The sequence below is a fragment of the Tenrec ecaudatus genome, chromosome 4, assembly GCF_050624435.1.
Source record: "Tenrec ecaudatus isolate mTenEca1 chromosome 4, mTenEca1.hap1, whole genome shotgun sequence".
In the NCBI taxonomy this organism is placed as follows: domain Eukaryota; kingdom Metazoa; phylum Chordata; class Mammalia; order Afrosoricida; family Tenrecidae; genus Tenrec; species Tenrec ecaudatus.
Genome location: NC_134533.1, coordinates 7,688,818 through 7,757,648, shown reverse-complemented (window position 1 = coordinate 7,757,648; position 68,831 = coordinate 7,688,818). Strand labels below are relative to the sequence as shown.

Genomic DNA, 68,831 nt, shown 5'->3' with positions numbered 1-68,831 from the left:
TCCTTGAGGCGTGACCAGACCAGAGAGGTTAGGTAACGTGCCAGGGTCACAGAGCACAGCTTTAGGCTGGAGGAGACCCCATGGGGAGGGTGAGCTCCAAGCTCGGGGTAGGGGGCGTGGACAGAGCCCTGGGGTTCAGCGGAGCTAAAGAAAAGCTTCAGGAGGACAGGGAGCAAGGTAACACTTGGGATGCGTGGCCATTTTTCAAGGTGGAGGGATAAGAGCAGGGAAAAGGGGCTCCAGGACCCTGGACCCCCAAGCAGAGGGCTGGGGGCACCACAAGGGGAGGCTGAGGCCAGGGCCCTGGGCCTTATCAAGGTGGGAAGTCTGGCTGGGGATGAGGAGGAGGTCCAACCAGCATTCCTCCAGCCTGGGGGCCGGGGTGGGGTTGGCCTCTCAGCTGATCCGGTGCCTCCTGGCCTGGTGGTTCCCTATGGACACTGTAGGGGCCCTAGGAACCCCGACATGGCTGAGGTGGGGCTGGAAGAAGAGGTGACACTGTTTTCAAAGTGGCTTTGTGATGACAAATGACAAAGTCACATGTCATAGTCCCAGGAGTTGCTGTGGGCTGACTGCCCGAGGGAGTCCACCCGGTGGACCGGTCATTCAGGGGTGGTGGGCGCCTCTGGAGAGCTCCCTCCCACCAGCAGCGAGAAGTGGCAAGTCCTTGAGAGAGAGCTGGGGGAATGACCATGTCACCAGAGTGCAGGGGGCGGAAGGTGACCAGCAAGCGGTGAGCGGGGTTAGCCAGACTGGCTTTTATCCCAGCTCAGAAGTCTCGTATCCCAGCTTGGAGGAAGCCTCTGAGCAGGAAGTGAAGGCCCTCCAGCCCTGTAGCCCAGGAGGCCGGACAGAGGGCCCACTGCAGGGCCCAGACCGGGGAAGGGCTGTGACCAGGAGTGGGATTCAGCTGGTTCACACAGGTCCGGCACAACCCATACCAAATTTTTTTGTTGACCTCGGCAAATGATTGTTAAAAGTGATTGGGCTGAGCTGAAGCAGGTTAGGGCCCCGCTTCCCTGGATGTCCCCGGAGGACAGCAGCTGCCCCCTGAAATGAGGAGACTGAAGAACAAAGCCTGGGATACCTGATTCCCTGAGAACGGGACCGCTCAGCCTGCCTGCCAGGGCTGATCAACTGCATCTGGGCCGGAAACCTTGCTGCTATAGCACGGACCTGCCTCTCCCCGCTCTCCTTTGAAACCCCAGACCCTGGGCTACTTGTTAGACCATGGGGCTTCAACCAGGAGCTCCCCACTAATAGAGCTATTTCTCTTTCTGCTCTCCCTTTGTCCTGTCTACTATCTTTGTCCGTCTCCCTGTGCCTCAGTTTACCTCTCAGAAATGGCCCTTGTAATCAGGGTTCTCCGTGAGGTGGAAATCACAAATCTGCACCACGGTGTCAATTCTAGGCGCTTTGTCTTACACATCGTCTAGTTCTGTGCACCTCTTTCATTGTTCTGATTTAAGAGTCACTGGATGAAGTAATAAGCTAGCTTTCGGTATGTCATAGGCCTGCGAACCAGTTGTGGAAATTACTGACTCACCGCTGGCTGTGACCATGGGGCTGGGGAAGCAGGGAGGAAGGTGGCCCACTGTGACCTAGGCTTTCTCTAGCCGTCCTTGGGCCTCTGCTGCTGCAGTCTTTGCCTAAGCAGAACAGTCATGGAAATTTCCATCCGCCAACTCCCAGCTCTCAGCTCGCCCTGCAGGGTAGAAAGCTCTTTTGATTAGATCTGTGGAAGACTGAAGAGGCCTAGGGCAGCCTTGGTGGTGGCGGTGCCTGGCTGTAGTCCCAGAAAAGCCCAGGAGGAAGGGACATGTCAGATCCTCAGGAGTCACTGAGCTGAGCTGTGTCTCCAGCCCTCCTGCCCCGAGCCGGGGAAAGGCACCCCCACGCAGTGTGAGGGCCCCAGACGGAGGAGGAAGCTCATTCCTGCCCTGCTCCAGCTGGCCTGCTGGGCAGGGTGTGCCCTGGTGGAAACTGGGTCCTAGGCTGGCATGGTGATGAGTTAGACCCTGACCTGGCTCCTCTCCTGCCTGTGGAGGACGCCCTAGAACTGGGATGAAGGGGTCTTCGCCCATCGCGAGTGCTGGAGGAGAGAGGAACCTCCACATTCAAATACCATGCACAAAGACGCATTTATGAAGTCTCACCCCCCCCCCCCCCCGTCCACCTCCCAACATTGAGTCTCAAACAGGCCAAGGGCAAAACACGGGACCAGCAGCAGGAGGTCATGATGGCATCCAAGGATTCACAGAAAATCGGCCACTTAAGTAGGACATGGGGAACAAACTCACTAACTCACGATGGGCGGGGGGGAACACATGGACTCAAACCGGTAGTAAGCAAGACTGGAGGACCAGGAAAGAGAGGAGGGTCAGGAATGAATACAGGATGTAGATTACAAGAGTCTTTAAGATTGACTCAGGGCCCTCCGACCAAGGCAGCCAGGGTGTGACTCATGAACATGTGACCTTGTGTTGTTGTTCTAAGTCCCGTCGATTCCTTTTCAACGGATGGGGACCTCTGGGCGCAACACCACACCACACCTCCGCCAGCTTCACCCTTGTTATGTGCCAGCCCGTGGTAGCAGCCATTGTGCCGACTGGGTCTTCCCGACCCTAACTCTCCAGTTTCCATCCAGGGCACACCCAGGCATGTCCCTGTGGGCGAGGCTGCCCTGGGCTGGCTGGACTGGGAGTAGTCCACTTTTCACACACACCAGGCCTGAGACCCAAGCTTCTCATGTAGGTGAGTGGTCAGAAGGAGCTCGATGGAGGCTGAATATATGTGCGGACTCAACAAATGGATTTGGGGCTCTCACCGGAAACCCCGGGCTTCTGTAAACCCAGTGCTCAGAATGGAGCTCTCCTGCGGCTCCCTGTCCGATCTAAGCGGCCTTGTGACTGAAAATGATGGCTTTGTACGGAAGGCCTCCCTCCTCTGGAAGAACTGCCTTTCTTTTTGTCCAATGTCAGGCTTTATAAACGAGCCTCTATCAAGTATATGGGAATCCAGAGACTCTGTTTCCCTAAATTCTACCTCTAGAAACTCCCAAGCAGAAGAAGTGACTGCTGTGGGAGAGCAAACCTGGAAACACAGAGACCCCCTCCCTCTTCTCCCACCCCATCTGCTAGGTGTGAGCTCTGGGTCAGAAAGGGGTGGGATACCTAGATTGGCCCATCTAGGCCAGATGAATTTGATTCAGCCAATGGGGTCGACCAGTACCATCAACCATGCTTCCAACCAGGTGGTGGTGAAGTGGGGGGGGGAGGGGTGGCTGAAAAGTCAGTTTTGCTCTGTGGCTCTCTCCCAGCGGCTCTGCTAGACAGGCCGTGGTCCTGGGGCCACTGTACCTTGGACTCTGTCTGGCTTGTGTTCCTTTTACTGTAGCACAGACACTGCTTCTAACCTTTATAAAACCCACAGATCACAATTGAATTCTTTCTCACGAGAAGCCCCGGACCAAGTATCTCTCTCCCACCAGAGGTCTAGCACATCGCCCCACTGGGCAGGGCTCGGTGTCCAGCCTCCATCTCCATCACTGAGCTCTGGAGCAGCAACAGGGAATGCTGGGGCGGTAGGGTCATAAAGCCCAGTTCTCCAACAGCTAAGTGACACTCCATGGGTCCTCACCCCTCCCCCACAACAGGGAGGCTGGCAGGGGCAGACCTGTCTTCCACATCTGCGCTCCGCCCCACAGAGAGCAGGAGGGGGGTGCCGTCCTGGGTCTTTCCCAATCCTAGTCTCTGGCAATGGCACCCTTCTTCCCTCGCCAGCCAACCAGGCTCATCCCTGATTCACCTTTGACCCTCAGGAGGTGCTAAGGAGCCAAGCAGACCAACACATCATTTAGGAAATCGGAGGCTGTGTGTGACTGCAAGAAACTATTGGGTGGACATGCTGGTCAGAGTCCTTTCTGAGGAGTGACGTCTAGGCAGGGCGTGGAGAGGTGGGAGGAAGTTTGTCATCTGAAAGGTTAGGAAGGAACAGACCAGAGAGGCGGCTCATTGAAGTGTGTTTGAGCTTAGGTTCACTGTTGTCCAGTCGGTGCTGACTCACAGTGACGTGACGCTGAAGGGCAGGGTAGTTTCCCAGACTAATTCCTTGTGGAAGTAGAAAACCCCATTGTTCTCCCGTGGGGGCTGGTGGTTTCAAACTGCTGACCTTGAGGATCGAGGCTGACACACAACGGCTACGCCAGGGCATCCCTGAACCCATTTTGGAGTACTCACATAGATGGAGCCTCCCTGGAGTCCCTTCTGACTGTAGAACAGTCAAGTGGGAAATGGTTTCAGGCAAAGCCTTACTACCTGGAGCCAGCCCAGGGAGGGGCGGCTTCACCCCCAGGGCCTTGCCCGGGTGTGTCCTTGATGGAAATTGGGGTACAAGGTTATGAGCCCTCTCCTGTCTGACTCGGTCAGCAGGCCCTGAATCCTTCTCATAAACTCTTCTCTGCAACGGTGTCCCCATCCTAATCCCGGCCCCCTTCCCAGCCCCTAGTCCTGCCTGGAACGGTGAGGAGTTGAATTGTCCCCAGGGTGGACTTAGTGAATTTCGTTCTCCGTGTCCTAGTTAAGTGGCTGGTTTTCTGTGACTCCTTGGCCACCATTATGGCCTCCTGCTGCCGGTCCCCTCACCTAGTGATTTGTCTTCGTCTTGACTAAGACTTAATAAATGGGTTTCATCAATCATTTTTGAGTTTGGAGTCTTTCCCCCCTAGAAGGAGAGCAGAGTGCAAGCCTGGAAAGGGTCCCCAGGTGCTAAGGGACAGGGGGGGGGGTTGTGGCAGGAGTGAGGACGGACACAGGCAGGGATCTTTTCCCCCTCCTTCCCCAGCCATCACCCACTCCAACGCAGGCCTGCCTGACCTGTAGGCTGGGCTGCCGCAGTGGACTCCAGCGCCTTCCTCTCCGACCCCTGCCAGTTCCACCACCTTTACAAACACAAGTCACAGAATTAGGAGGCATCCTTGTGTCAGCAGAGGCCACAGCCCCTTCTCCAGGGGACTCAAGTCCTCCACCCTTCATCCCAAGATTCTCTGCCTCTTTCCTCATAAGTCCACACATCTTCTCCTCGGTAATCGCAACAGGCTGCTCTCTAGCCCCCAAGCCAGCCTCTGTTTGGGGGTGCGGAACCTCTGGTCTACTCTGTGTGGCACACTCCAAGGCCCCGCCTCTGCAGAGATCTGTTGAGGCCTACAATCCTTTGAAGTCATTCCCTCCACGGGCCCTTCTGGAATCGTCCAGACAAAATACAATCTCTCCTTCCTTTTTATTCTTCCGGACTTAGCTCCTACTGGAGCATTTTCCACCATACCCGTCTCTGTGTGTCTCCCCCCCACCCCCACCCACACACACACCTAGGCTGAATTCCATACCACACCTTGGACAGATGTCCGGGAAAAGGCTGGCAGTCCCCTTAGAGCAGTGGTTCTCAGCCTGTGGGTCGAGACCCCTTTGGGGTTCAAATGACTCTTTCACAGGGGTCACCCGATTCATCACGGTAGCAAAACGACAGTGATGAAGTAGCAACAAAAATAATTTTATGGTTGGGGGTCACCACCACATGAGGAGCTGTGTGACAGGGTCATGGCACGAGGAAGGTGGAGAGCCGCTGCCTTAGAGAGTGTGTTGGTCCCAGACGGATTGCTTCTTCAAGGGTAAAATGGGGGCAGGGGGTGGGTGGGGAGGGGCACAATTCGATTAATAGAATTTCAGGGGTGCAAGAAAAATGAAGTTTCCCAGTTCTGCTCTGATCGGTTCAGAATACCCTTCTCCCCTGGGAAGTTGCCCAACTGCTGCTCGGTGACCTGAAGGGACAGGAACTCACTTCTGAGTGTCCTCTGAGGCCCATGCCATTTCAAACACCTATGATCCTACCGTGACATTAGCCCCAGTGAAGGAAGGCCCCACAATGCAGTGGGCTCCTGTTTTCAACAGGCTTGTGCTGAGGACACCTCCGGCAAAGTGTCTGCAGCCAGGTGACCTCTGCCTTCCTTCAGGACTCATGTTTGTGGGGGGTGGAGTGGGGTGGCCCACATCTGACCATGAGTGAGTGTGTGTGTGTGTGTGTGTGTGTGTGAGAGAGAGAGAGAGACAGAGAGAGAGAGCTGGAATGTTTAATAAGCATCATGCTGGCTACGTCGTGCCAACACAAACAAGTGGGCAGATCAGGGACACACCACGTGAGTGGACTCGAGTCAGCGGGAGAGGCCATCATCCCTTTGGGCCATTTCTGAAGGCCTACTCAGCAGATCATAAGGTGAGTGACCAAGGGCCCCAGGGCTGTTTCGGGCCAGACTCAAGGAAGTGCGTCCACGATGAGTCATGCCAAGCAGAAGGATCACAAAACAGCGGAGGCTTTTCCCAGCCCAGCCCTCTCCTGCTCCTCCCCTCCACTCCAGAGAGTGGATGTTCTGTGGGGGCCCAGGGGGGGCCCAGGTGGGCCGCCTGACGCCCTCTCTGCTTCTGTAGATCAGTCTTTCTAGAAGGTCCTCCAAGAGACGAGCACTTCTTGGTTCCCACCAAAAGGCCATTTCCCTCCATCCTGGTGGGCAGTCCCATTGTGTCTCATCTAAACCCACGTTGTGCCTGCAGAGGCACATCCTGGCCTTCCTGCCTCCCTTCTCCATAAACATTTCTCATCTCAGAAACTCACGGAGGGCGAGAGGGGTGCAGCTCGAGCCCGCCCAACAGGCTCGCGATGAGTTGGCATCAACTTGATGGCAGTGAGTTTGGAGGGTTTTCTGTTTATTTTTTCTTTTCAAAATCACTGTACTGGGGGCTCGGACAACTCTTATCACAATCCATCCATCCATCCATCCATTGTGTCAAGCACATTTGTGCATCTGTTGCCCTCATCATTCTCAAAACATTTGCTTTCTACCTGAGCCCTTGGTGTCAATTCCTTATTTTCCCCCCTCCCTCATGAACCCTTGATAATTTATAAATTATTATTTTTTCATGTCTTACACTGTCCGATGTCTCCCTTCACCCACTTTTCTGTTGTCTTTTGTCCAGGGAGGGGGTTATAGGTAGATTCTTGTGATTGGTTCTCCCTTTCTCCACCTTCCCCTCCCCCTCCTGGTATCACTACTCTCATGATTGGTCCTGAGGGGACCTGACTCTCTTTCTAACACCCTCTAACAACCAACTCACCTTGGTACACACACTTCCGCATCCCTGGATGGCACATGATAGAGTGGGGAATCACTGTCCTCTCTCTGTCTCTGAGGTTACCACTGACTGCACTTCCTGAACAGCCACCAAACACCATGCTGTCTCAGGACCCCGTGGGACAGGGTAGAACTGCCCCTGTGAGTTTCCCGGAGCGGAACTCTTGACAGGAGTAGAAAGTCCCCTACCCCAGCTTTCTCCAGCAGAGTGGATGGTGGTTTCGAACTGCTGACCTTGCAGTTAGCAGCCCAACTTGTAACAACCATGCCACCACACAGTTCTCCATAAGTACCTCTTAACATCCAAACATTTAGATGTCCACTTAGCTATTTTCTGCAGACAGGCTGTCAGACTCACCCACCGTGTACAATGGAGAGGCCAACGAAAGCGTGGAGACTGTTCTGCTACGGGAGAGATCAGAAGGTTCTTCACTGAATGGTCACTGGGCCTCAAAGCAGGGGCCAGAGGCATGCTATTTCTGAAGGACGGGATTAGCTGGAAGGGTAGCTAGCTACTCTCAGTGAGTGAGCGTGTGTGAATGTGAGTGTGTGTTTGAATGACTTACCTGGAGGAGAAAGGTCTAGAAATACTGAGGGTGAAGCCAACAGAAGGCATGGAGTTCCTCACCTGGGGTGCGATGAGGCCAAAGCAGGTGTCTGGAGGGCCACCACTTAGCCTCTGTTGTCAACCCGTTCTCCTTAACCCACACTGCTGCAGCTGGCCTTCCACAGCCAGGCCTTCCAGAAGGATCTGCCAACAGGCTACGGGGCCCAGGGCTCCAGGCCCAGGGTGTCATGCAGCAGATAGAGAGGAAAGCACACGGAGCCTCGGGCTGGGGACCTAGAGGGACAGCTTCGTTTGGAAGACCCTTTGTCCCTTGCTCCCCTCCCACCTAAGAGATGTCTTTCTAAGGGCTACATTCAGAGCATGCTAAATTTAGAAGGTGGTCACTTCGCTCAGGTCAACAAGAAGAGTTTGTTTCCCTCATGTTTCTGGTCTTAGTCACGCTCACTCAGCGCCTGCGATGAAGGGACCCCAGTGCGCCTGGCTGCTTCTTTGTGTCACCATTTTGGGGACTGGCAGATGGGCCATGACGCAGTCATTTTTATTTCTGTCCCTTCTTTTCATGGACTTGCCCTTCGCTGTGTGGTTGATGGGTAATGGAGGCGCCTGGTGGGTGATTTGAAACTTTCTCCAGGGTACATTTTCAGCCTTCCAAAACCCCCTAGGGAATCCAGAGGGTAGCTTTGGTGATTCAGTGTAGAATCCTCATTCTTGCCAGCCAACCCCCCCCCCCAAAAAAAAAATCAGCTCTCTCTCTTCCGTATACTGGAGCTTGGCTGCAGCTGCGTCATTGTGGGATTTTTCCTGCTGCGGGAGCTGGCTGCGTCATGTCAGAGTGGGAGGCAATTTCGGAGACCAGCGCTGGGAGGGTGGGTGGCTGAGAACAGCAAATCCCTAGAATCTTTAGGAAAAGCTGGACAAATATTAAACCACCCCCGCTTTTGTGTGTGGGTATCAAGGTGACCTGTATCAAGGTCTATCAGGTGTCATTAAAGACCAGGGTCTGTGGACTTGGGTGCCTTAAACACAGGGGTCTTCCGAAGGAAGCTTCTTTCTGAACTAGGCCTTGTGGCCTTGAAGAGGTAGGTGGGACGAAGTGGTTTCAGGCCTGAGTCAAGAAGCAAGCTTCCGTAGGGCCCACCTGAGGGCATGCCTGGGGGCCTGATTCCAGTTTTGCTGCTTTCTAAGTCAGGAAGCCTGAAATGTTTTCTCGTTCCTTGGTTTATGGCTACTGTTCTGCAATAGAACTAGCATCATTTTTTCTTCCGTCTAAATCCCCTCACTTGCCAGGTCAGGAAATGGCCCCTGAGCAGGTCCTGGATTGGTGCCCAAGGTCACATGTTTGTTTATCAGGGAAGTCATAGCCAGAAACCAGAACCTGAAAGTCTCCTATTTTTAGCCCGAGCTGTTTGCGGAGAGGGAAGTGAGGAGCCTGAGACGGTGGAGCAGCTAAAATGGAGTTGGTGAACTCACACATTTGTGTCCTTAGACCCAAATAAAGACCGGCTGGCTTAAATGGAGTTGGTGAACTCACACATTTGTGTCCTTAGACCCAAATAAAGACCAGCTGGCTTAGCGACTGAGGTAGAGGGTAGGGAAAAAGAAAAAAGAGGAGGCTATGAAGGGGCAGCCAGAGGGCAGCTCCGATCTGACATTCCGAGGCTAAAGCGAACACTGAGAAGACAGGACATTTAGGTGCACTGAGAAATGTTCCTTTTGTTCTGAGAGCCTTAATTGAGAGATGGGCACACAGTCAAATGGATGAGTAATCTCATCAAAGGACAAGGCAGTGTTAGGCCATCTTGTAGATCTGTTTTCCAGAGAAGAGGAGGCTCTTCAGAAAGGAGTACTGTGGGGTGGGGGGTGGGTCTAACAGAGTGGAGAGCCTGCTAGAGAGGGTTTTGCTTTGGGACACAAAAGACCTCAAAACAAAGCCAAACTCACGCCCCCATTCCCACTCAAGAGTCCAACTGGCCCTGTGGGCTCCCAAGTCTTCCCAGGAGCTGCACGCTCACACAAACTGCAGAGGGAAGGTTGATACAAGCAGTGAAGGCCCAGGTGGAGATGGCTGAGGCAGCCACAGAGGGTGGGGCTGGGGGGCGCAGGGCCGCCTAAGGTCAAATACCTGGGACTCCAGAAAGGCTGTGGTACTAATTAGCTTTGCCTGATTTTACCTAGTCTCCAACTCCCCAGGTTTCCAAAAGCGCTCATCTGTGAAATGAGGTGACCCAACTCAAGTTTTGCTTCCTGTGTGAAAATCCTACTAACTTTCCCACCCCCCGCCCCCGCCCAATTTCAAGGCAACCAGGAAGATTGGAGCTGCAGAAGTCACAGGGGACCATGGATTCTCAGTACTATTCCACTCTTCAAGGCCTACTTATTTATGCATTAGTTTTAAGCAGACACGGAAACACAGCTTTTACCAGGGCCCACTTAGAAAAGCCGAGTGATCTGGATGGGTGGGCAATGCCCTCTGGGGCAGGTCTGCCTTGTCCACCTGGGGGACTGCTGGGAGTGGGCACCGACTCCACAGCAGCCAGTAGGTGGTTGATGAATCCTTGAAGACAGAGGCCACCTGACAGGGACTAGACTACCCCGTGGGGAGATGAGGAGGACTAGGGTGGTGTGTCCTGGACCCTCCACTCTGCCTGCCTGCCTGCCTGCCAGCAGCATGGCGACCCCTTCCTTCCCTTCCAGTGCTGTGGGTTGCAGAAGCCTGGTGGCCTCTAAGTAGCTAAGCGAAGACTCAGCAGCAGCGTGGAGCTCGATTCTTAACGACGGCCTCTCAAAGGACGCGGCGAGTGAAGCCACGGCGGCAGTCCCGAGTCCCCATAACCGGCCCGCGGGGGGCGCCCGGAAGCGCCCTGCCCCCACGCCCGTCCCTCAGACGCACGGGCCGCGCATGCGCAGGCACGCACTGCGGCAACCGCCACCGCGCCCGGGGGCAGCCGGGACCGGCTGGAGCCGGTTGGAACCGGCGGCGGCCGCCCGCCCGCGAGCCGACGCCTCACAAAGGGGGGGGCGGCGACTCACAGCCCGCGGATCCTTGCGCGGGGCCGGTGTGGGGGAGGGGCGGCCCTGGCGCCATCGCCACCTTCCCCCGAGGGCCGCCCGGTCCCTCAAAACGCACCTTGACCCCCCTTCCCCGCGTGCCCCGCGTCCGAGGGCTCGGGCGGCCGACGGGCCGGAGCGGGGCCGAGAGGGACATCGCTTAGCCAAGCGCTCCTGGCGCCACGATCTCTTTCCAGCTCCCCAGATCGCCGCCCGGGGGGGGGGTGTCCCAGGGGTCCCGTCCCAGGGGTCCCTTTTACTACTTGGGGGGCCGAGGCGTCTCAGTGTGCGCTTCCGGAGCGTTTTGAGGGGCCTGGGGCTGGGCTTCGCCTTCCCGTTGTGAGAAAATGACCCCCGTGACACAGCCTGCCCTTGCCCGCGGTGTCCCCCACCTCGTGTCCCGAGGCAAAGCCCCCCGTGTCCGTGAGCCCCGCCAGGGGTGGGCCTGGGCCTCCGCCTCGGTGGAAAGCCCGAGACCCGGGAGGCGCGGGCAGGCAGCGTGAGGGGGCCAGGAGCCGGGAATCGCTTTCCCGGTCAGGCTCGGGGCCTTCCCAGGAAAGCCGTGTGAAGGGCGCTGCAGGTGCGCGCAGGGGCTCGGGGGCTCCGGCAGTTGGCGGCCTGCTTAGCGGCGGCTTGCAAGGTGGCTGCGGCCGCAGAGCGGGGCCGCCGCGGTTACATAAGCACGCCAGGCGCCCACGAGGAGCGGGTGACAGCGAGAAGAACCAAACACACGCCGCCAAACACGCTTTCAAGAGCTATGACAACATTCCAAAATAATGGCTACGAGTCCAAGTGAGCGGCTTGAAAGCCCATTTGTTTATTACCCACAGCCCTTTTAAATGTGACTTCCTTTGCCTAAACGTCCAGCTTCATTCTGTTTCTAAAACATATTTCTGGTATGTCGCTCGCCACAAAACCATACAAATTCGCGGAAATCGGACAGGGCTTATTTTCCAAGGCTCGCCAGGAACTACTTTTGCTTCCCTCACAAAGGCGGCGGCGGAAGGTTATCGAATGCCGACGGGTGTGAGTCGTCCCGGGCCTATAAATAGGCGTCTCCCGCCGGGCTGCGGCAGTCGAGCAGGCAGCGAGCGAGCGAGCGCAGGCAGCTGAGAGGGCGGAGGCGGCAGCTCTTGCTTGAGGAAGCAGCAGATGAGTTGATACTTTAAAGATGAAGCGAGCTTTAGGGGTCAGGATGAGCTCTTCAAGGGGGTTAGGAGAGGATTTAAAGTAGCAGTGAATTGCTGAAACGGAACGAGGTGTTTTTCGAGAATGATCTGTACAGAAGGCAGCTTGAGGAAGGGAGAAGAAAAGATGCGCCTTGTAGCGTGTGACGGAGGTTAACAGACGGCGCTTCCTCATGGAGCCCACGTTGCCGGCAGGTGCAGTTGAGGAGGCTGAGGAGAACCCGAGGCTTAGACTAGGCCGGGAGCGTGAGTGCGTGCGTGCGGCGTCGCGCGCTGCAGGTGAGGAGGCCGCCTCGGGGCGCATGGCGCAGCCCGAGGCGCGCCGCTCGCAGGTAAGCCTCGAGCCGCTTCTGACACGGCAAAGCTCGCTGTGGGCGGCGCGAGGAGAAGCGCGTAGAAAAGTGGAAAACGAAGCGTCCAGGGAGGAGAGAAGCCGTAGAAGACCGACTAGGAGGGCGAAGAGAGGCGAAGATAAAAAGCCTCGCAAAGGGGGTTAAGCAGAAAGAAACTAGAAGACAGGAAAATGCAAAAGCGAGAAGTAGGAAGCCGAAGAGAGAAAAGACAGGAAAATTCAGACTCAAGAAGTAGGAAGCCGAAGAGAGAAGAAAAGCAGAGGTAGGAAGCGGAAGAGACGGTCCTTAGAAGACACAGTAAGAGGAGAGCAGGCAGGCCGCTTAGAAGCCACAGCCGGCGGTAGGGCGTGCGGGCCTGGGAGAGGCTCGAGGAGCTAGAACGGGAAGTCGGAGCGTGACGGGCAAGAGGTAGGGCGCGCCCGAGGGCGGCGGGCGCCATCTTGGTAGCGTGCGCAGAGGGACTGGAGGCGCCGGAAGAGGGCGTGGCCGTAGGCGGACCGACGAGGAAGCGGACTGAGCGTGTCGGAGGAGCTAGGCGCGGAGCTTTAGCCTGTGACGTAGAGCGGAGAGGACTGAGCGGTTGGAGCCAGGTGAAGACGACTGGCAGGCGGTGCGTGGACTGCGCGGAGGCGAGCGACCCGAGGCCCCAGCGGTAGGGCGGCTCCCGCGGCGGAGCGGTGCGGCAGGACCCGGCGGCGGTGGCCGGTGGCGTAGGAAGAGCAGCCGAGGAGCGGGCTAGGAAGACAGACGGAGGAGCGCGTGCTGCCGCGGAGCGAGCGGGCTAGGCGAGGAGGCCAGGAAGGAGGAGGCGGCGGCGGCGCGTAGGTGGTAGCGGAGCCTAGACCGGCGGGCACAGGGCACCAGCCAGGGATCGAGCGGTCGGTGTCGTAGCCGCAGTTCGGAGCCAGCCTCTTCCACGTTTCCCAACGGTAACGGGGCGTGAGCCTTGGGTAAGGGGATGTCTGACGAGGGTGTAGGCCGGTTTCCGGGTGTCGTAGGGTTTCTCTCTTTCAGGCTGGTTGCTCATGCAGCTTATCAAGCTTTTGAGGGCAGACTGCCAAGGCCCGGAGGAGTGGTAGCTGGCAAGTGGTCTTAAAAACACTGAGGGAAACGCATTCATACAGTAGAAGCAGCGCCTTTGTAAGCCGCTTTATCCAGTTCGGGATACGTCGAGGAAGCGTTTCCGTTCTGTGCATAGACCCGTTTTTTCCCCCTCACCCCCACACATAGGGCCCATGTCGGTTGGGGTTTTTTTGCGGGAGGGTAAATTTGGGGGGCAAATTGTTTTCAGTTCTTTTCTCCTAGGTCTGTCTAGCGTCTCAAAGGCAAATGACTGGAGGTCACAGCAAAACGAAAATCCAGTTATCAGGATAATCAGCATCAGATTAACAGTTCTAGAAACTAGACTCCCTTTGAGCTCTTGGGAGGAGCTGTCCATTGGAGAAATGGCTGGTAGTTAACAGTTTTTTTCCCCCCTTTAATGAAACTTAACTCTTAAAAGTGCATAACCCCTTAAATTTGCTTTTACTTGTATCTTGGGGGGTGTTCTTAACAGGGAAGAGAGGGGGGTGTTTTTTCCCCTAAGGTTTTCCACAGATGCTATAGTACTCTTGACAAAAACTGGGTTAGAGAAGGATTTACTGCTAAGCTGTTGGCACGGACATCTCCAAGGATTGGAGCTGCCTTTTTCCTTGGAAGTCAATTCCCAGCTGAAGCTGAAAAGCACAGCCCAGTGCACCTGTTGGCTCCTGTTCAGTCACCTCGGGAGGCCTTCAGACGAGCTTGACTAGGCCAGATGTTGAAGTTAAGTTTTCAAATAACGACTTTCAATTTTTGTTAAAAGGGGGAGTTCAGTTCCTGTGATGGTTGGGGATTAGGGAGGGGGGTGGGGTTTAGGTAATTGTTTAGTTTATTATTTCAGATAACTCATAGCACCAGAACTTAAGATGGAAAAACTCAAGTTCAAGAGTTGGCAAGTAACTCCCAATGCTCTAGTTTTCCCGCAATTTTATTGGGCAGCTTGTGAACCTATTGAAGACCCACCCCTCCACTGGTGGGACCAGTGTATTAATTTGGGGGCAGGGAAAGTAAACCAAACACTTCATTCCCCTCAGCTTAGCCAGGGGCTGGGCAAAAACAAACTCTTGGCTGAAACCAGCAGTAACGTTTTGGGAGGTTTTTTTATTGGTAAAAGTTGTGTGAATTGGTAGTGTTGTGGTTCTCTTTTTGGAATTTTTTTCAGGTGATTTAATAATAACTTAACTACTGTAGGAACTTCAGAGCAAAGGAAGTGGCTTAATGATCCTGAAGGGATTTCTTCTGGTGATAGATAATGTTATCAAGTAAGATTCTATTTTCAGTTGTGTGCAAACCGTTGTTTAGTGTAGGAACCCTTTTTTGACTACAAAACAAGATGTGAAGGTATGCCTCTATACATTTTTTTTAGAAATTGCATCTTAACTACTTGTAAATCAACTGACAGGGATTTTAAATGTCTTTAAAAGGGTGGGCTTTTGTTGATGAGGGCGGGGAAACCTTTTTTTCTGTAGACCTTTTTCAGATAACATCTAAGTCAACCAGCCTGACAAAATGATGGCCTAGCTGCAGAAGGGAACAGCTCCTTGGTGAATGATAAGTAAAGGGAGAAAAGATTACATTTCATAACTCCATTGGGGAAAAAAATCATAACCAGATGATTACTACTGAAGCACCCAGAGAATATTTGTCTGCATATGCCAAAAAATTAAGCAAATGTGAAAGCTCAACCAATTTAAAGTTCTGGAATCTGCCAATTTAAAGTTACAGCTTGACTCCTCAGGCTTTCTGTATGTATATCCACCACAAAAGAAATAAAAATGAGTGAATTGATGAGAAATGCTTAAACCAATGAAGACCAAATATCCATCAAAATAATGCTTTTACAAAAGCAAAATGAAAATATTACCACGTTAAACCTGGAATAAACGAAAGAAGCTGACAATTCAGATGAATAAATTTGAGGAAGAGGCGATGCTGTGTGCCAATCTCTCGTTTGCCTCAGACAGGTTTTCTCTACATATTTAACAGAAGAGTTGCTTCAATTCATCTGGGAGCAGTAAACAGCAAGGCAGCTGTTGACAGATAAGTTTAATGTGCATCTGCAAAATTGCATGTGAGGGCTAAGTGCCTGTTCCTAAGCTGTGGAGGCTGCCTTAAGTATCCCTGACCCCCTTCCCAGGGGAGCCCAGGATTTCGGACTTTACCCATCTAGCCTTCTAATTCGGTCTTAGAGCCTTTGGGTTTCCATGATGGGCCCCTACATCTCCATCAGAGGCAAGTAATTTCTGAAGAGCCTGCACGAGGTTAGTGCCCTTAATATGGTAGTACTTAAACAGCAGAACTAAGGAAACTTGTTTTAACATGGAATCTGAAAAACCCTGCAAAATAGTCTGTTAACATCAGTCAGCTGTGTTAATCTCGATAAAGTCTAAATGTTGCAAGAGAAAAGTAAAATGTTGCATTGTATAGTGTTTGTGCAGAAAAAGATTAAATTCCTAATAATAAAAACATTTTATTAGAGAATGTATGTTATTAGAAACGTTGTCTCCTTATTTACGTAAAGTACTGTTGTGTGTAGTTAGTGTTGGGGCAATCTTGGGGGGATTCTTCTCTAATCTTTCAGAAACTTGTCTTCGAGCCCTCTTATGGACAAGATCAGGAATTGAGCAGAAGAACGAATTTAACTTGGTTAAGGCAGGAAAGACAAAACTTACTTCCTCCGTAAAGTGATGAGACTTTAATTCCAGGCACATGGCATTTAAGAGGTTCTCTAAGTAAAGGAAATAAGTAACCTCTTAGACAGGTGGGAGATTATGATCAGAGATAACAGGTAACTTACAAACATTCTGTTTCTAGAAAGTCAGGGCTTTAAATTAATTGATAGGGGAAATACCAACTCCCCAAGTTGCATGTAAATAAATGTTCAGTGCTTAATCATTGCATCTAGTGCTAGCCAGTGTTTACAGAACTGACTGGTTTGTGGGGCATCTGTGGGTTTTTTCTATAAAGCTTCCTTTGCAGAGGCCTGCCACATTTCATCCTTCACGAAGCTGTTCAGGACTTTGGCTTGCATATAAGCGCTTGCCTCCTCTGCCTTCTAGTGAGAGTGAGACGTGCAGTGAGTTCATCAGCATATACTGTACTCAAAAAAGGTTTCCCTGGGGAGGGGAGGGGGGGGCCTTACTTGTTCTAGCTTTTTTTTGCAGACGACAGAACGCAGTTGTCTTGAGGTCTATTCTGTTGGCCAGTGATTACACAGTACTGTGCTCACCCGCTGCTATTAGGGTGCGTTGTGAGGCGACTGGAATGAGTAAAAGCTGTGTCCCCAGTGCTTGGAGTAGTGAGTGAGAAGGAGATCAGCTGAGTGAGGCTTGAGTGGTAACCTTTTCTGCCGCTTTAAAGCAGTGTTTGTGATTGAAACATAAGTACGTACGTTTGGCTGTGCTGCCTCTGCCTCATAGGTAAACTTGCTTTTTGTTCCTTTAGGGAGGGGGGGTGGGGAGGGCACTGAAGCCTTTAGTCTTTTTCCAGATGCAACTTTAATATCTGTGACAAGAACTAAATTCCAAACCAGCAAGTCTTGAAGAGATTTAACTGGCAAGTGAAAAAAAAAACAAACAATTTTTAAGTCAGTGGTCTTAGTGCATTTGTCTTTTGTGCTGGTTTCTCTCTCCCCTCCCTTGGTCTTAATTCTTACATGCAGGAACAGTCAAAACAGGATGCTTTGCGAAGGGCCAGAGAAGCCAGACCCAGTAAGGAAAAAAATAGCTAATTGCCTTAAAATTAAAGCAATCGCACATTTCCCTGGTAATTGTGGGGATTGGGAACCACTAGTTCTTTCAGATGGTTATTCTTCAGAATTTACTAGAAGGAGCTTCCAGTTTGAATCCACCAGTGGACAAAATGAGGATAACAGGTGAACCATCCTTTTTCTCTTTCCCTGTCAGTTCAGTTCTGGGTGAATTTTTGCACACGGTTAATTTGACTGTTGAGCTTTATGCTTGAAAGCATGTGATGAGCAAGTTGTGTTTTGGCGATGGGGGAGGAGGGGTGAGGTGGGCGCTAAGCCTTTCTCTAAGATTTTCCAGGTACTTCTCACTAAAGGCACCGAAGGCTTAAAGTAGGACATCTGTGGCGCCTGCCTTCCATCCTGTGGCAAGAGACTACCAAGCACTGTTGTACTAGGTCAACAAAATTCGTGGCAGCCTCACAAACGAGTCCCGATTGTCTTAGAGACCGAGGCTACGACATACTCAGTTGTGCCTCTGCAGGCTTGCCTGCATCGAGGCGATTGGGAGAGGAGTGCTCCTTTGAATGCCACCTCTATTGCATCTTGAGTGCCATGGGCTGAGGTCAGTAATGGAGAAAGGAACTGTTTTCATAGCAGCTCCTTCTAAATGAGCCCAGCCTTCAACTTGAAGGGGAGGGAAAAGGGGGAAAGCGGGCAACCAGTTTTCCCTAGTTTTTCCAGAAGCCTGTAAACAAGGTCTCCCCTCAAGTGACTTCTCTGCCACACAACACCACCCCCCTGCCTTGGGCCTAGCGCAGACCCTTCACCCCTCACCTCGCTGCAGCTGGTAGCTTGGATCCTTGGTGGGCAATGGCCCTTAAGCAGTTTCAAGGTAACGTGATGGTGCTGAGGTCGGTGGGCTGTACTGCTAGAGGCGGCCATTAACTTGTCTGAATTGTTATTAAAACCGCAGCTAAGTAGCTCTGAAAATGTTTTAATTACGTACCAACTAGCAACTGAGATCAACTGCAAACCAGTAAGTGGACAAGTAAGCTGATTTTTCACTACCCTATTTATTGTTGGGGAGGGACTGAGAAAAAGGACTAGGTAGTTTAAAGCTATTGGGTGGGATTGCAAAACTCTCTGCTCAGACTCTTTCAGGCACTATATAACACAGACCCTGAGCCAAGCTAGCGTCTTTAGCTGAAGCAGATCTCCAGTGTACTTCAAAAGGGCTGTGAAGGTTTTTCTTTTCCTGAGAAAACAAAATTTTGTTTTCTCAGGTTTTGCTTTTTAGCCTTTGCTTAGCTTAAAAAAAAAAGCAAAAGATGCTGGTGGTTGGCACTCCTGGTTCCCAGGACGGGGTTCAAATCCCTGCAGTGTCTTTGCTTTGATTTTTTTTCTGTCCTCTGGGACAAGGGGGGAGGGTACTGGTCTCTGAACTTGGCAATAGGAAGAAAACTGAGGTAATCTTAATCGTCAGAAGGCCAGAATTTGACACTCTGCTTTGTATAGTGGTCTCTGTGACAAACCGGTTTTCAATTCCAGGAATTCTACTTGCAGCTAATGTCTACAGAAGCCTGCCTCTCATGTCTGTAAAAGCCCTGATAATTGATTAAAATAAATGGAAAACATCTTTACTGGTGGAGTGGTTCTTCTGTGTGTGAATCAAACCATGGATAGGACCTTGGTTGACAGCAGTCCAAGTGGATAGAGACTAGGCAACAAACATCACTAGACAAAGTAGTCTGAACCAAGATTGAGTCAAAACTGGTTCTATATAAAGTTCTCTTTAGACTCAGGAAAGGCAATGAATGCCAAATGTCGATCACAGGCCAGTGGGTAGGAAGTCAGGGTCCAGTGGCATTAGGAACATCTCAAGCCGGGGTTGGGGGGGAATGGTATATCTTGGTTTGTGTGTCTTGTCAGCTGCTATGTCCCCTGCCTGCTTCCAAGGAGGGAGGCCCCCACAGGCCTCATTGACTGATCTGGTTGACAAGCCAGACTCCACCCCTATACTTAATCCTCAAATTGACCTCATGTGGCAGCTTAGTAGGACTTGGGAGACAGGACCATGATTGAGACCTTTGACATGGAACAGGAACATTTGGAAAGCCCTGAGCAGCTGCCCCTTCGGGCTGGCTGGAGAGCAGTGGAGGTAATCTCAAGTGCACACCCCTGAGTATAGAACTCAGTATATCCTTGGTTAGTGATCAGAAGAAATTCAGTGGCTTAATCTTCATGGGCTTTCCCTACCATCCATAACCTGAAAATGTCAGCTGATAGACCTGTGTCCGCTGACAACTTCCCTGTGGTGTCAGCAGTTTGAACCCATAGCTGCTCCACAGAAAAAGGATAAGACTGTTCCCATGAAAGTAATTGGGTGAGTCACTACTACGATTTTCAACCTTCACCCTCTGGCTTTGCCCGCACCAGAGCAGATGCTTGCTGTGGACATGGTAGGTTGGGACTGCCTGAAAGACCTAGGGCATACATGAAGTGCCATTCTGCACAGGTGCCCAATCAGCTTTTGGAGAAAGGTCCTCTGGCTTTGCCTTCCTAGAAGTAGGACTCGAGTGGGGCCTGGGGATTCACCAGAGGCAGCATGGGGTCCTAGGCTAAAAAGGTTTTAAAACTGGCCAGGATTGGAAATGTAAATGCTAGACACTGGCCAGAAGGAATGACCATGTAAGCCAGAGGTCCCTTCCATACAACATGTACAAAAGAAAGTTGGGGAGGGCCAATTAAGTCCCCTGGGCAGGATGTCCAGGCAAGTGCCCTCCAGGTTTGCTTTTACAGGCATGTCCTCAGTACAGAAGGATTTCCTCTTCCCACCTGATAATACTGGATACACACACCTGGGCTCCAGCCTCTGTAAACCTCATCCCAGGCCCAGGGGCTAGTTGGTATAGACTAATGGGGTGAGGTAGGAGAGCAAGGAATTTGGGGGAGCAAACGGGAAAAGCTAGACCCTGGAGGGTCACCCGGCTATTACTCAGACCCTGGACCACCAAGCTGGTGCCAGGCCTCTTGTTTTCCTACCCATTGAATGGGATGAGCAGATGATGTCCCTCTGCCTCTATCGCAAGGAGGCTATCTCAAAGAACACACCCTAGTCGCTCTCTAGGGTTTCTGAGGCTATCAGAAAACTTTCTAGTGGCCCGCCCCTGACCATGGCTACTTAGAGGGGTGTAGAAGATGCAAACTCATCAATTTGACTTGTAAGTACCCTATAGAGCAGAGTAGAACTGCCTCAGTTTCCAAGATGGAAAATTATTTTTCTCCTTGTAAATCATTTTGTTGGGGGCTGTTACAACAATCCTATACATCTATTGTATTAAACACATTTTTATGTTACCAACATAGTCTTCAAAACATTTTCTCTCAATCAAAAGCTCCTTTTTCCTTCTCTCTACCCTCCTACCCTCATGACCCCTTGATAAATTATACATTATTTTCCTATCTGCTGTTTCTCCCCCCCCCCCCCCCCGTTTCTGTTGTCTCCACCCCCCGTGTGTGGGTGTTCTGTTGATCATTACTGTCCGTTCCCTCTTTCTCCCTCCACCCTCATGGTGTCACTGCTCCTGCTCTTGTTCCTGAGGCCAAGAAATGGAAGACCTCATCTTCCCTTCTCCTGGGAGCTACTGGTGGTTTCAAACTACTGACCTTTCGGTCAGCAACCCAGTGGGTTAACCCATTACACCACTAGGACTCCTGTGCAAGGGAGGGGTAACCACTCAAAACTGAAAATTAGGAGGGACCACAGTCAGCAACCACCAGCTGCTGTTTTGGAGAAAGGGGACACTTGTTCCTCCTGTAAAGAGTTAGTGTTAACCCACAGGGGACCACTATGAAACACTAATTCTACAGGAATAGAAAGTCTGGTCGTTCTCCCACAGGGTGACTAGTGGTTTCGAACGGTTGACCTTTCATATTACATCCCAAAGTACCACCCGGGATCCTTGGAGTGACAAACAGGTGGAGTTAGATGATTGGGCTTTGTCGCCACCTAGTGGATGGATGAAGATTTGCATGCACCTCTTGGAAAACCATGTACATGAAATAATAGTTCCTTCAACAAAACATTTGTTGTTCATTGCTGAGAAGTATCCTGTTGTACCTGGTGTACCTGGGTCATGCAAACAGTGAAACACCATACTCGTCAAAGACGTACTTGTCAAAAAAATTAGTCAAAAACCTATTTCAAAAGACAGCTCAGAAGACAGGCCTGCTCCCGCACACTTACAACCCGAGGACGTAGGTTGGCAAATGCCTGGCGTCTGAGGAAGTAGAAAACAGCTGTACCAAGAGTGGTGTACTGTTGGTTGAGGGACAAACGAGGTCTCGCTACATCCATGCTCTATCTGCCGTATGAAGACATGTATCATTCCGACAGTCCTGTGACACTGTGTTTTGCTTATGCTTCATGTTAGGGTGTGTGTGTCTCAGAGGTGCTATGCTATTGGGGTCACCCTCTTGAAGTAGCAGCATTTTTCTGCTTTTCAGTAAATGAAACCCAGAGAGTACAAGGGGTTTGGAGGGAGGGCGGGGGCAGAAGAGGGAGAAGATGTCAAGGAGTCCAGGAAGGAAGATGTCTGGAAGCAGACTATGGGAGTGATTGTACAATTCTACTCGACATGACTGAACTATGGAACGATACGTGTGTTGAGTCCCAATTAACAATAAAAAAGACGACAGGCCTGGTGGTCTGCTTCCAGAAGGTCAGTCCTGAAAGCCCGGCTGAGCAGTTCACGTCTGCCTCCATGGACAACCTGAGTTGATGGCGGCAGCGGCAGCTACAATAGCGTTTCAGTGGATGGATATGCAGTCGCTTGTTTATTTATTCACCTGCTGACGAAGATCTGCTGTTGCTGCTTTGTGCTTGTATGAATAAAACTGCGTAAGCATTTGTGTTCAGGTCTGCATGTGAGGAATGCTGTCTAGATCTCTGATACCACATTGGTTCCTCTTATAACTCGGCAGGACTCGGAGCCAGGCCCAGAATGGTCTCTGGAGCGAGAACTGGGGCAGACATCGATCACTTTGTTCCATAGGAGGGTACCAATGGGCTACCACGGAAGTTGAACCCACAAACGCTCAAGAAATCGAACCCATATTCACTTTATCAAGAACTACTCGGTTGATTTCATAAAATTGAGCACCCAAGTCCACAGACAAATTGGGCTGAGGGAGTTCACAGTTCCTCCGGGCACATTATACGGTACGTCCTCGTTCAGAGGCCCCTCCCGAACATCGCCTACTTCTTTCATTTGAAGTTTCTCCCTCCAGAGCAGATTCATCCTCAATTCTTCCCCTTTCTTAAATTCATCTGGCTCCCACAGTCCGTACCCTAGTGGCCTGGCTACTTAGTAACTAACGACTTGACTCTTTGTCCCCTGATTGCTGAAGATGGTGGCTGATTCCTCACATATGTGAACACACTTTCCAGGCAGCCCTCTTAGGTACACACTATACAGCATGGCTTGGCTGGGTTATTTCTTTCAAAAAAACTTCCAACTTGCCCAATGCACTTGTCCACATTTACCTGCCGTCAAGCCTGTTGGTTTAAGGTACCAATGGGTTTTAAGGCTCAAATGCATAGCAACCCAGTGCACAACAGAACGAAACAGTGCCCGGTCCTGGACCATCCTCATGACAGTGCCGATGCATAAAGCCTTACAGCCCCCACAACCCTCTGGAGCAATTCTACTTTGTCCTAAAGGGTGACTATGGGTCAGAATACCCTCGGCAGCCCTGGGTTTGGTTTTAGTTTTGAAAAGCGGTTTTAGCTTCTGTCTCATTGTGGTTTACCCTGCATGTCTCTAATGACCAACGGATCTTTTCACCTGCTTATATCTCGCCTTACATCTTGGCGAGACTTCATCTTAGACCAGTCCCTGGAGCAGGGACATCATGCTTGGGAAAGTGGAGGGGCAGCAACAAAGAGGGAGACCCTCCCTGGACACAACAGTGGGCTCAAACTTGAGAACAGTTGTCCAGGGGCCTCGGAAGGGGCGGTGCTTCATCCTGTTGTCCTTTGAGCTCCCAGGCCCTGGAACCGACTGGACAGCACCTAAGGACATCTTTGGTGACGTGTCTATCCAATTTTCTGTCAGTATTGTTATTGGAATGTTTACCTTACTACTATTTAAGTAATTTGTATATTCTAGATACAAGTCTTTTGCCTGACCTAAGTTTTGCAAATCTTTTCTCCAGTCTATGACTTGCCTTCTTAAAAAAAGAAGGAACTTGAAGCAGTACCCAATCCACTGCCATAAATCAAGTTGATCCCCACACGTTCCTCTGTTGTTGAGGGTAAGCCGGGGGCATCGCACCACACCACCAGGCCTCTTTCTGGAAGAGCAGAAATCTAACATTGGAGTGGACCGTGCATAACACACAGAAGAAAATACGGAGTTAGTTCAGAATGGTCATGGGGAGGGAAAGAAGTCAGTAAAGGTACATCACGCACACAGGGTTCCACTTACAGAAAAAGAAAGTTGATCGATAACGAGAGAAAGCAGACCAGCGGTTACAAAGGGGTATAAGGAAATTGGGGACGGGAGGGGGGTATGTCTGCTGCCTCAGGTGATGCTGGCTTCATGGTGCATATAGAATGTCTAAATCCATCACTTATATCACACACTCACAGTTCCTTGAACAGGGGACGGACAATAGGAAAGTGGGTGAGAGTAAGACATGAAAAAATAAGAATAATTTATGAATTATCAAGGGCTCATGAAGGACGGAGAGTGGGGGAGGAAGGGAACAATTGAAGAGCTGATACCAAGGGCTCAAGTAAAGAAAATGTTTTGAAAATGAGGGCAACTAATGAACAAATGTGCTTGACACATGGATTGATGTATGGATTATGATAAGTCCCCAATAAAATGATTAAGTAACAACAAAAAAAACCCCAAACAAACAAAAAAGTGGTGACAAGTATATAACTCCACTCGATGGGATGGAGCAAAAACTGTGTATGAATGGATATATTGGGTGTGTCAAATATGGCAAAAATAAATAAGGAAGGGTTCTGGGGGTGGGTAGGGAGAGGAGATCAAGGAGTGGAGATCAAGGAACCCAAGAAGAAAGGGAATGTTTTGAAGCGGGTGTGGTACCAATTGCACAACACTGCTTGAGGTGACGAAACTATGGAATTATATGACAGCTGTAAGAGCTCCCAAAAATGATTACAAAATTATAATTTAAAAAATAGCCATGAATAGCATAGAAAGGAAAATAGAGGAGAAAGCCCAACCAGACAAAAATAAACCACCATGAAATGCAGATGAATTTAAAAGAGAATTGAATCCAGTGTAATCCAACAAGATTAGAGAGCTGCAAAAAATAACAGCATTTGAAATTTTCTAAAAAGTGGTGACAGCTTTACAGAAAAACAAGCATTTCCTGGTACCTATGGAGGGAGGCCTGGGGACACTGGGGGCTCTACGGACACTGGACTTCTAACCACCAAGTCAGCCGTTCAAACCCACCAGTAGCTTTCAGGCAGAGAAAAAGAGGCTGTCCACCAGGGCTTGCTGTAGTCCGAACCGACAGACGGCAGTCCAGCAGTCCCTGGGTGGTAGAGGATGTTGACAGTGCTGGCTGAGAACTGAGTCTTCAAATCCACCCAGAAGTGCCATGGAGGAAAGGCCTGGTGAGCTATTCCTGAAAAACTGACCCCAGGGAATCTCTCCTGAGCACTGCTCTTCCGCATCTCACAGGGGCTCACCGCAAGCTAGAGTCTGTTTAGCAGCAAGGGGCTCGCTCTGCACCCATCTAGCCACGGACTCTGCTCAGCAGCTCCCAATCTTGCAGCCGGGCAAGTAAAGGAGACAGCGAGCACCCAGCACCCATCTCACCTGGCCATGTGCCACTCAAGCCCCAGCACTGGCCGGGTGGACTTGGGCAAGTGACTTCTTTCAACGTGGTTTTCCTGTGGGAAACTGACAGGGAAATAGGACCAGGACTCTGTTCCCTAATTTATAACAGAGGGAATCTGGAAAGCTAATATTCCACGGGAGGAAAGGTACCACTCTCGTAAGGTAAAGTCCAAGCACACGATTCTGCTTCAAATATCATTCCCACAGATTCTCTGCTAAGCTATGCTGCCTAAGTGAGCACATGGTGGAAGCAGACTTTCTTGGATCATCTCCTCCCGCTGCGGCACCCGTCCCCCCTCATACCCTCTCCCAGTGCAGGTGTTTGGTTCCCCTCACACGTGAGCTAAGGGATTTTACTGTGGTTAAACATGCATGTCTTATGGCTACCTATAAATGTCCCGAGACAGCGAAGATGTTCTCTCTCTGCGCGGACCTGGCTGCTGAAATCATGACCCTCTGGGGGGTGAGCATGCTACTATGAAATGTGTCTGACTCCTTTATGTTACTCCCTCTCCTATCTTCTATGACTGTACTACGATCCTTATATATTATCGGCGTACAGTTGCGCCCGCGGACCCCACGGTTGTCAGAGGCTGGTTTACTCTGAGTTTTCCTCTTTTGGCGAATGGGTACAAGAATACCTACCTAGCCCAAAGTGCTGTCGAAAGGCACAGGGCTGATGTACACGGAAATCACTGAGCACCTTGAAGATGGCCTTAAAGTCTGCCATCTGGGAGAAGTGCCCCACAGACCTCACAAGGGGTTCCACTTCACCTGCATTTTATGTAAAGTACGTCTATATTTTATGTAAATCCACCCACCTTTTATGTAAATGATACCTGCTTGGTAGCCTCCCAAGCATGAAGACCCTTAGGTATCTCAGGTTCCCCGGCCCTGATGGTCTGTCCTCAGAGCTGTCTCCCCAATGTCTCCCACAGAAACCCCTACTTCTTGCCTCCACCCCAAGCTCCTCCTCCTTCCTGCTCCACAGTCGGTCGTTGCTGAGAATGCACCTGCAGAACAGACAGCAAGTCAGCAGCCTCTCTGTGACCGCCGGTCACCACTGTGCCACGTGGCAGTCAGTGACGCGGATGACTGTCTTTTGAGTCGGGCACTCACTGTCACTCTCCTTTTCCCAGCCGTTCCTCCCCCGTTAACAGCATCTCCCTGCCCCTTCCATGTCCTAGCCAATCCTTTGCGCTGCGGTTGTGAATTTGATTCCCAATCAGAGGATCTGTCCAGCAATATTGCTAACAGGGTTCAAGTTCATAGAGCTCATTGCCGACAAAATGTATTCAAACATGTCTCTGAGATCAGAGGGAGACTGCACACGCCTTCTCAGTGAGAACACGTATCTCAGTCTAGGGAGGGAGCCTGAAAAAGAGGCCCAATCCAAACCCTGGCTTTCGAGGGGATCTCCTGGCCAGTTCCATTCAAGGCAGAGAGGTCAGCTCAGGTATGGTGATTGTTTTGGGGGGGACTGCAGCATAGTAATTCTAGGGTCCGATGACAGCGTTACTGAGGACAGCAGCAGACATTCCTTCTGGTTACAAGGTTTACTCGGCTCATCTTCCTGCCTGATTAAGTGATGTCAGTTCCCTGGCTGGGGCCCAGCCCACTGGAAAAGATTCACGGCATTCATCACGTCTACAAACACTTATAGATGGCCCAGAGACGTAAATACCCGGGAACACCCTTTGCTCTTGGTTCTTAGCTCGCTCTCTGGCTGCTCTTTGCTCTCGTCCTGTGGGCCCTCTAAACTACCTGCCTCTCTCCCAGACACCTTCTAGGCCCAGGCTGTGCTTGGAAGAAGCAGGGCTGTGGCACCAGCCTCCTTTAACACTTTCCTCGCCAATCTCTGTGGTAGTTTGTTCGTAGGTCTCTACCAGACCTAATTTACTCATGCTTTATGTAATAACGGCTCTCGTGGTCTTTGTCTTTTAAGTTAGATACTTCTCTGGCTTTAGACAAAGGGCCAGCTCTAACCCTCCTTTGTCCGGCTCTCCTAAAGTCCTTTCACCTCGTTTCCTTGAGACTCTCTTCCCTACAATAGTCACCTCCCTCAATAAACCTCTTCATCAAAGGTCTCGCCCTGTCTCCTGTCTCTGAAAGACCTAACAGTAATCTCAATAGACTTTCTCAAAAGATTTTGCACAACTGTCAGGGCTTATTATGAAGTTTTAAGAAAATTGAAAACTGCATTGATGTAGACAATGGACATCCCCTCCCAGAAGGGTCACAAGGAGGAGACGAGCCAGTCGAGGTGCAGTGTAACCCCAGCGAAACATACAACTTTCCTCCAATTCTTTAATGCTTCCACAACAACCCCCCCAACTATCATGACCCCAATTCTAACTTACAAATCTGGCTAGACCAGAGCATGTACATAGATACAGATCAGAGCTGGAAACACAGGGAATCCAGGACAGATAACCCCCTCAGGACCAATATTGAGAGTAGTGATACCAGGAGGGGAAGGGGAAGGTTGGGGGCAAAAGGGGAACCAATCACAAGGATCTACATATAGTCCCCTTCCAGGGAGATGGACAACAGAAAAGTGGGTGAAGGGAGACGTCGGACAGTGTAAGACATGAAATAATAATGATTTATAAATTATCAAGGGTTCATAAGGGAAGGAGATGGGAAGGGAGGGAAAAAGTGAGGTGCTGAGACTGAGGGCTCAAGAAGAAATAAAGTGTTTTGAAAATGATCATGGCGACATATGTACAAATGTGCCTGACACAATGGATGTATGTGATGAGAACTGTACAAGCCCCAATAAAATTATAAAATAAGTGGAAAAAGAGTCAAATTTCTAAATGGAAAAGCTACTGCCAAGAAATATCAATTGAAGAATGTGTTCAATACTTCACACTAAGGATTATGTATTATATGTACAACTTTGGGGGGTTGAATTTACCCCTTTTAAAAAATGCTGTCTTTGATCAAGGGCAATGTAACCGAGAATTACTGAAACCCAAATGAAGGCTGAGCATGATAGTGGGACAAGAGGAAAGTAAAAGGAAATAGAGGAAAGAACTAGGAGGCAAAGGGAATTTATAGAGGCCTAAATACAGGCATGTAAAAAATACAGGCATGTACATATGTAAATATATTTATATATGATGATGGGAAAATAGATATATGTCCATATATTTATAGGTTTAGTATTAAGGTAGCTGATGGACATTGGGTCTCCACTCAAGTACTCCCTCAATGCAAGAACACTTTGTTCTATTAACGTGGCATTCCATGATGCTCACCTTCCTGACATGATCACTGAAGACAAAGCAGATGCATAAGCAAACGTGTTGAAGAAAGCTGATGGTGCATGGCCATCAAAAGATATAGCATCTAGGGTCTTAAACACTTGAAGGTAAACAAACGGCCATCTAGCTCAGAAGCAACAAAGCCCACATGGCAGAAGCACACCAGCCTGTGTGATCACATGGTATTGAAGGGATCAGGTATCAGGCATCAAAGAACAAAAAATCATATCATTGTGAATAAGGGGGAGTGCAGAGTGGGACCCAAAGCCCATCTGTAGGGCACTGGACATCCCTGTACAGAAGTGTCATGGGGAGGAGATGAGCCAGTCAGGGTGTACTGTAGCAACAGTGAAACATACAACTTTGCTCTAATTCTTTTTTTTTATTTTTTGTGTTTTTAAAAATTTTTTTATTTTGCTCTAATTCTTAAATGCTTCCTCCCCACACTATCATGGTTCCAATTCTACCTTACAAATCTGGCTAGACCAAAGGATGTACACTGGTACAGATAGGAACTGGAAACACAGGGAATCCAGGACAGATGATCACTTTAGGACCAATGGTGAGAGTGGTGATACCGGGAGGGTGGAGAGAAGGTGGGGTGGAAAGGGGAAACAGATTACAGGGATCTACATATAACCTCCTCCCTGAGGGACGGACAATAGACATGTACGTGAAAGGACACGTCAGATAGTGTAAAATATGACAAAACAATAATTTATAAATTATCAAGGGTTCATGAGGGAGGGGGGATTCAGGGAAGGAGGGGGAAAAATGAGGAGCTGATGCCAAGGGCCTAAGTGGAGAGCAAATGTTTTGAGAATGATGAGGGCAACGAATGTACAAATGTGTTTTACGCAATTGATGTATGTATGGATTGTGATAAGAGTTGTGTGAGCCCCCAATAAAATGATTAACAGCTCCCCCCCACACACATAAAAAAATTAATTTAAAAATGCTATCCACTCCAATAAGATGAAGATCAAGGCTGGGTTAATTAGGTCTCACTGGCCACACTTAAGATTTATGCAACGTGGAAGAAGAGATCCTTTGCTTTCCTCTTGTCCCACTATCACGTTCGGCCTTCATTTGGATTTTAGGAATTCCTCTCGGCTACAATGCTCTGGTTTAAGCTCCACCAGGCCTCCTGCTCCTCCTTGCCACCGACTTTAGATCACTCTTTTCCATTGATTAAGCTGTGATAAATTTCCTTCTTCACTAGTTTAGGGATAGCGTGAAAAAGGCTTAGTTATGAAATTAGATTTTCATTTATATATAACTTGTTTATAAAGTACTCTAAGTCGTAGCTCATGATGTATAACTTGAAAAGAAAACCATACATTTAACATAAGCATTTTGTTCTGTAAAAACATTCTACATACATGCATCCCATTAGAACATACCCGTTTGGGAAATTGCCTGTGCACACAACTTAAAAAAATTTTTAAAAAGGTACCACAGCTCCACCAGTCCTTCCGAGGTGAAGATCGTTTGGTTCCACCTAGCGTCCAACATCTGCAACTACAAGCTTGAGAAATTCAAGACTGCCCTTCACACTGAAGTTCTGAAAAGTGCATTTTGGAAATGGATTTTCTTTTTCTCCTTTTGGAAATGGTTTTTCATTATTCTTCAAGTTGCTTAATCTTTACTAAATCAAAATTTGAAACAGTCGTTTCTCAACATAACCTCCCTCTTGGCCCACCCCCTTCCGAAGGCAGTGTTTCCGTCTGCACCCCTGCCCCACCCCCCCAGGTCTGTGCTCTTCGGTGGGCGCCGCATCAGGAGGGGCCTTTGTCCTCCTGGGCGGCTCAGTCACGTTCCTTTTCCACGTGTGCTGAGTTTGGGGAACAAAAAGAAGTCCGAAGGCTGCGGCATTCTCATGGGATCGCCCTTGTTACCCTTCACTGCTATGTCCCAATGGTGACAGCACAAGGTCACCAACAGAACGATGTGATATCAAAATTAGTATAAAAACAGGCACATGCTATTTAAGTTGGGCAAAAAAATAGACCTACTTATTTTGACTTGCGATGCAGACGTCTGCCTGTCTCCACTGGGATCAGAATCTCCGGGAACCAGACAGAAGCAGAAAGAAAGACTGCAGCCTACAGACCTGTCAGAGCCTGTGATGAAGAAGGACAACTTCCTCACTTGAACATCCATTTCCTGAAAGTCAAGTGGTCAAAGTGGGAAAGGCAACATTGCTGCTTTTTAAAAATAATACATGTTGGATACACAGCCCTCCCCGTGCACCCCCCCTGAGGGGGAGGGATAACAGAAATGTGGGTGAAAGGAGACAAGGAACAGTGTGAGATACGAAACAATAATAACAATATGTAATCGATCAAGGATTCACAAGGGCGGGGGAGGGAGGGGAAAGAAGAGGAGCTGGTACCAAGGACTCACGTAGAAAATGCTTTGGAAATGCTGATGGCAATATTCATACAAATATGCTGGATACAATTGGTGTGTGACAAGTTGTTCTAAGAGCTGTGAGAGCCCCCCATAAACATGATTTTTGAAATTAAGTAAATCATAGATGTTACGGTCTTTTATCCAGAAACTCTAAAACTTCAAAAGGAAGAAGGGGGCCTAATATTTTATTTAAGATACTGCAACAGTCTCCATTTAAGAGAGACACCAGGACCTTAAAAACAAATCAGCCTGCTTGACGACAGGGGACTCTTGCTGACAAATCTTTTTTTTTTTTTTGGCAGATGAAATGTGAAGCTTCTGTAATCGAGCAGAGCCCCAAACGCAGACGGCAGGAGCACCCTCAGGTGCAACGGAGTGTAAGTGGTGGGTTCGACCTAGGCGTCATCAGATCTCCAGTGTGGTCTCGCTGGATGCTGTCGTCTTCACCGGGGCCAGAGGTCTCCGATTCACTCATTTCAGCGGGCTCTGGAAGCACCCTGGGGCCTGCAGACGGCTAGCGTCACCGCATTCTCTGTTAAGATGACGTTGCTCCTTCTATCCTGATGGTCTCCCGGACCAAGCAACATGATGTCTGCGGCATTTTTCCACACCTTCCCCTCAATTTTCCCCTGGCGTGACACCATCTCTCCATGCCAGCAAAGCACTGGCTTCTGATCATGCATTCCCGAGCCTTCTGGTCACCTGGGCATGTTCTTGCTCAGCCGGTTTGAATGCCAGCTCTCTCGGTTTCAGACTCGTTCTCGTTCTGGCCTCCATGTTTATGTTTACGTCTTTTACCCTGGCTCTCGGGCAGTAGTGTTGCCTGCTGCCTGATGGGTGTCACTGCCGATTTGAGTGGCATGTGACAGAGACCCCCCACCGAGCGATTCGGAGAACCGCAGGCACCTATGCTTGGCGGCAGCAAATCCATACTCTCGTTCAATGCAAGTTTGTTATGACGACAGTTTTTTAAAAATGTACCCTCTGTAGAGAGATCTTAAAAGAGCCCACGGCTCAAAGCAGGCAGTCTTTCTTATTTAAGCAAGACCACGATTTGTTCCGTTTGTCTTACTGTGCTGGCTTATGTGCTACTGTGATGCTACAATGCTACAGTGTTAAACAAACAAACAAACAACACCAAAAACCAGACCGAGTATTGGGCAAACGTTCTGACTGAGACCTCTTTAAAGTGTTCTGGAGCAAACAATATCGGTTTGAGGGCTCGGGCGCACCTGACCCCAGCCACAAGGATTTTCCGTTGCCTCATCTGATGTGAATTCTGGGCCATGAAGAAGAAGGAAGAAGAACTAGTGCTTTGGAATCATGGTGGTGCAAAGCATAGTCAAGGACTGTGGCCTGTCGAGAGAACACACGGCTTTGTCTTGGAGAAAATTCAGCCAGAATCTCCCTTAGATTAGAAGGTAGGGATGGCAAGTATTTTGGACATGTTATCAAGCAAGACTAGTCCCGGGAAAAGGGCATCAAGCTTGGGTAAAGTAGAGGGTCTACAAAAACAGCAGGCAGCCCTGGACAAGATGGATTGGCACAGTGGCTACCTCAACCGGCTTAAGAATAACAATTGTAAGGCGGGGGTCAGGGGGAGGGACAGGCCCAGGCAGTGTGTCTTACTGTGGTGCAGGGCTTGCTACGAGTCAGAACAGAGGCTGTGCGTCTAAGAACAACAGCCTAATAAAGAGCAGCTACCAAAACCCACAGCCAACAGCACTTCCTGGTACAAGGCTGGAGGCTTCCCCAGCAAGATGTGGAATAAGGCAAAGACATCTGCTTTCACCCCTTTAGCCAGCAACGTACTGGAGGCCCAGCTATTGCAATGAAGCAGGAAAAATCAAAGTCACACCCTCTGGAAAGGAAGGGGGGGATCCTTCCTGGATCATGACAGGATTATCTAAATGGAAAATTCCAAACCACAAAAAAAAGAAAACCCGCTGCCATCCAGTCTATTCCAACGATGGGAGTAGAAAGCTCCCGTCTCCCATGAAGCGTGTCTGGTGGCTTCGAACTTATGGCCTTGTGATCAGCAACCCAACACATCACCCACTGCGCCACCAGGGGCCCTGTGCATGTGTCTATGAACCAGCAATGACAAGTTCAAGACAACTTCTTGAAATCATCAAACCAAAAAGACTCACAGAGCCAGTATAGGACAAGGTAGAACTGTCCCTGTGGATTTCTGAGACTGTCACCTCTTCCCCGGAATAGCAAGCTTTGTCTTTCTCTCATACAAAATCACAGGGAAGAAAAATTAAAAAGGAAAAAAAACACATGCTTCCTAGAAATATCCCAGCTGTCCGTCAGCAGGTGAGTAGACACATGCTCGTGGCGTGTCTGTCTCTGCGATGGGACGCAACCCACCCCTAAAGAGAAAGGAGCCACTGGGACGACCACGGGGACGGGTTTTCCAGGACTGCTGCGAAGAAGGGAAGATGGACGCAAGTGAGGACACGGGTGTCATCCGGCTCCATAAACTGGGACCGACCTGTGGTCACAGAAAGCAGACGGGTGGCTCCCTGGAGCCAGCGGGAGATCAGAAGGTGGCGGAGAAGGAAGCATGCCTTCCCTACCTGTGCAGGTGGTGAAAACTCACTGCCAGCCCGCGACTCCGCCTCCCTCGCGGCGAGCCCAGAGGACAAGGTAGACCGGCCCGTCGTGTTTCCAAGCCTGTCCACTCAGCAGGAGCAGAAGCCACGTCGTTCTCCTGTGGCTCCCCTGGGGGGTTCCAACCACAGCCAAGTGCTTTAGCCATTGTGCCACCAGAGCTCCTGGTGCTAGTGGTGACGCCAGGGCACATATTGGCAGAAGCCATCAATGTGGATACTGGAGGTACAGATTTTATTGTATATAAACGATATTACAGTAGAATTGATTAAAAAAAAGTGCCACCAGATGCTTTCTGATTCAAAGAAAGAAGTGGAAACACAATCTGGTATATTGCACTGCCCGAAGGAGATTGTATCTGACAATATTCCAAAGCTATACGTAAGGTTTCCTGCGGCTCCTTCCTCCAAAGTGCAGAGCCGAGTCTTTCTCCGCAGACTGGACACTCCGTTGGAGCCTGTCCACTTTGGATGGCTCTGCTGGCATCTGAAACCCCAGGGACACACCCCAGGCTCAGCAGAGTGACGCATTGCCTGGTCCTGCACCCTCCGTGCCGTCGGTCTTAAACCCGGCCAGTCCACCTTGTGGGGCCCTTCCTCTTTCCCACTGACCCTCTATTACACCAAGCTTGATGCCCTTTTCCTGGGACTGGTCTCGCTTGATAACATGTCCTTACCTTCTAATCTAAGGGAGATTCTGGCTGAATTTTCTCCAAGACAAAGCCGTGTGTTCTCTCGACAGGCCACGGTCCTTGACTATGCTTTGCACCACCATGATTCCAATGCACCAGTTCTTCTTCATTCTTCATCATGGCCCAGAATTCACATCAGATGAGGCAACGGAAAATCCTTGTGGCTGGGGTCAGGTGCGCCCGAGCCCTCAAACCGATATTGTTTGCTCCAGAACACTTTAAAGAGGTCTCAGTCAGAACGTTTGCCCAGTGCAATATGTGGTTTGATTTAAAAAACAAACAGTTGTTTCCATGAGCATTGATTATGGATCCAAGCAAAGTAAAATCATTGACAACTTCCATTTTTCCTTCATTTATCATCTTATTGTTTATTAGTCTAGTTGTGAGGATTTCTGTGTTCTTTATGTTGAATCGTAATCCATACTGCAGACTGTAGTCTTCCGTTTTCATCATGACGTGTTTCTGGTATTCCTGGCCTTCAGTAAGCAGGACTGAATCATTGTTTGGGTTTTTTAAATAAATTATTTTGTTGGGGGCTCATAGAACTCCCATAAGAACTCTTATCACAATCCATCCATCCATCCATTGTGTCAAGCACATTTGTACATTTGCTGCCATCATCATTCTCAATGCATTTTCTTTCTACTTGAGCCCTTGGTATCAGCTCCTCATTTTCCCCCTCCCTCCCCTCCCTAGCCCTCATGAACCCTTGATAATTTATAAATTATTATTTTTCCGTGTCTTACACTGTCTGATGTCTCCCTTCACCTGCTTTTCTGTTGTCCGTCCCCCAGGAAGGGAGTTATATGTAGATCATTGTGATTGGTTCCTCCTTTCCCCCTACCTTCCCCTTCCCCTCTTGGTATCGCTACTCTCATTATTGATCCTGAGGCGTTTATCTGTCCGGATTCCCTGTGTTTCCAGCTCTGATCTGTACCAGTGTACACCCTCTGGTCTAGCTGAATTTGTAAGGTAGAGTTGGGATCATGATAGTTGGGGGAAGGAAACATTTAGGAACTAGAGGAAAGTTGTATGTTTCATCATTGTTACACTGTACCCTGACTGGCTTATCTTCTCCCAGCGACCCTTCTGGAAGGGGATGTCCAGCTGCCTACAGATGGGCTTTGGGTCCCGACTTCGCACTCCCATTCATTCACAATGATTTGATTTTTTGTTGTTTGATACCTGATACCTGATCCCTTTGACACCTCGTGATCGCACAGGCTGGTGTGCTTCTTCCATGTGGGCTTTGTTGCTTCTGAGTTAGATAGCCATTTGTTCACCTTCAAGCCTTTAAGACCCCAGATGCTATATGTTTTGATAGCCGGGCACCATCAGCTTTCTTCACCACATTTGCTATGCACCTGCTTTGTTTTCAGCGATTGTGTCAGGAAAGTGAGCATCATAGAACAAAGTGTTCTTGAATTGAGGGAGTACTTGAGTGGAAGCTCAATGTCCATCTGCTACCTGAATACTAAACCTATACATATATGCACATAGATCTATTTCCCCATCCATATATATATATATATATATTTACATATATACATGTCTGTATTTAGACCTCTATAAATACTCTTTGCCTTGACGGCAGAGAAGGGAGGGAAGGGAGACTCCGGATAGGGCAAGATATGACAAAATAACGATGTATAAATTACCAAGGGCACATGCGGGAGCGGGGAGCGGGGAGGGAGGGAAAAAAAAAAGAGGACCTGATGCAAAGGGCTTAAGTGGAGAGCAAATGCTTTGAGAATGATTGGGGCAGGGAATGTGCGGATGTGCTTTATACAATTGATGTATGTATATGTATGGACTGTGATAAGAGTTGTATGAGTCCCTAATAAAATGTTTAAAAAAAAAAAAAAGAAAGAAACCCACTCAAAACTCAAAAAAAAAAACAAAACAAAACTCTTTGCCTCCTGGTTACTTCCTCTATTTCCTTTTAAAAAAATCATTTTATTAGGGACTCATACAACTTTTATCGCAATCCATACATACATCAACTGTGTAAAGCACATTTGTACATTCTTTGCCCTCATCATTCTCAAAACATTTGCTCTCCACCCAAGCCCGTGGCATCAGCTCCTCATTTTCCCCCTCCCTCTCCCTCATGAGCCCTTGATAATTTAAAAATTATTATTTTGTCATATCTTGCTCTGTTCGACGTCTCCCTTCACCCACTTTTCTGTTGTCCGTCTCCCAGGGAGGAGATTATATGTAGATCCTTGTAATCTGTTCCCCCTTTCCAACTGACTCATCTTCCACCCTCCCAGTATCTCCACTCTCACCACTGGTCCTGAAGGGATCATCCACCCTGGATTCCCTGTTTCCAGTTCCTATCTGTACCAGTGCACATCCTCTGGTCTAGCCAGATTTGTAAGGTAGAATTGGGATCATGATAGTGGATGGGGAGGAAGCATTTAGGAACTAGAGGAAAGTTATATGTTTCATCGTTGCTACATTGCACCCTGACTGGCTGGTCTCCTCCCCGAGACCCTTCAGTAAGGGGATGTCCAGTGGCCTACAAATGGGCTTTGGGTCTCTACTCTGCACTCCCCCTTAATTCACAATGATATGATGTTTTGTTCTTTGATACCTGATCCCTTTGATACCTCGTGATCGCACAGGCTGGTGTGCTTCTTCCATGTGGGCTTTGTTGCTTCTCAGCTAGATGGCCGTTTGTTTAACTTCAGGCCTTTAAGACCCCAGACGCTATATCTTTTGATAGCTGGGCACCATCAGCTTTCTTCACTTCATTTGCTTATGCAACTGCTTTGTCTTCTGCGGTTGTGTCGGAAAGGTGAGCATCATAGAATGCCAATTTAATAGAACAAAGTATTCTTGCATTGAGGGAGTACTTGAGTGGAGGCCCAATGTTACCTGAATACTAAACCTATAAATATATGCACATAGATCTATTTACCCATCCTCATATATATATTTACATATATGCATGCCTTTAATTAGACCTCTATAAGTGCCCTTTGCCTCCTAGCTCTTTCCTCTATTTCCTTTGACTTTCCTCTTGTCCCACTATCATGCTCAGTCTTCATTTGGGTTTCAGTAATTCCTCTTGGTTACATTACCCTTGATCACACCCTACCAGGCCTCCTACACCCTCCTCACCACCTATTTGGATCACTTGTTGTTCCCTTGTCCCTGGGTTTTTTAACACCACTACCTTCCCCCCACCAACCCCCTATCCTATGTCCCCCCCGGAACTGTTGGTCCCCTTGTTTTCCCCTCCAGATTGTTCATCTAGCCTATCTTATTTAAACAGACCTGCGGAGATAATAACATGCACAAAAACAAGACAGCAAAAAAAAAAAAAAAAAGACAGCAAATCCAAGCAACAATACACAACGAAACAACAACAAACCAATGACACTTTAGGAGTGTTTTCCAGTCCAGTCTGTTGGGGCACCAAGCCCTGGCCCCAAAGTCCACCTTCGGCATTCCCTGGGGACCTCACTGCTCCATTCCCTTGCTGTTCTGTTGCATCCCCTTTGTATTTTGCCTTGGTATGGTGGGATCAGATGAGGCGCAATTTCCATACTGTGTTTCCAGTGCATCTATTTCCTTTTACTTTCCTCTTATCCCCACATCGTGTTCAGCCATCATTTTGGTTTCAGTAATTCCTCTTGGTTACACGACCCTTGATCAAGCCCCCTGCACTCCTCCTCTCCATTGATTTTAGATCACTTGTTGTTTCCTTGTCCCTGGGGTTGTTAACACCTACTTCCTTTCCCCTGCCTCCGCCTCTCCTATGTTGCACCGGGAACCTTCGGTCCCATTGTTTTCTCCAGGACTGTATCATTGTTAATGAATCTTCCTCTTCAACATATAGATTAAGTATAGTGAAAGGATGTAACCCTGACACCTCTGCTTATATTAGACCATACAGTGTTTTGTTTGAAAGACTGCCTCTTAGTATGTCTATAGGTATCGCACGAGTACAATGAAGTGTTCTGGAATTCCCATTCTTTGCAATGTCATTCACAATTTGTTAGGATCCAACCAATCCGATGCCTTTTCATAGTTAAAGCAACACACACACACACACACAAGTAAATATCTTTCTGGTAGTCTCTGCTTTCAGCCAAGATCCAGCAATGACATCCCTCACCCCATCTCCTCTTTGGAATCAGGCTGGAATTCCTGAAGATTCCTGGTTGATTGTCTGCAACAACCGTTTTTGAATTATGTGCAGCAAATTTTTATTTGCATGTGATACTAATATTGCGTAATAATTTCCACCTTCTTCTCGGCCCCCTTTCTTTGGAATGGACACAAATACAGCTCTCTTCCAGTGTGTTAGCCAGGCAGCTGTCTTCCATATTTCTTGATGTAGATTAATGAGTGCTTCTCGCGTTGCATCATTTTTTGGGAAATATTTTGATTGATATTCTATCAGATCCTAGACTTTTAGTTATTTTTTAGTAATGCCTTCAGTGCAGCTTGGGCTTCTCCTGTCAGTTCTTGAGCATAAGCAGCCTTTTGAAATGGTGGAATGTTGACCAATTCTTTTTTGGTGCAGTGATCCTGCCCCCCCCGCAATCTTCTTTTGATTTTTCCTGCACTATTAAGCATTTTGCCCTCAGGATCCTTCAATATTGCAGTTAGAGGCTTGAATTGCCCTTCAGTTCTTTCTCCTTGAGATACGCTCAATGCGCTCTTCCTTCCTGGCATTCTTACTCCAAGTCTTTGGATATCCCATCATCATATTTTACTTCGTCTTCCCCAACTGCTCTTTGAGGTTTTTTGTTCAGCTCATTAGCTTCATCTTTTCTCCCGTTTACATTAGCTCTTTTACGTTCAAGAGCAAGCTTCAGCATTCCTTTTGGTCCCTCCTTGAATTCAGTCCACAATTCATCCAGTCTTCAGTGGCTGGTATTTATTACATCAAATCCGTTCTTGAGAGCATCTCTCAGTCATGTTTGGACGGTCTTGGACATACTTTAATTTTTTTTTTAACAATTTATTGGGGCTCATACAATTCTTTTCACAGTTCATACATATACATACATCAATTGTATAAAGCACATCTGTACAGTCTTTGCCCTAATCATTTTTTTCTCTTTTCTTCTTTTACATTTTATTAGGGACTCATACAACTCTTACCACAATCCATACATATACATACTTTAATTTTCTTCAGCTTCAACCTGAGCTTGCATATAAACAATTCGTGCCACAGTCTGCCTTGGTGTCATGTTGGCTGAGGAAATGAATCTTTCTTTTCTCTTCCTATCAAACAAAAAAATTAAATTCTGTCTTTGAGTTTATTCTGACTCATAGAGACCCCGTGGGCTAGGGCAGAACTGCCCCTGTGAACTTCTGTGGCTGTAACTCTTTATGGGAGTAGAAACCCCAGTCTGTTTCCTTTGGAGTCACTGGTGGTTTTGAACTGCCAACCTTGTGGTTAGCAGCCCATCTTGGGGCCATTATACTGCGGGGGCTCCTTTTTCTCTCCCCACAGACGTAATCCATCCATTTGATCCTGGTGATTTCCACATAGATAGTTGCCGTTATCCATTTGATCCTGGGGATTTCCACATAGCTAGTTGCCGTTTGTGTTGGTAAAGATAGGTATTTACAAGGAAGAAGTTGTTGGTCTTGCAAACCTCTAATCATGTGACCTCCAGCTTACTTTCTATCACCACGACCGCAGTTCCCACACTCCTCCTTCCTCTTTGAGTCCGGCTTTTGCATCGCAATCGCCAATAATTGTTCATGCATCTTGAATGCACTGAAGGAGCTGGCAGAATTCTTGAACTTCCTCATCACTGGTTTTAGTGGTTGGGGCACAAATTCGAATCATTGTTGTGTTCGCTGGCCTTCCTCCTGGGCCCATAGGTATCATCCTATCATCCTATCACGCACAGCATTGTGGTCCAAGACAGATCTTGAAATGTTCTTTCGACAGTCGGTGTGGTGTCAATCCTCCTGAATTCGTCATCCCTGGCCCAGTAAAGCACTGTGTGACCCAAATGTCCAATGCCAGTCCACTTCACTTCACTAGTGTATAGGATTTAGTTCCTTATGCGTTCTATTTCATTTTTGCCAACTTCTAACTTTCCAGAGTCTCACTTCGTGTATTCCATGTTCAGATTATTGAAGGATGTTTGCAGCTGTTCGGTCTCATTTTGCGTCGTGCTCCAGCCAGCAAATCAAAGCCCCGAAAGCCTTGCTCATCTGAGGAGGCAGCTCTTCTCCGATTGTATTTCAAAGGCCTCCCAACGTAAGGGGTTCGCTTCTGGCACCATAGCAGACAGTGCACTGTGGGGATCTTGCCAAAGCGAACTGTCTCTTCCTTCTTCCTGGTATGTTCTTAGTCTGCAAGCTCTGCTAAGACCTGTTCACCACAGGTAACCCTGTGGGTATATGAAATACCAGTAGTGACTTTTAAAAATCATTTTATTGGGGGCTTGTATAATTCTTATCACTATCCACACGTATATCCATTGTGTCAAGCGCATATGTGTATTTGTTGTCATCATCATTCTCAAGACATTTGCCTTCCACTTGAGCCCTTAATATCAGCTGCTCATTTTCCCCCTCCCTCCCCACTTCCCCTACCTCATGAACCCTTCATCATTCATAAATTGTTATGTTGTCATATGTTACACTGCCGGACGTCTCCCCTTGCCCTCTTCTCTGCTGTCCCTCCCCCAGGGAGGAGGCTATACGTAGATTCTTGTAATCAGTTCCCCCTTTCTAACCCACGTTCCCTCCACCCTCCAGACATTGCCACTCTCACCACTGGTCCTGGAGAAGTCATCTGTCCAGGATTCCCTGTGTTTCCAGTTGTTCTCTGTGCCTAGGTACATCCTCTGGTCTAGCCAGATTTGTAAGGTAGAATTGGGATCATGATAGTGTGTGTGGGGGGGGAGGAAGCATTTAAGAACTAGAGGAAAGTTATATGTTTCATTGTTGCTACCCTGCACCCTGACTGGCTCATTTCCTTCCCACAACCCTTCACTAAAGGGTGTCCGGTTGGCTGCCGATGGGCTTTGAGGCTCCACTCTGCACTCACCCATTAACAATGATATGATTCTTTGTTCCTTGAAGCTTGATACTTGATCCCTTCGACAGCTCATGGTCACACAGGCCGGTGTGTTTCTTCCATGTGGGCTTTGTTGCTTCTGAACTAGATGGCCACTTGTTTATGTTCGAGCCTCCAAGACTCCAGATGCTTTATCTTTTGATAGCCGGACACCATCAGCTTTCTTCACCACATTTGCTTATGCACACGTTTGTCTTCATTGATCATATCAGGAAGGTGGGCACCCACTAATGTGATTTTTAGTTCTTTGATGTCTGATAACTGGTCCCTTCTGCACCTTGTGGTCAGACAGGCTGGTGTGCTTCTTCCATGTGGACTTTGATGCGTCTCAGCTAAATGGCCGCTTGTTTATCGTTTTTTAAACAATAGAAGGATGTTGAGTTTTGTCAAAGTCCTTTCCTGCGTCTTTTAAGGTGGAGATGCAGTTTTTCTTCTTTAGTTGCTCCAATTTACATGTGGAGGAATAGGGGTTCCCAGAAAGTAGCTAGCTATGTGTTAGTCTGGATCGACTAGAGAAACAGGTCGGGAGACACTCATATGCGTGTGAGAGTTTTATATCAAAGAGTAATTGTATATTAAGAAAACATCTCAGACCAGTCCAGATCAAGTCCATCAGTCCGATATTAGCCCATATGTCTTATACCAATCTATAAATCCCTCTTCAGATTCATGCAACACATGTAATGATGCATGCAACACATTCAATGACACATGAAGATCACGGGCCAGTGGGTGGAAAGTCTAATGGATCCAGTGGTGGTGGAAGCATCTCCACGTGGCTCCTCCAGCTCCAGAGCTCTGGCTGTATCAGAGTAGCTCCATGTGTCTTGTCAACAGGAATGTCTCACAGGAAAAGAGTGTGCCCCACCTCCAGGGAGGAAGACAGGAGTTTCCAGAATCCTCAGGAGAAGGCAATGCCCACACAGAGGCCTCATTGACTATGATCTGATTGACAGACTAGATGCCACTCCTTTGCTCCAGTTGACAGTAGATTATGTAACTGCCACAGTAGCTGACCTGTGTGAATATGCAAGGCTAGTGAGGGGTTATGTGGGGATTCAAACACAGATCTGCCTGCTTTTAACAGCTTCACATCTCTATTTTGTCTTCCATATTTTTATTGCTTGGTAAAGCAGAGAGGCGGCGAAAAAGAGGAAGGCCCCCAAAGAGATGGATTGAGACAGTGGCTGCCCCCATGGGCTCAGGCAAGGAACCCTTGTCAGGATGGCGCAGGATGGGGCAGTGTTTGGTTCTGTGGTGCAGAGGGCTGCCATGGGTCACACGAGGACACATCATCAATAGCACGCAACAACATCTGTATTTCCTCCCAAAGGCATTGCAGGCTGACATTTCTTAATTGATGTCAGAATCTCAATCAGTAGTGTGTCTGTCCTCAAGCCTGGGGTCCCTGAAGGTCTGTCTTCCCCACAGAGGGGTCTACACCTCATGTCCTGCCTGCAAAGGCCTTGGGAGACTACTGGACAAGATGCAGGCCTGCAACCAGAGGCCAGGCCCTCCTCAGTCTTTCCTCCCACCCTCCCCCAGCTTCCGGGGACCCCTGGACCTTCATTTCACTTTCTGCCCCACCACCCTCCCCTGGTCCTTTCCTAGTCCCGGGCAGCCAACAAGGACTCTTCCAGCCTAGAGGAGAAGGTGCTGGGCTGATGGGAAAGGGGTTGCAGCTTGCTGACAACCTCCTCCCTCGCTTGCACCCCCCATCCGCGTCTGTCGACTTCCTCTAGTTCTCCGTCTCCTTGCCTCGGTTTCCCCATCTGTCTGTCCTTTATAGGACTCATTATCATAGGGTTTATATTACGACCCCTCGTTTACTGATGAAGATAGCGAGGCGCAGAGGGTTGAGTGAGGACGCTGCCAAGGGCGCTCAGCGGCTAACTCCCCACGGCCAACCAGAAGCGCAAGGGTTGGTCGCCCAGCTAGCCCTGAGCCACCGTGCAGACTGGCTCCGCCCCGCCCCGTCCCGCCCCGCCCCGCCGCTGGGCTCCACTCGCCCCGCCCACCGGCTCGCCTCGACCCCGCCCCGCCGCTCGGCTCCACTCGCCCCGCCCCCCGACTCGCCTCGTACCCGCCCCGCCCCGCCCCCCGACTCGCCTCGACCCCGCCCCGCCCACCGGCTCGCCTCGACCCCGCCCCGCCGCTCCGCTCGCCCCGCCCCCCGGCTCGCCTCGACCCCGCCCCGCCGCTCGGCTCCACTCGCCCCGCCCCCCGACTCGCCTCGACCCCGCCCCCGCCCCGCCGCTCGGCTCCACTCGCCCCGCCCACCGGCTCGCCTCGACCCCGCCCCGCCGCTCCGCTCGCCCCGCCCCCCGGCTCGCCTCGACCCCGCCCCGCCCCGCCGCTCGGCTCCACTCGCCCCGCCCCCCGGCTCGGGCGGCCGGAGGACCCGGAGCTGAGGCGCCCGAGCCCCAGCCGGCGGCGGCCAGGAGGATGTGGTTCTTCGCCCGAGACCCGGTCCGGGACTTCCCGTTCGAGCTCAGCCCGGAGCCCCCCGAAGGCAGCCCGCCCGGGCCCTGGACCCTGCACCGCGGCCGCAAGAAGGTGAGCGCGCCCGCAGCGCAGGCCGCGGCCCAGCCCCGGCCTCGCCTAGCCCGCGCCGCCGGCCCCGCCGCGTCGCGCCCGGCCTGACGTGGCTGCCGAGCGTCCCGGGCAACGGCCCGGCAGGGCAGCGCCGCGCCGACGTGGCGGACGGACAACCGTGGGGTGGCCAGCCGGGTCCGGGTCACGCGGACTGGCCACGTCCCGGTGGCTGACCCGCGGCCCGTCGCTTCCGGGCCGCACACCGGCGCTGGGGACCCCCTGGAGCTGGGAGGCCGCCCCGCCCTCAGAGCCCTCTGCACCCGCCCCCCCAGGCCACGGGCAGCCCGGTGTCCATCTTCGTGTATGACGTGAAGCCCGGCGCCGAGGAGCAGACCCAGGTGGCCAAAGCTGCCTTCAAGCGCCTCAAAACCCTCCGGCACCCCAACATTCTGGCCTACATCGACGGGCTGGAGGTACCCACTGCCCCGCAGCCCCCCTCTATCCGTATGCCGCTGGTCTACCCCTCAGCACCCCCACCCCCCAGATGTGGCTCTTCCTGCCCGCCCTGATCACCCCACGCTCCCTCCTCCAGACGGACAAATGCCTCCACATGGTGACCGAAGCCGTGACCCCCCTGGCCATGTATCTCAAGGCACAAGTGGAGGCTGGTGGCCTGAAGGAGCTGGAGCTCTCCTGGGGGCTACACCAAATCGTGGTGAGTGACAGGCGGATGTGACCAGGCAGGGGTGGGGGCTGCAGGTGCTGGGGGTGACGGCTCTTTCTGCCCCCAGAAAGCCCTCAGCTTCCTGGTCAATGACTGCAGCCTCATCCACAACAACGTCTGCCTGGCCGCTGTGTTCGTGGACCGAGCAGGGGAGTGGAAACTTGGGGGCCTGGACTACATGTACTCGGCCCAGGGCGACGGTGGGGGGCCCCCTCGGAAGGGGTACCCTGAGCTTGAGCAGTATGACCCCCCGGAGTTGGCTGACAGCAGTGGCCGAGCGGTTGGAGAGAAGTGGTGGGTGATGCGGGAAGGGGGAACGTCTCCCAACCTGTCACCCTGGGCTACTGTCTCCTGAGTCCCTCCCCTGCTGTCTGTCTGTGGAGGGAAGGCACTCGAGCCCCAGGGTGCACCCACTCCTTTCCTCCCCTCCCAGAATCTTTGCGGGTGAGACTGGAGAGGCAAGAGGCATCAGGGTCAGGTGGTTTGGAATGTGGAAGGTGTTTGAACTGAGTCCAATGACCTTGTTTCTCTGGGCCTCAGTTTCTTTATCTGCCAAAAGGGGCTAATATTTGCATGGTGACCCATTAAAAACAACAACAACAAAATAAACCCAACCCAATGTCACTGCCTGTGAAGTCAATTCTGACTCATGGAGACCATATCAGACAGGGTAGAACTGCCCCGTGGCTTTCTGAGACCGTTATTCTTTACAGGGATAGAAAGCCTCACTTTCCCCCAAGGAGCAGCTGGTGGTTTAAAACTGCTGGCCTCACAGTTCACAGTCCAATGAGTAACCCACTACACTATGGGGCGGTTCTAGCCTTTCCTATAGGGTCCCCAGGAGTCAGAATCAAGTGTGGTGGAGTTTGAGCTGCAGGCCATGCAGTGGGGCTGGAGGCCAGGCCTGCCCTGGTGGCAGTGGGGCCTCATGGGCTCTGGTTTCCTGCCGCAGGTCGGCTGACATGTGGCGCCTGGGCTGCCTCATCTGGGAGGTCTTCAATGGACCCCTGGTGCGGGCGGCCGCCCTGCGCAATCCTGGGAAGGTGAGTGGCCCACCGTGACTCTCCTTGGCCCCCGCCCCTCCCTGCCGTCCAGCCACCTTCACGCTGACCTCTACCCTTCTCCCACAGATCCCCAAATCGCTGGTGCCCCACTACTGTGAGTTGGTTGGAGCCAACCCCAAGGTGCGCCCCAACCCGGCCCGCTTCCTACAGAACTGCCGGGCGCCTGGTGGCTTCCTGAACAACCGCTTTGTGGAGACCAACCTCTTCCTGGAAGAGATTCAGGTAAGCCCCCACCCCACCTGTGCTCCCATCATCCCTGCATACCTTGTGGGTCCCCATTATTGTGCCCTCTGGAGGCAAACGGCTCAGGCCTCTACTGCAAGATAGGAGCCTGGTGAGGGTAGGGAGCTTAGGGCAGAGGGCTGTGTGTGACACTCAGGAGATGCCTAGGGGCTGCTCCTCTGCCTCTGTAAGCCCCCAACCCCTGCCCGTGCACGGTGCCCTGGGCTTGGTGGGCAGCAGACTGGGAGGGAGCAAGTCAGAGGCAGACCTTCCCTCAAGGTTCTCGAAGTGAGGGTTCCCTAGGCACAGAAGATAACACACCAGACAGCCTGGGGCCTGGCAGTGGGGACAATTCCTGGGAGGGGACAACAGCAGGGGCAGGGAGCTCAGGGCAGGGATCTCTGGGAACATGGAGTGGACTCCCTGGGGGTGGCCACTGTGGGAAAAGCATGCCAGGTCAGGGACCAGCCTGCTCTGTAAGCTCTGGGAACCTCAGTGGCCGCATCTGTGTGATTGGATAGTAGTACCTGCTCTCCAGGAGGGGGTGATGGGGAGAGGAGGTGCCCCTCCCCAGCACACCTGTGTGACCCAGCCATGTGTGAGGCACTAGAAAGTGGCAGGCACAGCCCCAGTTCCTGAGGGGCTGAGAATCTAGCAGGCACACTGTCACAGGCGAGGGCCTGACTGAGCTGGGTCTGGAGGGGAAGCTGCTGGGAGCTCCAAGCCCACCTGTGGGGTCGGGGCAGCGGGGCTTTGTCAAGTGGGGTTCTCACATGGCTGGCCATGCAGGGCTGCGTGAGTGAAGCCCAAGAAGCACTCCCCCTTCTTAAACCGCCCCCAGGAAGCTGGTGGACAGAGCTCGGGCTGTGACTCTTCATGTGAGGTCTTGGGTGGGTTGTCCCTCTGGGCCGTGGCACCCCTAAACCTGTGATCAGAGTGCCAGGTCAGCCTCCCACACCAGGCCCGCCTTCCCCCAGGCCAGGTGGTGGCAGTGGGTAGTGGGACCACAGAGCATGTAGGACCTCTGGGAGTAGCCAGGGCCGGGTGGCCTTGAGGCTCAGCCTCCCTGTTGTCAGTGGGGGGTGTGATAGCACCTCTCTGCATGGGGTCCCTGCAAAGGTTCGGCCCTCCTTGACTGCTGGCTAGCTGTGTGACCTTGGACAAGTGCTTTGCCCTCTCTGAACCTCAGCCTCCTGAATCAGATGTGAGTTTTGCTGGCACCTGCCCCTTGAAGTTACCTGCAAGGTTATTTGAGATGGTCTATGGGAAGGTTGCCCTGGGGTAACTGACTGATGGCTTCAAAGCTGGTGGCCCGGTCCATTTGGGCTCTGTGGGAGGGCTGGCCTTGAGGGTAACCTACACTCAGTCTCTCCTTCTTCCCAGGCACTGGCCGGGGCCAGGGGACCTGAAAAAGCCTCACCCCGCAGGGAACCTTAGCTTCCTCGTCTGTCTGATGGGGCAGCAGAGCTCACACCTGGGACTGGCTGGGAGTGGACGGAGGGGGATGGAAGGGGGCAGGTGCTCGGCATGAGAGAGAATGGCAGCCGCCAGTGACTGGCCATCAGGGGTGTCTCTCTGAACCTTCACAGGAGCCTCCTTGGGAGGGGGCACTGTCTGGCCCCATTACCTAGACTGCAAGGTGTCCTGCTGCTGCTTCAGGCTGGGGGTGACCCCACTCTGTCACCCATGGCTCAAGGGTGGGGGTCAGACTTACTCCTCCCTGTTTCCTGTCTGTCCTGATTCCCCAGATCAAAGAGCCCGCCGAGAAGCAGAAGTTCTTCCAGGAGCTGAGCAAGAGCCTGGACTCATTTCCTGAGGGTTTCTGCCGCCACAAGGTGCTGCCACAGCTGCTGACGGCCTTTGAGTTTGGGAACGCCGGGGCTGTGGTCCTCACACCCCTCTTCAAGGTAAGTGGGGCTCGGAGCCTCAGTGGGGACCCTCAGCAGGTGGAGGCTCACTTCTTGGAGCCAGCCCTGAAGGCTGTCCCGGAAAAGAGCACTTGGCTGGGCAGATCCCAGCTGGCATCCCGGTGGGTTGGCCTTTGGCCAGCTGGCCTGCCACCAGGGAGGCTGTGAGAACATCTTGCCTTTGGGGACCGGAGATCATGGATTTCACAGACCTCCGGCTTCAGGGCACTCAGTTCTTCCTCCATTTCCTGAGATAGCTGCCCTGCTGCCCAGAGGGTCCCTTGCCCACCACCCCTCTGCCTAGCCTCCCTGCTGGCCCCTCAGCTGGCTTGCCTGACTTCTGAGAGCTGAAGCTTCTGGCCTCTGCTCGACAGGCACCTGCCATCACCTGCAAGGAGCCCAGATGGGATAGGGGCTTGCACATGGGGCTGTTTATCGCTAGGTCCGTGGTTCGAACCCACCAGCTGATGGAGCAGAGGAAGAGGCTTTCTGCTCCTGTAGAATTCCAGCCTTGAAAACCCACGGGGCAGCCCTACCCTGTTCTGTGGGGTCACTTTGAATAAGAACTGCCTGATGACTGTGGGTTGGATTTGGGGTCTGCCCTCACTGGAGAATCCCTGCCCATGTTGGGGTGGGATGGAGTAGAGAGTGGACCCTGGAAAAGCTGCAGGCAGAATGCTGTTGGGGGAGTGGGTGGGCCTGTGGGGGGTATGGACACCCACTTTCAGAGCAGGTACTGCTTTCAGGGTCTCTTCAGTGAGGCCCTGACTCTTGGAGCGATGCGGGCAAAGGGGCTGCCGAGGAAGGACCCTCCTCACCCCCTGCCACTCCTGCCCTGGGATTGTCCGGAAGTCAGGAGCTCATTGAAGGGCACCCCTCCTCCTGGAGGTGGCTGAGCCCCACTCTGCCCCACTCGCCACCCCCTCCAGGTGGGCAAGCTCCTGAGCGCGGAGGAGTATCAGCAGCAGGTGATCCCCGTAGTGGTAAAGATGTTCTCGTCCACCGACCGTGCCATGCGCATCCGCCTCCTCCAGCAGGTAGGCACCTCGCTGGGACTGCCTGGTGCCCCGCCCCACCCCTAGCCTGCTGCTGGGGAAGTCCCAGCTACCCTCTCAAGCCCCAGTCAGTCGGTCAGAGCCCTTGCCCTGGCTGCACGGTCCCCTTCCCACAGCACACCCAGGTGAGGGGCTCAGCCCAGGGGACCCCGTTTGCTCATCTCTGGAGAAAGGATAGTTTTCTGCCAACCTTTGGCTGTTGGGGGTGAGATCTGGTGAATGGGATTGAAGGCTGGGGCTCCCAGCTGCAAGAAGAGGTGGCCTTTGCCCTGGCACTGCGTGTGGCTAGGCAGGCCCAGAGCCAGGCCTTTCCCCTCCATGTGGCCTGAGGCTGCAGAGGGGGGCGGGCAGGGGCTCAGGAGGCTGACCAGGCTGCTGTGGGGATGGCAGGGGGAGCTGGCCGTGTCCTCACACCCACCCTGGGCCACAGATGGAGCAGTTCATCCAGTACCTCGACGAGCCAACGGTCAACACCCAGATCTTCCCACACGTTGTCCACGGCTTCCTGGACACCAACCCCGCCATCCGGGAACAGACGGTCAAGGTGAGCAGGTCTAGGCCCAGCATGGCCGCCCCTGGCGTTCAAGATTGGGCAGCAAGTGCCGGGGTGGTTTGCCCTGGACACCCAGGCTGGGGTTTTAGTCATGGGCCTGCAGTGTGGGTGTGGAGGGACAGCCACTGAAGGGGGCAGGGGAGCCAGACCCTGAGCATCCAGCCCTGTCCCCCATGTCACTCGGTACCCAGCATGTCGAGCAGCAGGCACTGAGGCAGGGTGGGAAGGAAGGGTGGGCAAGAAAACCCAGGGCCAAAGATGCAGCCAGCAGGGCCACCTGCCCGTGGTTCCGAGGTTTGGGCCCGGGCAGGGGAGAGTGAATGCCTGGGCACTGAGCTGCAGGGGATGTCCCACAGCTCATAGCAGCTCAGTGCATCCCGCTCCCCTTGAAGAGCGGCGTGAGGACTGCAGCCCCGGTCCCCAAACTCAAGGCAGTCAACAGCTGTGGCAGAACCTTGTGGCTGGAGGCTCACACACTGGGTGGTCTGCTGACCCAGAACCCTGGGAGGCACGGGTGGGGGGGTTGGCTAGTAGGGTGGGCATGACAAGAGGTCCAGGGTCTGGTGCTGGGGCCTCCAAACATTTGCAGGTAAGGCTGAAGGGGGGGATCTGAGAGGAGATTCGAGGTCAGCAGAGAACCTGAGCAGAGTTGGGTTCAAAGAGCCAGGCAAGCTTCTTGGCAGGAGGGTACGCAGAGGAGTGGGCTTGGGGTGGGGGGGCGGGCTGCTAAGGTCTGAGCAGCCACATATTCCTCAGAGGGGCAGGGATATGGGACAGGAAGCCTGGGCATGACCTCCAGGGCCTGTGGGTCTTTCCAGGGTCTCGGCGGAGGTCTTGTAGACAAACTCCTGCAGGTGCTGGATGGGTTTGGGTCCCCAGCAGAGTCTGATCCTTTCAGGTGGAGGGAGGTGATGGAGAGGCAGCCGCTATGGGCCAGGGGGCACAGGACCCACAACAGGGCTGGAGATGCAGTCCTCGAAGCCTGCCATGGGGTGGGGTGGGGCCGCCCTGAGCCCTGTCATGACGTGCTGGTTAGAAGAGGGACTTAGAGCTGGGGTGGGGCAGGCATCCCAGGCAGGGGGACTGTGCGGGCCCGGTGAGTCTGGAGTGGAGGCCAGTCCAAACTTGGGTCCCTGTCAGTGCAGGTGCCAAGGGATGGGGCTCCAGGCAGGGCTGGTCTGCTCAGCCCCAAGGGCAGCCCACTGGCCTGGCCCACTATGTCCACTGTCCCCACCCTACAGTCCATGCTGCTCCTGGCCCCCAAGCTGAACGAGTCCAACCTCAACGTGGAGCTGATGAAGCACTTTGCGCGGCTACAGGCTAAGGATGAGCAGGGCCCCATTCGCTGCAACACCACCGTCTGCCTGGGCAAGATCGGCTCCTACCTCAGTGCCAGCGTGAGTGCCTGCTGGGCCCGGGGCTGGACTCCAGAGGGGGAGTCAGTTGGCCCCGGTCACACGGGGTGGGGCTGGTGTATAAACTCAGACAGGAGACAGGAAGGAATCAGCTAGGCTAGCCGGCAGCGGGGAAGGGAAGCCCAGGCCGTGGTCCTGAGGAGGGGCTGTGAGCGAGAGCTGGTGGTCAGTTCTTTCATCTGCAGGGGTCGGCTGAAATGAAGTTACACCTTTCAGCCTTGGGGCCCTGGGACACAGGCCCCGGCAGTGTGGGGCTCGAGGTTGACCCTGTCCCCCACCCCAGACCAGACACCGGGTTCTCACGTCGGCCTTCAGTAGAGCCACCAAGGACCCGTTTGCTCCATCCCGAGTTGCGGGCGTCCTCGGCCTCGCTGCCACCCACAACCTCTACTCCATGAGTGACTGTGCCCACAAGATCTTGCCCGTGCTCTGCGGCCTTACCGTGGACCCTGAGAAGTCCGTGCGGGACCAGGTAAGGCGGCTGCGAGAGCAGGTGTGGAGCCGGGGGCCAGGGACCTATTGCTGGCTCCTGGGAGCCTGAGCCCCAGCCCTGTCCCTTGCAGGCCTTCAAGGCCATTCGAAGTTTCCTGTCCAAACTGGAGTCCGTCTCAGAGGACCCCACCCAGCTGGCAGAAGTGGGTGAGTCGTCCCCCAAACACATTCCCTCATCCGTGACCCGAACAACCTGGGAGAATCAATACCTGGGGAGGAGAGGGGCTCACTCTGGGTCCCTCAAGTTCTGTGATCACAGAGATACCCCACCCCATCCCCACCCCTGGGAGCCTCTGGTCCACTCCCATCCCTCTCCCTTCCCCACTCAGAGAAGGACGTCCATGCGGCCTCCAGCCCCGGGATGGGAGGAGCCGCAGCCAGCTGGGCAGGCTGGGCAGTGACAGGGGTCTCATCGCTCACCTCCAAGCTGATCCGAACCCACCCCACGGCTGCCCCCGCCGAGACCAGCACCCCCCAGCGCTCCCTGCCCGAGGGTGAGTGTCCCAGACTGGCTGCACCAATGGCTGAGAGAGCTTGGCTGGCAACCCTGGGCTGCTGTTGGGGACCCTGGGGATGGGATGCAGCTAGACTGTCCTCACCGCTCACCACACAGCGACCTCCACCCTGATGGGGCCAAGTGTGTGGCCTTCAGTGAGTCTCTGCTCCCCAGGACTGCCGGCCCCAGCCCCCGTTCCCGCTGCCCCCACCACCACAAGCCACTGGGAGGCCCAGGAGGAGGGTAGGGACACAGCAGAGGACAGCAGCCCTGGCGACAGGTGGGATGACGAAGATTGGGGTAGTTTGGAGGTAAGTGGGCCTCCCTGGGGACCCCAGCCCAAAGGCCACAGGCTCCATTCAAGGAGCCCCAGGGGGCTCAAGTGCAGTCAGGAGTCGACGATGACATGTAACTGAGAGCTCCTGACTCAACTCCAAGGGCCGCTGAAGCAGGTGGAGAGAGAGGCAGGGATGGGCTTTGCATCGGCCTTCGCACTAGGAAGCAGGGCGGAAGGGGCAATGGGACTGCCTGGGAATGACAAGGGCGCCGTGGGGATAGTGCTTGATCAGGTGACCTTTTATCTCCTTCCTTCCCTCTTTCCCACAGCAGGAGGCTGAGTCAGTGCTGGCCCAGCAGGATGACTGGAGTTCCGGGGGCCCAGCAGGCAGGCCAGCACAGGTGAGCCTGGCGGGGCAGGGGTGGGATGGGATGGGGTGTGAGAGTCCCCAAAGGGGGGCATTCCAGCACTCCTGTTCTTTCCTTCCCACCTCTCCTGCAGGCCGGCACCTCTGACCACAAATCCTCCTCGGACTCCACCTGGACCAACTGGGAGGCTGAGGGCTCGTGGGAGCAGGGCTGGCAGGAGCCAGGCCCCCCAGAGTCACCCCCTGAGGGCACGCGGTTGGCCAGCGAGTATAACTGGGGCAACCCAGAACCCAGCGACAAGGGTGACCCCTTCGCTTCCCTGACCACACGTCGGGAGACAGGTGCCCAGGTGAGAGGCAGGTGGGGAATGAGGGGCAGACCCAGAGGCGACCTTGACCTGGAGGCAGTCCTGACCCCGCCCTGTTTTCCCTTAGCAGCCGAGGCCAGACTCCTGGGGTGAGGACAGCTGGGAAGGCCTGGACACTGACCGTAAGTGCTTCCCTGGAAGGCCCAATGGCCTGGCTCCCTCAGCCTGGGCAGCTGTGGGGAGGGGTCTCACCCACACACACATCTGCTTCTGATCTCCAGGCCAGGCCAAGGCGGAGCTGGCACGGAAGAAGCGAGAGGAGCGAAGGCGGGAGATGGAGGCCAAACGCGCAGAGAGGAAGGCGTCCAAGGGCCCCATGAAGCTGGGTGCTCGGAAGCTAGACTGAAGTGCAGGGTGGGCGCTCCCGGCTGGCGCGGAGAGCAGGCCCTGCGAGTGTATTTATTGTACAAACCATGTGAGTCTGGCCCTGGCCAGTCGCCTCGAGTGTACAGAATCAGAGCCACAATAAATTCTATTTCACACCCCTGTCCAGGCCCACTCGGGCCCCTCTGCGCGGCCAGCACGGTCTCCGGCCCTGAGGTGGGCTGCCCTCCGGCCGCCCTGGACATCATTGTGTCAAAGCCAAGAGGAAAGAGGCACGAAGTGATCCATCCGTTTCTAGGCAACACTCTGGGAGGAAAGCAAAGGCCATTCAGCCCTGATCCAACCCCCATGGTCGCACGGCGGGGGGCCACGATGGATGCCTCTGTTCTCAGAGTTCACCAACTGGTCTGCGGACCAGACCGCAGAGAGTCTCAGAGTGCCCTGCCGCGGGCGGGACCACTCAGTGGTGGCCGAGGTCCAGCGGGGGCAGCGTTAGCGGCGGCGCTGGGGCACGCAGGCCCCGTGCGGGCGGCTGCGGGTGAAGCCAGCTTTGCAGACGCAGCGGAAGGAGCCGCTCGTGTTCACGCAGCGCTCGCTCTTACACAGCAGGCCGCGCTGGTTCAGCTCCCGGCACTCGTCGATGTCTACCGAGCGGGACCAGAGAGCTGAGGTTCCCTGGGCTTCTGGTCGGGTGCCGCCCGCCCGGGGTGCCGCCCGCCCGGGGCGCCCCCCTACTCACCAACGCAGCGGGCGCGGGAGGGATCCAGCTGGAAGCCTCCAGGACACTCACAGACCGCGCCGCTGGGCCGGGGCACGCAGCGGCCACTCACGCAGCGGCACTCGTCCGAATCCTCCTCAGAGCTGTCCTCGTCTGCGTCAGCATGGAGACGGGGCGTCAGCATCACCCCGGAGGGATGGCACCCACCCAAGTGCCCGCGGGCGGGCGGCGGCCCACTCACCTCGCGGAGCCTTGCCCAGCAGCAGAGGGCTCGTGTCCCAGAAGGAATTGCTCTCGCTCTGCGATGTCGGGCACTGGGACCCTGGGAGGAAAGGGGGCGCCCCGCAGCATCAGCCACCCCGCCCCCACCCTACCCTCCAGACCTGGCACACCACACCCGCCGGGCTCACCAGCGCCCCGCGGCGGGCAAGGGTGACACTGTGCGCCCCAGCCTCGGCCCTGGCGGCAGCAGCAATCATCAAAAGTGAGGGCAGGCCCAGCCAGGGGACCTGAGCACATGCCGTCCTCCCCGCGCTGGCCCCAGCACACGTCACGCCGCTCCGGGGCGCGCTCTGCCGGGAGAGGGCACGAGGACACGGTCACTCCACTGCCCCCCACCCCACCTGCGTAAGGCAGCAGCCAGAAGGACCCTCGACCTCACCTGCTGGGCTCTCAGGGAGCTGGCAGTCCCGGCCCGAGGGCCCTGGCACCCAGGGGGTGCGGCACTCGCAGCGGTAGGAGCCTGGTAGGTTGACGCAGCGACCAGGGCGGCAAGCCGCTGGGTCCTGGCACTCGTCCACATCTGCAGGAGGGTGGGGGGCAGTGGCAGTCACAGCTCGGTTGGGGCCCTGCCCGCCTCCCCAGAGTCCCGAGCCAGGCCTCACCCATCTCCTCTGGGCTCAGGCACTGGCGCTGTGCGGGGCTGTATTCGTTGGGAGGCGTGCAGGCGCAGCGGTAGCCACCGCGCGTGTTCTCGCACACTCCGTTCCGGCAGTTGGATTCATCCAGACACTCGTCCACGTCTGCAGAGGAGGGGTGTGTGTGTGTGTGTGAGGGGGTGTCCGTTGAGGTGCCCTGCACCCCCACCCGCAGCCACTCCGGCCAGCCGCTCACCCACACACTCCAGCAGGTTCCCGTCATAGTAGAAGCCCTGCTTGCAATAGCACTCATAGCCCGGCTGCGTGTTCACACACTTGCCCTCCTTGCAGATCTCTGCCCCGAATAACACGCATTCATCGATGTCTGTGGAGGAAGTGGGTGGGGTTAGCTGGGTGGGCAGAGTACCAGTGGGAAGGGCTCTCCAGGCAGCTTCCTAAGCTTGATGGGCTGGGTGAGCCAGACACGCCCCCCAGTGGGCAGGGCCACCCGGCTTACCGCGGTGGGCCGGGATGCCGTAGTTGACAATATTGTTGTCCTGGGTGTAGCCCTTCCCGTCGGGGCAGAGGCTGTGAAACTCGGCTGCAGGAAGAGGGCAGCAGTGGGGCAGGGGATGAAAGTCGGCTGAGCACATGGGCTGTGCCCCACCAGACTGCCCACCACCCATGGGGTCTATTTTCCCCACTCCCGGTTCCCCCGGGGGCTGCAGGAGCCCCCAGCCATCCTGTGGAAGAAAGATGAGGCTTTCTACTCCCATAAAGTCGGTCGCCAGATCGCACCGGGGTAGCTACACTCTGTCCTACAGGGTCACTGTGAGTCAAAAGTGGCTTGATGGCCTTGCCCGCCTCCTGACCTGAACTGAACACTGGACAGGGGTAGATCTCGCAGTGGTCCCCCCAGCCGGCCCCCAGAGAGCAGCAACACTCCTGCTGGGTGACGTTGGTGGCCAGCACGCTGTCACAGAAGACCGTGTCATCAAAATTAAGGTAGCACTCTTTCTTGTGGTGGGGCAGTTCCACCTCTGTGAGGGAGAGGGAAGCTTGGGGTCACCCATCTGCCCCACCTGCCCGCCACGCCCTCCGGTCCTTCCCAGGCTCTCCCCGCGCCCTCAGTGTGGTATTCTGGGCCCTGTGAGTCTTGACCCCATCCGTCATCACCAGGCAAAAGGGATTTCCTCCTGCTCCTTAGACTTGGGGGGACCGGGCAGGATCTAACCACCACATTGCTTGTGAAGGGTTGTCCGGTGTGTGCAGGGAGGGCCCTGAAGACTCACCCTCACAGCCGTGCTGGTCCTGGGTGGGTGTGAAGCCCTCATCGCAGATACACACGTAGGAGCCCTGCAGGTTCTCACAGGCCCCATGAGGAAGGCACAGGCCCGGGTCCTGGCTGCACTCATCTATGTCTGTGATAGCAGGGGTGGGGGGCCACTGATAGGTGTGCCCTAGGACCTCCCCCAAGTTCAGAACCCGGGTGTCCACTTTGATATGAAAGAACACACAGTAGAAAGTCCGCTGGCTAGACGTGGACACACTCGCCGCCTGCATTCGGCCTAAAACCTTCAAAGGTGCCCCACTGATGACCCTCCAGCCCTATGCCACCTAGACTGGGGTGGGGGACTCCCTTAAAGACCCAGTCCAACTGTCACCTCTCCTCGGCTATGACCACATTATCAAATGCACACATGGAAAACAAGCCACACCCATAGAGCATGCATAGTACAGAGGAGACCACGGTGATTGTGTGGTCACACCTGTTACTTGAGTGAAAGAAGTACGGTAATCTTAAGTCAGCACTCTGCTGGCACTGCAAGAGAATAGGTTACCACTCCAGTCTCCCCTACCGGCTGCCCGGGATCACTGTCCAAATCCCTAAGACTTAGCAGGCTGCCCAGGACAGTCAGCGGCTGATGGTGCGTATGATCCAGTTTTGGGGGAAGAACAGCGAATGGCTATCTAGACGGAACGCAGCGCCATGTCTGGCACCCAGTAGGCCCCCGGAAGGGGTTAACTATCAGTATTTCTCGGATCACTGTTATTCCAGGCAAGAGGGAAAAAAAAGAGTAAGCAGATGTGCGGATGGCATGGCAGGCCACACCAATTACTCCCTGCTGGGCCCCACCCTCCAGCCCCTCCCCTCATACCTTGGCACTTCCTGCCCCCCACCAGCCGGTACCCCTGGGGACAGAGGCATCGGTAGGAGCCATTGGTGTTCATGCAGTCACCCCCAATGCAGGTTACTGGGAAGTCACACTCATCGATGTCTGGTGAGGGGATTGAAGGGTAGACAGTCTCAGAACATGTACCGCCTGAACCTGCTCAGGTCTTCCCAAGCCCGGGTCCCATGCGCTCATGCTCCAACTTGGGTCCACGAGGATCTGGCGGCTCCTCGGCTCAGGGCTTAGGCAGCAGGGACGTAGGGGAAGGGAGGGACAGGACAGATGGCCCCTCTCCCAGCCTCACCCTCACAGCGGCTCCGGTCCCTGGCCAGATGGTAGCCAGAGAGGCACTGGCACTGGAAGGAGCCTGGCGTGTTGGTGCAGATGCCATTGTCACACACGTCCTTGGACTCACACTCGTCCACGTCTGTGGACAGAGGGTCAGGACAGAGGTGGTCTTTGGCCCCTGCTAGCCCATAGCCTGGAACACTGGAGCTCAGGCCAGCAGGGCCCTCCCCCTCTCCCAGCCCCAGGGAGGGGATCAGGCCAAGTGCTGCTTGGGTCAGGTTGAGGGGAGAGCACCGGGCACTTAGGACACTTTTCCTGCCTGCCTGTTTTACCCTCGCCAATGGGGGAGCCCCTTCCTCCCAACCTCTATTGCCAGACTGTACTGGGCCTCCAGGAACCTCACGCCCGGAACCCGAACCCAGACATTCAGCCATCTTCCTGCATAAACAAGCACCACTCTTTGCCCATCCCCCTTGCCGTTATCCACAGTTATACTTTCTGCTCTTTAATCACTGTCCAAACATCTTAAATGGGCAGCAGGAGGATGAAGTCCCTCAACCCTCCATCCTGCCCTGACTGTGCCTCATCCCTATATCCAGTGTCCCCCGACTGCATGTTATCTCTTCCTGTGCCTAATCCATGCATTCACCTGTGTCACAGGCAGGTGCGTCTATAGGAAAAAACACCGCCTATGGGGTTGGTACTGTCCTGTTTCAGGTTGCCCTGGGAAGACATCCCCTGTGTATAGGGGGCGCTACTGTGAAGTTTTCCTTGTGATGTAAAAGGAGCCCCCAGGACCAGCTTCACGGAGTCCTCTCAGATGGACCCTGCTCCCCCTTTCTTATGTTGGGGCCATCAGGGCAATACACTTCTTGCAGATTACCTGGTCCAGCCTCACAGCTCATGTCCCTTGGCTCCCTGGGCTGCAAGCCCCTCACCTCAGTGTCTGCTTCCCTCCCTCTGTGGGTCTCTGCTCCCTTCTCTCCCTCAGGGGCTGGTAGCTCCTCTCTCAGACCTCCCTGCACGGCCCCTGAGACCCTGGCGTGGAAGGCTCCTGGCCTGGCCCCTTTCAGGACACCAACTTCGGTGGGTGATCTAGCATCCCTGAGCTCGAGACTCTTTCCCCCTTAGATGCCGCTCAACCTGTCTGTCCCTCAACCTGCCCCAATCTCTGCTGATCCACAACCCCCTGTGCTCTTTCTCACCTGAGTCTGCCTGGGCAGAGCCCTCAGCTGGCAAGCGGTTCACTCCCCTCTGGCTAAACCTTGGTGATCCTTGACGCTGACTCAGGTAGCCTGACTCCATATTCCCCATTTCTCAGAATCCCTGCTCCCCAGCCCCTCTAAAAAAACGTGTGTGTGTGTCCAGAGCACCCCCTTCCATTCTTTGGATTTTTTCCTTTTCCTTCAAATTTAAGTAGTGTGCTTTGTAAACACGCATCTTGGAGCCTGGCACCCTAGGACGCGTGTAGAGAGATCCGATGCCCCTTGCTCTGAGGAAGAGTGAGCGGTCATCCATTAGCCACCTCCCACCCACCGGTTGTGCGGTCTCGGTGTAGGCGCGGGAGCGGGTGGCTGGGTGGGGGTGCAGGGCTGGGGCTCACCCAGGCAGCTGCGGCCGTCCGGCGCAGGCACATAGCCTAGGGCGCACTTGCAGCGGTAGGAGCCCGGCAGGTTCTCACACCAGCCTGGCGAGCAGGGGCTGCCCTCGGCGCATTCATTCACGTCTGCGGCAGAAAAGGCTCGCCTCGGACTCCATCCCAGGTGGAGGTGGGTCCACCTCCATCCGTGGACTCCAAAGGAAGCCCCCCTTGCCTACTGGCCCGCGAGGCTCTACCCTCCTAGGCCCCACCTTCTGCTCGCCCCAGGCCCCGCCCACTAGCCTCCGAGGCCCCGCCTCCCACCCCAGGCCTGGGCCCCACCCTCACCGCGGCAGGCCCCGCCCCCCTGGCTGCGGTAGCCGGGCTGGCAGGCGATGCACTTGAAGCTCCCGGGTTTGTTCTCGCATTTGCCATCAGGGCAGCTGCTGGGATCCCGGCACTCATCGATGTCTGCACGGCAGGGAGAAAGGTGACGCGTTCGGGGGCCCCAGGGCCGACAGCAAGGCCAACCTCCGCGGACCAACAGAAGCTGCGCCCGGGGCTCCCCGACCGGCCCGGAGGGGCTCCCCACCTTCGCAGACGGGCTGCCGGGAGGCCTTAAGCCGGTAGCCGGGGTAGCAGTTGCACTTGTAGTGCCCGGGGAAGTTGAGGCAGAAGCCGCCTTCTCCGCACAGGTGGGGCTTAGCGCACTCGTTCAGGTCTGAATGGGAGGAAGACGTGCCTGGGGGTGCGGGCGGTGGCAGAGGGGGAGCCGCACCCCGCGACCCCGGCCCTGCCCCGCGCTCACCCACGCACGAGCGCCCCCCGGCGCCGACGTGCAGGCGGTAGCCGCGGTTGCAGTGGCAGTTGTAGGAGCCTCCGGTGTTCATGCAGATGCCCCGCCCCGCGCCGCACGGCTCCGCCTCGCACTCGTTCACGTCTGCACGGTGGGGAGGGGGGGAGAGGTCAGGGGCGGGGCGAGCCCAGGGCTGCCCGCCCCCCGACCACCTGCTCCGCCCCGCGCTCACCCACGCAGTAGCGGTGCTGCGGATGCGACCGGTAGCCAGGGTTGCAGTGGCAGGAGTAGTCGGAAGGGCCCGGGACGCACTCCCCGTGGCCACAGATGTTCTGGTTTAGGCGACACTCGTCCGTCTCTGCAGGGGTGGGGCGGGGTGTGTGGGGGTGACCTTTTCCTTTTCGACATCACATTCCAAATGAATCCCATTCTCTGGATTTGGCCCCATCAGGACCCCATATTCCAACTCTAAGAGTCTGGGTATCTAACTCAACTGCCCCGGCATCAATTCTGACTCTGAGTGACCCTATAGAACATAGGAGAACACCCACCTTCACGTGGGTTTGTGAGGCTGTAAATCTTTATGGGCACAGAAAGCCTCATGTCTCCCACAGAGTAGCTGGTAGATTTGGGGGGCTGGTTTTGGGGTGAGCAGCCCAACCTGTAAACCACTATACCACCAGAGTGCTTTAACTCTCTCCCAAATAATCCCAAGACTCCAGACAGGTCCCGGCCAGCCCTGTGTCCTCAAGCCCAAGACCCTCAATACTTCCAGCCTCACTCACTCCCCTGTCCCCATCACATTCCATCCCCTCAGGCCTCAGTCTTCCCCACACCTCTGGGGCTTAAACCCCGCTCTCCCCAGCCACCTGTAGTGTCCATCAACACCCATGTCTTCTACCCCAGTGATTCCAACAGCCCGTGTCCCAGAACCCGAGCCCCCCATTCCGGAACGGCTGCCCCTGGAACCAAGGGAGGTGGGCTTGGTTTCCTGGGGAGTCCTGGCTTGCCTCCCGGCTCTGCACAAGCAGGTACTTCACTGTCACCAACCCCGGGAAGTGTCTTCTCTCTCTCTCTCTTCTTGGCATCTGTTACTCACCAGCCTCATCTCCAACTCCTTCCTCCCCTGCAGCCCAGGCTGTGTGCTGAACTCTGTCTGTCACCAACACACCTGGCCAGCAGTGTCCCCTGGGCCTCAAGTGCTTCTCGGGCCTTCCTGTGGGCTTCCTAACACCCGCTTCCTAGAGCTGCCCCCGGAGCACCTTCCTTGAGGTTCCACAGCCCCCAGGCCATGCAGCTTCTACTCCAGTCTGAGACTTATCCAGCTGTGCGACCTGCGGTGCATTACCGAACCTCTCTGAATTTCCTCGCCAGGACAGTGAGGCTTAGCAGCGGCCACTTGACACAGCATGAGAAGGTTAAGTGATATCTGGTAGAGAAACCCCTGAGAGAGCGCCTGGTGCACAGTTACCGTCCAGTGGGAGCTGGCAATCATTACGATGCCCAGACTCTTCAGACGCTTCCCGCAGGCAGCCTCCGGGATCAAAGCCAAGCCTCTTAAGGCTCCCATGTGCTGGACCGGCTCTTGTGGGAAGCACTGATCTGTGTGTGGTTTCGCCCTCCTCGGCCAGTGTCTCCTGCTTCTCTGCCTTTCACCTGGCAGATTTTCACTTGGCTCCTCCATTTTTACCCAACCTGCACACCACATTCCTTCCCGACTTCCTCTCTTTCAAACCCCAGGTCAGGTCAGAAAGCCTTTTCTCGTGGTCACCCTGCATACTCCCACCATGCCCTAGCCTTTGTCGTGCCACCTCTCTGTAATTTGTCTGCTGCATGATTTAGCTCAGTGCCTGGAGGAGTGTAGCTCCCAGCCGCCCCCTGGCCGCCTCCTGTGTGCAGAGTAGAACTGCTTCGGTAAGATGTTCAAGGTGATGGCCTTTTGGAAGCAGATTTACTTCTGAGGTGAGCCTGGTCCTTAAACACGTGCCCCACTCGGGGACCCACCCCCGTGGTTGTCCTTGGATCGTGATAGTGCTCTTGTCACTCTCATGCAATGACTGATGGTGACCTTCTAGGACAAGGTAGAACCATCCCCGTGGATTCCTGAGACTTGCACGCTTCACAGGAGTAGAACACCTCATCTTTTGCCTGCAGAGCGGCTGCTGGCTTTGAACAGCTAACCTGGAGGTTAGCAGCCTAATGGCACAGCACCACCAGGTGTCCTTGCTAGGGCTGTTAGCACTATGGAATGACTATGGAGAAGGGGGCAGGGGAGGGAAGAATGCTGGGGGGGGGGCATGGCCCGTGCAGGCTGTGGCCTCCATGGGCAGGTCTCACCTGTGACCTGCGTGGGGGCGATCTCCACGGCGCTGCGGGACGTGGGCAGCTCCGCCGGCAGGAAGAAGGGCACAGTGGATGGTGAGGGGTGGGAGATCAGCGCTGCAGAAGGCAGTGCAGCCCATCAGAGGGTGAAGCGGGGTGAGTAGCCTGGCTCCCAGGAGGCCTCAGTGGCATGTCAATGTCACCTCGCCCCATCCTTCCCCTGACCCCCATAGTGACTTAGCCTCTGAGGACTCATCCCTGCAGTGCCCAGCTCACCAGGGTGGGGCCGGGCAGGAGCTGTGGTGCTGGCCAGGTGGGTCTGCTGTGCTGACCGCTCCTCGCTCACTGACTGCAAGTGACAGCTGCCTGAGTCTTGTGGCTCCCCTCCCCTTCCCACCCCTCTCCCCTGGCCCGCATACTCACTGACTCCGTGGGCACCCCTGAAAGGAAAGAAGATGGGGCATAAGTAACTGGCTGGGTGAGGGGTGGGGGTGACAGTCTATGGTTAGGATTCTCCCAGGTCAGTGAACAGGTCTCAGAGCCAAGGATCAGGGGTTAGATCTTGGGATGGAGGAGGTCAGGGGTCAGGAAAGCAAGTTTGGAGAATTTAGCAGTGGGGCCAGACCTTGGGTTCCCGGTACAAGGCAAGGGAATTCTAGCTCAAGGTTGATCCCTCAGTTAGAGGTCAGAAGGGCAGGTCTGGGGGCAGCAAAGGGGTTCTGGGGTCAGGTGATTCATCTAGCAGGGGCAGGATTAGGAACTAGGGGAGGCAGACTCTGAAGTCATAGCTGGGAATCAGGGACGAAGGGGTCAGGTCCAAGGGCACACCATGGGCCAGGGAGTGGGAAGGGTCAGACCTCTGTCATCCTCAGGGTCCTCTGGTGGGGGCGCCCGGCTGGGGCTCTCGGGCAGCTGCTGGGGCTTGGGCGGCCCATCAGGGTGCAGGAAGAGGGAAAAGTCACTTTCGCCCTGAATGGTGAGCGTCTGGTGGGAGGTGAGAATGTGGTAGCCCTTCCCGGCCGGGCAGATCTCCTTGAAGGCCGCTGTGCCAGGGCAAAGGACCCAGTGAGTGCCCCCCGACCGGCACCCAGCCAGCCCCTGCCCCAGCGCCCCAGGCTCACCGGTGCCATCTGCCGGGCAGCGCTGGCACCGCGCGCCCCAGGCTTTGCCCACACTGCAACAGCAGAGCTGGCGGGTGAGGCGCGTGGTCAGAGGGTGCTGGCACTGGTGCTCGGGGCTCACCAGGCGGAAACACAGGCTCTTTCCTTCCGGCTTGTCCGCTGTGGGTGGGTGGGGGTGGCATGGGCATCTGGGCTGAGCAGGCACCTGTCTTCCCAGCTGTCCAGGCTCCCTTCTCTGGCTCAGACAACGAACCTGAGCCCGTGTGACCCTGCCTCATGTGACCTCTGAAACCCGTGTGGCCTCTGACTTGAGCTGTTCTGAGCCTCATCTCTAGCGTCCAGTCAGCTTCTGACCTCATGCCACCCTAGACCTGAGCCCTGCTCCTCATCGCACCCAGGAGTTCATCTAACAGATCCGCAAGTCCCTGACCCCATGAGACTTCTGGCCCCAGGTCACATGGGGTTCCCCGGCCCTGTCCACCCATGACCCTACTCAGACCCACCAGCTCTTAATCTTCCTTTGCCTCCACTTTGACTTCTTGTGAAAACGCCAGCGCTGGCTGTTCACACCTGTCCTCCCTCCCCGACCCCTGGGCCCCAGGCTCACCAATGCACTGCGTGCGGGAGGGGCCCAAGCTGTGGCCAGGGGGACAGACGCAGCGATAGGAGCCAGGGTTGTTAAGGCAGTCCCCATGGCGACACATGCCCGGCATGGCACACTCGTTGATGTCTGTGGGGGTCAGCGGGAGAGGGGCCATCAGGTGACAGCACACAGTTCCAACCAAGGTCCTGCCTCCTCTCTCCGGGAACTCCCCCAAGGAAGGGTGGGGCCCCGCTGGCCCAAAGGGTCTCCAGGTCCCACCTACCCTGGCAGTGGGTGCTGTTGAGGCGTTTGTAGCCCTGTGGGCAGTCGGTGCCCACCTCCCCGCGCACAGGTCCTGGTTTCTGCACCCCTGTGTCTGCAGAGAGCACGGAGGAAGGTGAGCGGGCAGCGTGGGAAGGAGAGGGGTCTGGTGGGCAGCGACAGCGCTCAGGCTACTCCAGGTTGGGGTGCCAGCTGCAGGGTCCCCCGCCCAGCCTTCACTCACACTGCAACTGCGGGCACTTGTGACACTTGCTCTGGCCCCAGGCGGTGCCCACGCTGCCACAGCAGTCCTCCTGCTTGGTGAGGCCAGGGAGCGGGTTGCTGCCACACTGGGGGAGGGGCGTGGAAGGCGGTTACAGGACGCCCTGCCCCAGCCTGGCTTCTCTGCATGCTCTTCCCCCTCCCCAACCTGTGGGTGGAGTGGGACCCCCGTTTTGAGCAATCCTCAGGAGCTGGGCAGGGTCACTCACGGGCTGCTTCGGTAGCGTGTCCTGGAAGCAGCGGCCCAGGGGCTTCTGGGTGGGTGGCCGGGGGTGCGAAGGCTTGGGGTGCGGCAGCAGGTGCTGGGCGGGGGCGGGGCCCTCAGCGTTCGACCCCTCGATGCGGTGCACCTGCACGGAGGCCTCGGGCGGGTGGTGCACGCGCACGTTCACCACGGGAGGCGGGGCCTGCACTGAGGGCGGAGCAGGTGGCCTCAGGGCTGTCCGGTCGCCCGGTCGCCGGTCCCGCCCACCTCGGCCTCCCGGGGTTAGCCCGTGGCTCCGTACCTTCCGCTGAGATCTGGCCCGGCCCGAGGGGCACCAGGAAGGCGGCGTGCTGGGCAGGGGGCCCCTCCCCGGGCCCAGGCGGGTCGGCGATCACCTGGACGGCGTAGATGGCGTGCTTGCTGGCTACAGAGTCGCTCTCCGGGGCCAGGGGCGGCAGCGCGCCAGTGGACAGGGTACCGGCCCGGGCCAGCCCAGGGCCTGAGCCGCCGGCGCCCCCGCCAGCCCCGCCGGCGGGCACCTGGCAGAAGCGACCGGTGAAGTCCGGGGGACATAGGCACTGGTTCCGGGAGGAGCACTGGCCGCCGTTCATGCAGGGCAGAGGGCACACCACTGGAGGTTGGGGCAGAGGGACGCCAGTCAGGGCCCCCCATCAGCCTCCCCCCAACCCGCCCCCGCGCTGGCCCGCTCCGCTCCTACATCCCGCCTCTCCCCCACCTCCTGACGTCCCGCCAGCCACAGACTCTATGTCCCCCGGGAAGCTGGATTTTGTGACCTATTCCTTTCAGTGTGGGGAGACTGCCTTCTTTAGGGATTCCCCCCATATCCTCATACCCTGGACCCAGCCTGGGAAAACCTCTCACGAGGTCACCCCTTTACCCCTGTGCTTAGCTTTGCTTCGTCGCTCAAGCCCCGCCCTCCCGCACCAACTTTCCTTTCTGCCCTATCCCACCTCACTTTGCTGCGTCCATGGGCACCCACTGCCCCAGGCAACGGGCTCTTCTCTCTCCTGCTCCCCAGCCACTAACTTGACACCCTCCTTCGCCTCTCCCTCCCCGACCCCTGCAGACTCAAGCCCTATCCTTCTAGGAGAGGGGTCCTTCCTTGTGTCCCACCAGCCCAGCTCTTTCTCATGGACTGCCATGTCATGTCCCCAGCTCTGTCTGGCACTTGGTCGGCCCATATACAAGTCGGTAGCCCCCTCTAAACACCCCCCCCATGTCAGGGCATTTGGAGGGCAAGGCTGGGTGGACTTCAGTCCTGGGTGGCAGAGGAGGTGCTGGGGAATCAATGAAGGAAGGAATGAGTGGCTGCTTGTTGTTCTCCTTGGGATGCCCCCCCCCCCTCACACACACACACACACACACACACACACACACGTGCTTCCAGCCTTGGGATCCTGACCTGATGGAGCTGGAAGGTGGCTGCTGTTCCCCAGGGCACAAGCTAGAGACAGAGACAGAGCTCTCCTGGCTTTGGGAGCATGCTGCCCAGCCCAGTCCTGCCCATCCTGCTTGGCCTCATGGGCCCAGGCCCCCCAGGACAGGCGGGTGTGTCCTGGGCCAGGGAAGGCAGGATCCTCTCTTCCTGCCTCCCAGTGAGTCACTCATAGCGGTGAGGATGACCTCTCTGTGACACCCGCCCACTGTGGCCTGGGCGCTGAGCCTGGGGGATGTGGGCAGCAGGGATGGAGACAGCAGCCTGGGCAGGATGGCCGAGGGGCCTGGGAGGCTGTGCTCACGGGCACTCACACACAGAGTCGTCCTGACACCAACACAGGCTAACATAGACATTCCGGATGACAACATAGTGCAGCATGAACTTAATCACAGTGCCCAGCTGCAGAGCCCAAGCCTGTGGTGTGGCACTGTGGCCACCATACACACACCTCTACCACCAGCAGCCCCCCTACCATCATCTCCTGAGAACTGGGTGGGCTTCCTGGGGTCTGAGTGGGTCTCTGAGCCTGGGAATGTGTAAGGGGGCTGTTTTGCTGCTGCCATCCTGGCCCCAGCCTAATTACCCTGTCCAGGGAGGTAATTACTACTGGGACACCTCCCCCAGCCTGGCCCATGGCCAGGGATCACTGGTCAGGGCCCTGGGGGAGGAGAACAGAGTTTCCTTAGGGCCTGGCCTTTTGAAAGGGGATGCTGGGCTCCAGGCTAAATTGGGGAGACCAGAACGGAGTGGAGGGCCTCAGGGCTTAGGGGAGGAGGCAGAGGTAGGGCACCAGGAAAAGGAGGGACCCCCATTTAGTCCCCACCTCCAGACGTACATTCCACTTCTCAGGCTTCAACATCCCCCCCATCCGGGACCTTGCCAAGTATCCACCAGCCCTGCTCTCAGCCCTCCTCATAGAAGCACAGGTGTCCACTTGGGCCAGTGGTGCTTGGATCTTTCCAAAGAATTTCCTGTTTCTTGTAGCAAGTAGTTTCTTCAAGGAACTATTTACCCCTTTCCTGATGCTGCCAGCCCAGTTCACCTCCATAAAACCCAGCACTGGCCCCAATGCCCACTCAGGACTCAGCACCTTCTAGGACCCCAGCATCAGCCCCACACCCTGGACCCCAGCCCTCACTTCAAAGGCAAAGGCCAGGCGCGCTCCCCACCCCAACTCACCCCCCCCAGCGGTGCAACCCCCAGGGACTCTGGCCTGGAACCCCAATCCCCTCTCTCTGCTCTCTGTCTCGGATGCCAAGACTCCGCCGGGCGTTGCGCCATCGTCCTGGCGCCTGTCCCCCAGCCCCAGCCGGTGCCCCCTGGCCCTCACCCACGCGGAAGCCGGAGCCCGTGAGCGTGTCCGTGCTGTGGCCGTTCTCTCCGATGAGGGTCATGTTGGAGCCCTGCTGACAGCTGTCCCGACACTGGCCCTTGAGGCAGGTCCGCTTACAGATCACGGGCGCAAAGACCACCTTGAAGCGCTCGCGGGCCAGCGCCCCGCCCCCGCCGGCGCCCCGCTCGCCGGCCGGGCCCCCCGCCGCCCCGCCGCCCCGGCCCAGCAGCAGCAGCAGCAGCAGCAGCAGCGCCAGCAGCCCCGCCGCGCCCGGCCCGCGCATCGCAGGGGCCAGGCCGCCGGCAGCCCCGCGGGGCGCGCGCATCCGGGGCCACGCGACCCCGGCAGGCGCGGGGAGCGCGCGCCACGGAGAGCCGGCTAGAGGGGACCGCGGGTCCGAGCCGGGCGCGGGCGGCGGCCGCGGCGCCCCGATCAGGCCGCACCGGCGGCGGCGCGGGCAGGAAGGCGGCCCTGGGCGGCCCGGCCGCCGGAGCAGGCGCGGGGCGACGCGCGAGCGCGCAGTTGTTTTCCCGGCGGCGCGGGGGCTGGGCGCTGGCCGCGGGCCAGGGAGACGGCGGCGCTTTCGGGGGAGAGCGTCGTCGCGGCCGCCGCCGGAGGAGAGGGTGTGCGGGCTGGCGGGCGGGGAGGCCGGGGGCGGTCCCCACCCGGTGCCCGCCCCGCCGGAACCCGCCGGAACCCGCCGCCGCCGCCGCCGCCTGGGTCCCTTCCAGCGGCCTCACCTGGGACCGCGGCCGCCCGCCGGATTCCTCCGGGCGGGGCCCGCAGAGCGGGTAGCGGAGGCTGGCGGGGCCGCCCGGCCCGGTGGGGGTCACACTCAGACCAGAGATCGGGTGGGGACTGGCGCCCAGGCCTCTCCGCCCTCCCTTGGCCTGCCGTGTCCTCGCGGGGGTCTCACCGCCCCCAAACTCTCCCCGCCTCGGCCCTGGCCCACTCCTCTCCTCTCCAGAAGGGAGTCAACGAGGGGGCACTCCTGGACCAGGGGCACAGTGGGGCAGGAAGAACAAAGCTGGCAGCCCAGCCTCCTGCTGAGCCCCCTGCAAATGGCTTCCCCTGTGCCCACCCGGCCCTCCCCCCTTCGTCTGGTCTGGCCGAGTTGGCGGCGCTGGCCCGGGGCCTCAGACACTCTGGAATCGCCAGGGTCTGAGCTCAGGGCCTGGCCCCCTTCCCAGGCTGAGAGCCAGAGGAGGGAGGGCGCTGCTCTAGGGCCCAGGGGGCTGGAGAGGGACACTCAGGGGCCTCCGGGCAGGGGCTGCCAGGGCTGGGGTGCAGCCCTGAGTTTGTTCAAGGCTGGAGGGGAGCCAGGTCTGCCCGCTGGCCTGAAAAGGGAGCCTTGGGGTGTTGCACACGTCTTGGATCCCAGGCCACACTGAGGCCCGGCCTGGAGACCCCATTCCCTGTGACTCACAAGACTCAGCAGGAGGTGGCATGACTGGAGCTGGGAGCAGCAGCTGCCAAGTTCGGGCAGCATCAACCTCCCCCTTGGAGCAGCAGCCAGGGCCATCTGGGAAGGAAGTGTTGGGGAGCGGGGGAGGCAGGGGGTACACCTGCCTAAGGAGTTCACAGGTTTGTTTTGAGTAGATTTGGGTAGCTCAGGGGAGGCCCCTTAGCAGGGTCCCTGAGCTACTACTCTGAGTCCAGACCTGGTTAAACTGCTAGGTGTTGCAAGGTGTGTGTGAGTGGGTGGATGGGGGGACTCATTGCCCCGAGTTCCTGGGCTCCCTGAGAAGGGGGTCCTAGTCATTGCCTTCCTCACACTTCTTGGAGGCTGAGCTGCCTCTAGCCGGAGGAATCTGTGTTCCCCTCAGAACACACCACCAACAGGCCAAGGGGGGGGGGAAGCATCCCAGACCTCAGTTTCCCCTCTGTGAAGTGGGGCTCCAGCGAACACTAGAACTGACCCCGCACTCCTGGAGCCTCTGTGCTAGGAGAGGAGAACTTGAGACAGCTCCATTCCCAGCTAACCCCTGAGGCTGGGGTGGGGGGGCG

The 68,831-nt window shown here is 54.6% G+C and overlaps 2 protein-coding genes across 6 annotated transcripts; one reads left to right on the top strand and one right to left on the bottom strand.

Annotated features, from left to right (window-relative positions):
• Positions 1-43,411: 43,411 nt before the first annotated feature.
• On the top strand, positions 43,412-53,004 carry SCYL1 (SCY1 like pseudokinase 1). 4 transcript variants are annotated; one of them, XM_075545425.1, is made up of 18 exons: positions 43,412-43,603; positions 43,915-44,055; positions 44,175-44,297; positions 44,374-44,600; positions 45,259-45,349; positions 45,437-45,592; positions 47,341-47,499; positions 48,429-48,536; positions 48,985-49,098; positions 50,349-50,504; positions 50,806-50,994; positions 51,086-51,161; positions 51,344-51,508; positions 51,685-51,821; positions 52,120-52,188; positions 52,289-52,504; positions 52,593-52,644; positions 52,744-53,004. In XM_075545425.1, exons 1-18 carry the CDS (start codon positions 43,493-43,495, stop codon positions 52,866-52,868), a joined length of 2,415 nt encoding a protein of 804 aa, XP_075401540.1. In that variant the 5' UTR covers positions 43,412-43,492; the 3' UTR covers positions 52,869-53,004. The 4 variants fall into 4 exon arrangements, with proteins under 4 accessions (XP_075401540.1, XP_075401539.1, XP_075401538.1 ...); XM_075545424.1 differs by having other exon boundaries at positions 52,590-52,644; XM_075545423.1 differs by having other exon boundaries at positions 52,117-52,188.
• On the bottom strand, positions 52,861-67,164 carry LTBP3 (latent transforming growth factor beta binding protein 3). Of its 2 annotated transcripts, XM_075545420.1 has the most exons (28): positions 66,822-67,164; positions 64,334-64,663; positions 64,037-64,239; positions 63,790-63,895; positions 63,568-63,660; positions 63,309-63,431; positions 62,702-62,860; positions 62,438-62,623; positions 62,004-62,020; positions 61,857-61,929; positions 61,596-61,697; positions 59,491-59,616; positions 59,271-59,402; positions 59,055-59,183; positions 58,811-58,933; positions 58,487-58,609; positions 56,900-57,022; positions 56,581-56,700; positions 55,714-55,842; positions 55,294-55,461; positions 54,939-55,022; positions 54,678-54,806; positions 54,449-54,586; positions 54,226-54,366; positions 53,975-54,136; positions 53,806-53,886; positions 53,586-53,717; positions 52,861-53,490 (listed from the first exon to the last, which is right to left on the bottom strand). In XM_075545420.1, exons 1-28 carry the CDS (start codon positions 67,147-67,149, stop codon positions 53,339-53,341), a joined length of 3,912 nt encoding a protein of 1,303 aa, XP_075401535.1. In that variant the 5' UTR covers positions 67,150-67,164; the 3' UTR covers positions 52,861-53,338. The 2 variants fall into 2 exon arrangements, with proteins under 2 accessions (XP_075401535.1, XP_075401536.1); XM_075545421.1 differs by lacking the exon at positions 56,581-56,700.
• Between the last annotated feature and the right edge of the window lie 1,667 nt (positions 67,165-68,831).

Coding starts and splice junctions, on each gene's coding strand:
- SCYL1 (XM_075545422.1), top strand. CDS start 43,493: ATGTGGTTCTTCGCCCGAGACCCGGTCCGGGACTTCCCGTTCGAGCTC. Junction 45,593..47,340: donor TCTTCCTGGAAGAGATTCAG/GTAAGCCCCCAC, acceptor CTGATTCCCCAG/ATCAAAGAGCCCGCCGAGAA. Junction 50,505..50,805: donor GCTCCTACCTCAGTGCCAGC/GTGAGTGCCTGC, acceptor CCCCCACCCCAG/ACCAGACACCGGGTTCTCAC.
- LTBP3 (XM_075545420.1), bottom strand. CDS start 67,149: ATGCGCGCGCCCCGCGGGGCTGCCGGCGGCCTGGCCCCTGCGATGCGC. Junction 55,843..56,580: donor GGGGGGCAGGAAGTGCCAAG/GTATGAGGGGAG, acceptor CTGCTATCACAG/ACATAGATGAGTGCAGCCAG. Junction 53,887..53,974: donor TTGCCCGCCGCGGGGCGCTG/GTGAGCCCGGCG, acceptor CTTTCCTCCCAG/GGTCCCAGTGCCCGACATCG.